The 65,323-nt window shown below is 48.0% G+C and overlaps 3 protein-coding genes across 3 annotated transcripts; 2 read left to right on the top strand and 1 right to left on the bottom strand.

The window, feature by feature from the left end:
* Window positions 1–10,852: 10,852 nt before the first annotated feature.
* On the top strand, window positions 10,853–12,702 carry LOC119400854 (uncharacterized). The gene is made up of 5 exons (XM_049417474.1): window positions 10,853–10,982; window positions 11,387–11,570; window positions 11,630–11,999; window positions 12,083–12,247; window positions 12,365–12,702. The coding sequence occupies exons 1-5, from the start codon at window positions 10,853–10,855 to the stop codon at window positions 12,569–12,571; spliced, it is 1,056 nt and encodes a 351-aa protein (XP_049273431.1). The 3' UTR covers window positions 12,572–12,702.
* A 1,114-nt stretch (window positions 12,703–13,816) lies between these two features.
* Window positions 13,817–15,663, bottom strand: LOC119400853 (uncharacterized). Its single transcript, XM_049417615.1, has 2 exons — window positions 15,136–15,663; window positions 13,817–14,318 (listed from the first exon to the last, which is right to left on the bottom strand). The coding sequence occupies exons 1-2, from the start codon at window positions 15,324–15,326 to the stop codon at window positions 14,096–14,098; spliced, it is 414 nt and encodes a 137-aa protein (XP_049273572.1). The 5' UTR covers window positions 15,327–15,663; the 3' UTR covers window positions 13,817–14,095.
* A 260-nt stretch (window positions 15,664–15,923) lies between these two features.
* LOC119398946 (pseudouridine-5'-phosphatase) lies at window positions 15,924–24,386 on the top strand. Its single transcript, XM_037665763.1, has 3 exons — window positions 15,924–15,981; window positions 22,226–22,444; window positions 24,148–24,386. The coding sequence occupies exons 1-3, from the start codon at window positions 15,924–15,926 to the stop codon at window positions 24,384–24,386; spliced, it is 516 nt and encodes a 171-aa protein (XP_037521691.1).
* The last annotated feature ends 40,937 nt before the right edge of the window (window positions 24,387–65,323 follow it).

Here is a 65,323-nt window from a genome sequence, read left to right as displayed (position 1 = left end):
AGGCTGCCGGATTCGATCGACGGCCGGTAGTAGGGTGAGACCTCTGAACTGGCCCAAGCCAGGGAGATTGAGGTGGTCCAGTGAGTGGAGTTCTTCGTGCGATAGGACGTAGAAGGAGCAGCACAACTTCTCTATATCCGCGGAAGACATGGCTGGAGATTGTTACAGTAGCTGAGACGCGGACTTAAACTGGACCAGGGTTCCTCGCGTCCGGCTCAAGGAAGCTGGCCTCCTCCTCTAAATCGACGAATAAGCACAGCGGTTTAGCTTCGAAAAATCAGGTTTTCAACGTTCAAGCGCGAAACACACAGAGACAGCTAGAGGCAAAATTTAAACGAAATACTAAGAGGCTTTACTTATGGTTACTTCTTTCTCAGGATCGTAACCAAACAGTTCTCTGGGCAGTGCGGGGCTGGTGTCAACTGGCGCTTTGCAGAAGAGAGGGGCGTCGTACAGAACAAACACGTTGACAAAGAGCCGCGCATAGGATACTACTGGCCTGATAATATATCTCTCGCACTATCTGGTGAGACTGCAAATTAAGAAAAATAAGGAAACAGCCGGCGGACATCGTCGTAGATCGTCGCCAACATCAAGGAGGAAATTTGACTCCACCTTTACGCCTTGTATGTTTGCCAGACGCTTCTTTCCAGTCAAGAAAAATTTACGCTCACAAATTAGCACTTTGTCTTTGATTACCGCAAGCAAAGTCAACACATTTGGACACAGATTAGGCGCGTCCTTTTCCCTAGAACTTTATAAAGAACGCGATAGCTGGTGGCCCGATTGAAAGATTGGGTGCTGAAATTTGTTGAAACAACCTTCATTTCAGCCAGGGACTAGCAGAAAATAATGAATTTAATGCATTTTTTCGCAAATTGGCGCGGCACTGACTACGGTGACGGGGCCCGTCAGCGCAGTACAGTACGTCGTAAAAGTGACGGGGCCCGTCACCGTAGTGTAAATTGTAATAGTGACGGGGTCCGTCAGGCGGTAATAGCGATATACTTATAGTGACGGGCCCCGTCATCGTAAAGCAGTACTACGGTGACGGGGCCGTCAGCGCAGGTCAGCGGGTGGCAGTACCATCCTAAAAGTGACGGGGCCACTTTACCATAGATTTTTGGTCGTTTTAGACGCCCTCGTCGTGTGTGTTCGATGAAGTGCCATATGATATGTTTTTCCTCATGGGTATGCATAGCTTATGGAAGACACGTATGCAGGACCGTAACGCAGAACTCACCATTTCTTCAAGCATGTACTTCATTCGCATGACTATTCAGCTAAAGGACATTTATGACGACCTGGACTTTAGACCGGACTGGTACCCCTCTTGGTGAGGTGCTCGGCCTCAGCACCTTTCCAGTACAACACGATGTGAAGAACTCTCACCGTTCTACTGCACGTTGTGTTAGCCATCGAGTGTGCACTTAGTAACGCTTGAGCGCTTATTGTCGCTATGTGATTGTACTTTTGGTTGCTTTATTTGTGCTCTTATTGTACACTGTAATACTGAGTGTGATAAATACCATGAAAGAAAAAAAAAGTGTTCATGGCGTAGTTGGTTGGCGCGCTCTCCCATGGAGTGTTAGGGCTGCAGATCGTCAGTTCGATTTCACCCGGGTTTTATTTTTTTTTTTGTCAGATTATGCGTCAACGTCAACGTTACTGCTCTGACGGAGTCGTAACTTTTTCGTTCATGTCTGCGGCGGTTAGACAACCCTAGCGTTCGGATGATGCGTTGTTCCATGCGACCTCGGTTCTAATCGCGCTGAATAAGAAAATTTTTCCGTTTTTTTTTCTTTTTTCAGTATTGTTTCACAATACCGTCCCGAGCTTCCGGCTAGGCAACAACATTTACTCATTCGTGGTAGCATGGCTCAACGTGGGTACAGTGTAGCGTGGGAGAGCGTAGCCTGTTAATCAGCATAGCACTGCGCCGCGTGACGCTGCATATCAGCATGTCGCCAATGCACTCGTTGCTGCCCTCCCCCCGGAAATGTTTCCGTACTGTCGTGCACCGCCGACCAAAACAGCCACCTGCGCCTGAAGTCTTCCTGGATTTTTTCTAGAATTGCTTTCCATGGTCGAAAGACATCTCGTAGGGAACATTGCTGATTTGACTGGCTGTCCTCGCTGCGCCCATGGCGTCCCTGTAACTGGCTGCGCAGCGCATGAAGACCGTCAGCGGCGCAGCGACATGCTGATTAACGGGCTCCGCTCTCCCACGCTGAGCCGTGCTACCACGAATGAGTAACTATAATGTGACTAGCCGGAAGCTCGGGACGGAGGTATTGTGAAATAATACTGAAAAAAAGAAAAAAAGCTGGCAGATCCCACGCATTGTGGGAATCGATGTAATGCGAAGCAGCCAGCAAAGAGCTGCATACATCGTCTTGTATGTCGTTTAGCAAAATGCGTGTCATGGTTTTCATGTTAACTCCTATTATTTATGTTCGTCACACAGTAACGTCGCGCAAGACCAACTTCGGGGTAGATCAAGCTAGCGAAACGGCCGCCAGCGCACCATGAGCCTAGCACGTAAGCCATGCTGTACATGACATGTGTGTCATGGCTTTCGTGTTAACTCGTGTTATTTATGTTCGTCACACAGTCAAATCGCAAGATACCAATTTCGGTGTATATCAAGCTAGCGAAACGGCCGCCAGTGCACCATGAGCGTGGCACGTGTCATGCTGTACATGACATGCGTGTCATGATTTTCGTGTTAACTCGTGTTTTTATGTTCGTCACACAGTCATGACGCGCAATACCATTTTCGGGGTAGATCAAGCTAGCGAAACGACCACCAGCGCCCCATGAGCGCGGCACGTAAGTCATGCTGTACATGACATGCGTGTTATGATATTCATGTTAACTCGTGTTTTTATGTTCGTCACACAGTCATGACGCGCAATACCAATTTCGGGGTAGCGAAATAGAGTCACTGGAAAAATTTCAGAGTATCGCATCTGGTGTCCGCGCGCCGCCGCCGACGCGATTGGCTTACTCGCGTCACGTGTACTCGCCGCCATATCCCTTCCAAGCGCTTTGGGTGCAGGCGCGTTCAATGCAGAGCGTGGCCGGACATTTAGCAGTACCACAGTCCCTAGAAGTACTTCGTCGCATTTTTAAACGCGCCTTGCAGACAGGGGCGTAAGAATTTTTTTCCGGAGGGACGGGGGGGGGGGGCACCTCCTTGATCTGAAGTGGGGGCCTGGCAGGCAGATGTGGTTGGGGGGGGGGTCTGTGTGCCACCCCCTGGCTACGTGACTGTATGCAGATTCCAGAGAGTAGCTCACCAGCAATCGAACGTTACTGGTGAGCTACTCTGAGAGTCTTGTTAAATTTTGCATGCCGTGTGGGAAAAATTAATGTCAAAGAGCGCCGTTCTACGTGGCTGCATATAATTGGTCGGAATGAATTCGCCCCCTTCGAGGAACACACCTTCCTACAATGAACTACACAAACTTTGCTTGAAAAGATCTCATGCGACAGGAGACAGGATACTTCACCTTTTCGGTTCGCTATGGTCAGCGATATTGAAAGCAATACATACCTTTCTATTTGCTCGGCTGTTTATATCTCGATCTGTTGAACAGATTACGTATGCTACTAGAGCTATAAGCGTGTCACGCACGAGAGTGAACTTGAAGATTTGTTAAAATAATAACTGTTTACTGGTATACCTAAAAGGTAATTGTGGCATGATCATTTGCTATTGCGCAAAACAGAAGCGCGGAACTCTGTTTATAAAGTTGGTATAAGGCAATGTTATTAATCGTATTTTTAAATTAGTTGCCAAAAATGTTACTAATGCGCCGAGCGTACCCCTAAAATACTGGTTAGTGGGTGAGAAATGGTCACAGCAAAAAAAAAGCAGATCCCACGCATTACGCAATAAAGCACCGTGCCGATGAAGTTTTAATAAGAGTGCATTATGAAAAAAAAAGTGCAGCAGTGCAGAAACCGAACCCCAGCTGCTTACGCGCTGGCAACGCCAGAAGAAACTGTTTGTCGGAATACATCAAAATATTTGCAAATGCACTGCAACGTTGGGAATATTAAGGAGAAAAGAAATAGTAAATGAAACAATTAAGTAGTGATGTCAATCATTATCGATGGCCTATTTTCTACGTATCGCAAGATAAGACGCACCTTACCTACCGCACGCCGATTCGCCGATGCGTTTGGCTGCTGGCGTTCCGAATCAAGACAAATACGTCGCGCACAACTTCCAATTACCGTACACACACAACTTCTATTACACATAACAATCAGTTGAACAGCAAGCATGGTGCGCAAGCAAGGTATGCGTCAGCGATCAGTCGAAGGACGCAATGTTGAATGTTCTCGATGTTGTTCGATAACGTTCTCGAGTGCAGTGAACCTGAACACCGACTACAAAGCTAGCGCAGACAGTCAAGGTTTACCAAATGTCGAAGTAAATGGCATCTCGCACAATGTCACTGCGCTAATGCAACTATGTTTTCAGCTCCGGACCTAGCGAACACACCCAGGCGTGACACGAAAAGAGGCCGATGAAGCCATGAAGCGAGTTCGCGAGCACATGGCAGCATTCGCCGCACGTTTCATTAGTTACACCGCTAACCGCGCAGTCGATCCATAACTGTCGATGACTCGAAATCACTTCTCATATCCTCTTGAATAAACACACACACATAACGCCGTTCCGCCGAACGTAACACGGCACCGAGGCGAAACGATCGGTCACTTCTCAACACACGCTAGCAACGCGCCGGACGGTCTGGAAGGGACATGGCCGCCGCCGCCTAATGTTGCCCGCGTGCAGCCTACCTTTGCGGTACTCTGATTTTCTAGTGACTCTATAGCGAAAAACGGCCGCCAGCGCCCCATGAGTGTGGCACGTAAGTCATGCTGTACATGACATGCGTGTCATGATTTTCGTGTTAACTCGTGTTATTTATGTTCGTCACACAGTCAAATCGCAAGATACCAATTTCGGTGTATATCAAGCTAGCGAAACGGCCGCCAGTGCACCATGAGCGTGGCACGTGTCATGCTGTACATGACATGCGTGTCATGATTTTCATGTTAACTCGTGTTACTTATGTTCGTCACACAGTCACGTCGCAAGATACCAATTTCAGTGTATATCGAGCTAGCGCAACGGCCGCCAGCGCACCATGAGCGTGGCACGTGTCATGCTGTACATGACATGCGTGTCATGATTTTCGTGTTAACTCGTGTTATTTATGTTCGTCACACAGTCACGTCGCGCAATACCAATTTCGGGGTAGATCAAGCTAGCGAAACGGCCGCCCGATTCCCATGAGCGTGGCACGTAAGTCATGCAGTACATGACATGCGTGTCATGATTTTCACGTTAACTCGTGTTATTTATGTTCGTTACACAGTCACGTCGCAAGATACCAATTTTTGTGTATATGAAGCTAGCGAAACGGCCGCCAGCGCACCATGAGCGTGGCATGTAAATCATGCTGTACATGACATGCGTGTCATGATTTTCATGTTATGACTTGTCATTTATGTTCGTCCTACAGTCATGTTACACCATACCAACTTTGGTGTACATTCGATTAACAAGCGACCAGGAGAGCACAAAGTCGTAGGCGGCTAGATAGATAGATAGATAGATAGATAGATAGATAGATAGATAGATAGATAGATAGATAGATAGATAGATAGATAGATAGATAGATAGATAGATAGATAGATAGATAGAAGATAGATAGATAGATAGCTCAAAGTCGCAGAAGTTCGCTAAGAAATGCTTCGCATTTAAAATGGAAAAGTTTTCTTATTCAGCGCGATTACAACCGAGGTCGCATAGGAACAACGCAACATCCGAACGCTAGGGCTGTCTAACCGCCGCAGACATGAACGAAAACGTTAACTACTCCGTCAGAGCAGCACCTTTGACGTTGACGCATGACCTTAAAAAAAGACAGGAAAAAAAAAAAAACGGGAGGAATCGAACTGACGACCTGCAGCCCTAACACTCCATGGAGAGCGCGCCAACCAGCTACGCCATGAACGCTTTTTTTTTTTCTTTATTGCCTCACACAAGTAACTACTACGCCACGACGACGAGGGCCTCTAAAACGACCAAAAATCTACGGTAAAGGGGCCCCGTCACTTTTACGATGATACTGCGCTGACAGGCCCCGTCAACGTAGTCGCTGCTTTACGATGACGGCGCCCGTTACTATAAATACGTCGCTATTATGACGGGCCCCGTCACTATTACAATTTACACTACGGTGACGGGCTCCGTCGCTTTTACGATGGTACTGCGCTGACGGGCCCCGTTAACGTAGTCGCTTCTTTACGATGACGGGGCCGTTACTATAAATACGTCCCTATTATGACGGTCCCCGTCACTATTACAATTTAGACTACGGTGACGGGCCCCGTCGCTTTTACGACGGTACTGCGCTGACGGGCCCCGTCCATAGAGCGCACGAGACTAAAAAGCCACCTAAACATCGCCCAATGTTAGCGGTGTAAGCATGTTTCATGTTGGCTACCTTGTGCCGCCGAGCAAAACTAGCGCCGTGGTGTACCCAGAAATTCCCTAGTCAAGTTGGCGAGAGCAGACGAGAGCAACGAGAGGCCGAGTTGAAACGAGGCACTTGATGGCGTGTCTTCTTTAAAGATTTTGTGTATCTGTGTCATGCTTTGTTGTGTTACCTCGCGAGTGTTCGCTTAGAAGTGACTGAGATTGCTAAGACATCGACTCTGCTGTCAGTTTGGATGAAGCGCGAAAGAAGGGACAGAAAAGGCACACATACAACCACACATACTGCGCTACGTGTGGGTGTGTGTGTGCCTTTTCTGTACCTGTCTTTCGCGCTGCTCCCTTAAGTTATGTTGAACCAACTAGCCAACAAGTTCACTCTTCAAAGTATCAGTGGTGTTCCGATGTAAGCGCCTGGTATTATTCAGTGCGCTCCAGAATGAGGGATTTGCCTTGTTAAGCTTCACCGCTGCACAGTGGCGTTATGCGAAGAAAACTAAACGTCATGCTGTCAATCTCTAGCCCTTCGTGGCCGAGAAGGGTTCGCTGCCGCAAAGTGGTTGATAAAACATTTACGGCTTCGAAGCAACTTAAAGGAATCAGTCATCTCATGAGACTGTCCGAGACGTGTTAACATGAAAGCTTACAGGCGTATTTTCCATTTGTAATAATGGATATATCGAATTATTTCGCGATCCCCTTCGAATCCGATGGGTCGGACGGTCGTCAAGTGAGGTGAAACTTAAGGCACTCGAGAGTGTGCGTTGCGTTAAAATGTCTGTGTATGCCTTGCTTTATGTTACCTTGCGTGTGTTCGCTTGAATTTATACAGATTCTTAAGACTATCAGCAGCGCTAATAAATCCGTCATCTGCGCATTTATTATTTGACCTGAAGTGTAGCAGCTGGCGTTTGAAGTAGACATCCGTAGCGGCGCCTCGTCGCAATTTTGCAGCAAGTTGACGCTATGCGATCACGCTGAATTCAGGACACGTGATTCATTGGTATCTTGTAATAATTTCTGTTGGCATAATTAAGTTTCTCCATGACACTATTCCAAGCTATTCCAAGAAGTGGCTTGGTCGGTTCTCTAATGTAGAGGGCTGCTAATTCGTTTGCCTGGCGGGTAGAAGAATTGAAGAAACCTTTGCTACGCACTGGCGCATTTATTAGACGTTTGGGTGCTCGTACGGTGACTGGAGACTGCGTGGGCGCCTTTTTTTGTAATTAAAGAAGACAAAGCATCAGGTAACGTATGTGGCAGTTACGATTTCCCTGCTGGTGGGCTTCGCTGCACAACGAATGACCGATGCACAGTACATGCTTTGTGGCATAACACAGCTGCAATGCCATAAAGCTGACTATAGTGAATCTGTCATCTTGTAGCACGTATATATAATGTAAATATATAGTGCATTGAATCCAAGGGGCAGTGCAAGCATGGCGTAAACAAGCAGGGTACGAGTCAAAATATGGGTGGCGTGCGCAGCACAGATTTCTTTGCGCTCCACAATGAATTGCTTTGTAAGTTTTACCGCTACACAGGGGTGTAATGCGACGAAAACTAAATACGACGCTGTGAAGCTTGCTACCTGTGGCTGCAATTAGTTGCCGGAAAGAGTATCGCCAGGTTGTTAGACTGATCTGACGAGAAAATGAGCAATCTGCATCGCTGCGCCTAGTACACACATACTGTGCCCTAAGTAGGGAGGCCGGTTTCGGCATGACGCTCGTTCGCGTGGTGGCTCGATCGCCACAAGCATTTGTTTAAAACAAGCAATAATATTGATTATTCGGTGACTATCGCGGAATATTGGAGCTAAACGTTTTTCTAAGGCACCTTTTGGGAAAAGCTGGCTTTTCTGGAACCACGAGACAAGTTCCGATCATGTCTCAAACTTCGTCGTCCAAAAAGGACCAGCTTCGTAAACTAATGCGCTTGATACGCTAGCATGGTTAAAGCACTGTGCGGCTATGCCTGCGCAGTGATCTCATTGAGCTAAAACAAAGCTGATTCAATTCCCCTTTCTTGCGAACTGCGTGCCCCTTAGTCAAAAAGTGGCCCTTCTCAAAGAAAGCAGCAAGTATGCACCTTATTCGTGCGTCCATTAAATCAAGCCACCTGCATTTCCATGGTTAAATCGCATGATCAACGTCTCACACGCACAGCCACGGTACGGTCCCTAGAATATACCAGTATATTCTAGGGACCGTAGCCACGGGACTAGGCTAGGTACATCCAGAGCCGTCTCGCTTGGAATTTCCTAGGGACAGCACCAAAAAGTGGTCTGGCAACGCGGGCATGTTTTGGTGGCTTTTTAGTCGCTCCCCATAGAGCCACCGTAGTCAGCGCCAATTGGCGCGTCTAGCGGCTGCGCCGCGAACTAGAGAGGAAGTGACGCGAAACTGCGCGGAGACTGACTCGCCAACCGTGCTCGCTGCAAAATCGCTTACCAATCGACATCGCAAGCCGCGCTCCGCTGCCGCGCGTCTCTCTCAAAACGTGTTTTCACGGTCGGGACTCGGGAAGGTGTTCTCCGTGCGTGTGCTCAACCGGCAGCTAACGACGCCATTGCTTAGGCGTTGCGCCGTGCTCCCGGCCGGGCTGCAGAAATTAGGCGCCTTTTCCTCTTCAAACCACTACCACCACCACGCCAATGCCGCGCTATCGGCCGTATGTTTGTTTTCGCAAGCGAAGCTTGCGCCCGCGTCTAAGAATTTGCCGTTTGTGTTGTGTGCTGCTAAGCAATGTGAACGGTGAAGCACCTGACACAACGCAGAATGCGTCAACGCTGTTCTGCGCTAGGGTGTGCGAGAAGCAGCGTCGGGAGCGACAAGCCCTGTCATACCTTTCCGACAGAGCCGAAGCTTCGAAGGATATGGATTCGCGCTGCGCGCCCATCGCAGCCAACGTGGGTGCCTTCAAAGCGGGACTTTTTGTGCTCCGAACACTTCGAGGATAGTGACTATGAGACGAGCCCTGCTTTGTTGCTGAGCTTCGGCATGTCAGCGAAATGGCAGCACCTAAAGCCTGGTGCTGTCCCCTCCATTTTCTCCAGAAAGCGGACAGAAGAAGCGGATGAAGCAGTTGAAGTTGCGTGCAGGAAAAGAAGTCGAAATGAGGTAAGACATTTACCTTTCTATTGGACAGGGGAAAAGCAAAGACGATATGGACGGGCGATGAGCGGGAACATGGTACAACCTTTGGGCTGCTACTCTTAGGCGATAGCGCGGGGGGGGGGGGGGTCTGCGATGATTCTTCGTCCTCCCCTCCCCCCCCCCCGCCCCGCGCATGCTTATGCTGCTGCTGAGTGTACTACTGCAGGCTCTCGAGCAGCGTTTGTGGCGGCATCGTAGTGGGCTGGAGACATTAGTTATGAATTTTTCAGTGCGTCACTCTGCAGACAGGCTGTGTTTGGCTACCGTGCAGTTGTCAATAATGAGACTGTATATCTATAACGTATATATATAAGTACACAGTGAATCCGCTGTGACATTGTGATCCTGTTTATTGTAGTGCTGCGGCGCTCTGGTGCTTTCTGCTGCTACTTGATACTTACAGAACAGTGCCGACCTTTATTTCCTGTGTGTGTACATGCAATTTAATTCAGCCCGTGCGGACGTTTTGACACCTTTGTTTTTCTCTGCTTGAGTGTGCCACAGATTTTCTAAATTTTTTCACTCTGTGCTTCAGATTTTTGATGAAAGACCGGAAGAAGAAAATTTCGAACATGCAGTGCCACTTCCTTCAAACAGCACAGTGTCTTCTGAAGACAGCTTCACGAAGTGTGGGACTGGAATTGGCACTCGGCAAGAACATTGTGATATTGAGCATGCAGTAGAGATGCGTAAGAAAGACCGGGAAGAAACAGTGCACATTACTGGCTTACTGCAAAATGCTATTTCTTCAAGTGGCCTAACAGGTGGGTAATTAGGCAGCCTGGTGTTAGGTTTTTTTTTTTTTGCGTGTTTGGCATCACTTATACAAACATGCACTTCTGCAGATTTTTCAGAGGAGAGTGAACACTCGGTTAAATTCCATGATGAGCATCAAGACATGGATCGAGCATCAGAAAACACGGAGTGTGGAAACACATCTACCACATTCACCACTGACAGTAAATCGCAAAACCTAAAAAACATCACTGATTTACTGCAGACTGCCATTACCTCAAGTGGCCTTACAGGTGGGTAATTGTGCAACATGGTGTTATGTCCATGTTTTTGGTGATTTGCTTCACTTATATGAATGTGTATTTTTCTAGATTATTTCGAGGCAAGTGAACTCTCAATCGAATTTCATAATGAGGGTCAAGCTGGGCATGAGAACATGCATGAAGCATCAGAGAACAAGGAGTGTGAAAACACATCCACTGCATTCATCACTGACAGTACAGGGCAACACCTGAAAAACATCACTGGGTTATTGCAAGCTGCCATTTACCCAAATGGCCTAACAGGTGAGTAATTAGGCAACATTGTGACATTTTCGGTGTGTTTTGCCTCACTCATACGAACATGTATTTCTCCAGATTTTTCTGAGGAGAGCGAACGCCCAATCGAACTCCATGATAAGGATCAAGTTGGGCATGAGAACATGGCTCGAGGATCAGAGAACACAGAATGTGAAAACGCACTGTCTGCTGCAGTCATCACTGATAGTACAGGGCAAGACCTGAAAATCACGTTAGATGCAGCAGTTCAAACAGCAATGATCTGTCGGAGTCTGGGTACATATTTTGATGTGTTGTGCCTCTCTTCCTTCCCTTTCATAACTTGTAGAGCTTTGTTTTATTGTTCCTTATGCATAATCAAGTCTCTTGGTTTGCCTGTGACTAATAAAACTGTCTGTGATTCTCTAAAGGAGTGCAAACGACCAGGAATACAAGGTCACGTGCTGTCCAGACCAATGCCATTGAGGGACCACGAACGTCATCGCCTGCCTTCTTAGAGCCCCAGTCCTATTCCTTCAATTCAGATTTTGATGAAGACTTGGAAGATAGGAACATTGATTCTTCATTCGCTCTGTCAGAGGACAGTCACCCAGGGTATGTACAAAACTGACTTGAAGTACCAAGATGAAACAATGTGTCTTTCCATGTTTCAGAAATAATGAACACGCACCGCTGCCCCTTCATGAAGAGCGAAAATTTATTGTGTTTGAATCTTCCCTGGATGAACTACTCTGGGCATGCCCAGTGTGTGCGCAGCGCTGCACAGGTGTTGACAAAAGAGTAAGAGGCACAATGCTGTATGTGGAACGAATATGCAAAAATCAGCATGTGTCTGCTTGGGCTAGCCAGCCAAAAATTCAAATGAAAGCAGCGGGGAACGTCTTGGTACCTGCTGCAGCTCTGTACTCTGGGTGCAGTATTTCAAAATTTTTGAGAGCACTCAAGAGTACAGGCATAGTGTGTCCAAATTACCGGTATCATTTTGCGGTACAGAAAGCTCTCCTCGTCCCAGCAATTACAATGGTATGTGATATATTTCTTTTTTTATCGATAAAGTAGATTTTCTTGGTAATCATTGCTTTATAAAACTTATTTTGTCTTCTCAGGTTTGGACGAAGCACCAGAACAGTCTTTTTGAAAGTGTTGCTGGGAAACCGCTACGCCTTGCAGGGGACGGAAGGGCAGATTCTCCCGGGCACTCTGCAAAATACGGAACCTACTCCCTCATTGACATCGACCGAAACAAGGTCCTCCATGTCGAAACTGTGCAGGTATGTCTCTTACACTAAGTGTGCATGTCTGGCAGCCTCAAATGCTTGTAATTTTCAAACATTTATTGTCATCTTGAGCTTTATTAAATAATTTACCATAAACTGCTTATATTGCAGTCGAACGAAACAGGTGGCAGCAGTCAGATGGAGCTAGAGGGTCTCAAGAGGTCGTTGCAGATATTTGAGGCGAATGGTTTGATCATTGACCTCATGGTCACAGATCGCCACACTCAGATCAAGGCATTTGCTGCCAAAGAGGGAAACTTCGAGCACAATTATGACTGTTGGCACATTGGCAAATGTAAGCATTGTAAACCATACTAAAAAAATATGAATTTCATAAAACAGGCGGTGTGCCAGTTTTCAACACATTTTGTTGTGTTTTCTCCAGCACTCAGAAAAAAGCTAACAGCAGCCAGCAAACTGAAGAAGTACGGCAGCATCACACCATGGATTAACGCGATCATCAACCATTTTTACTGGTGTGCAGTGTCAAGTGAGGGCCAGCCAGACCTTATACTTCCTAAGTGGCGCTCACTTGCTGCCCACATAGCAAACGTGCACACGCATGATGATCAACTGTATCCCAGGTGTCAACATGATGCGCTGCCGAACAAGAAGTGGCTGGAAGAAGGTACACCAGTTTTTCTTTTTTGCATATGTTTCTGTATAGCATTCCTATGTTTTTTTTCCAAACTTATTGCTCTAGGCTCTCCAGCCCATCAAAAAGTCAAAGCTATTATTCTAAATAAAGCACTGTTGAGGGACATGCCAAAGCTGTCGACATCGGCACAGACATTTGCAGCGGAGTCGTTCCATAGCACAATCATTCAGTTCGCACCCAAGGCTACTCATTTCCACTACTCAAGTATGGTTGCAAGGTAAGATGTTCATTTGGCAATAAGAAATGCTGTGTGTAATTGTCTTCTAAAGAACTACTTGACAGGACACAAGACAGACCAGCACAGCCTGTTTCTTGTCTCCTAGTGTCCTGTCCTGCTGTGCCGTTTATTAAATGATTCTGTACCAACTTTCCAAACTTTCAGCACTAGTTATGCAAATGTCTCTTTTCCCAGGACCCGCCTTGCAGCCTTGCATTATAATGAGAATAGTGCAAGAGAGCATGCAACAAATCAAGGAAAAGATAGATATGTAATAAAGTATCCAAAATCGAAGAAGACTGCCATTGCTGCACCACTGAAGAAGGCCTGCACATATGGTATGAGCCACTATTGACTAATGCAGTGCCTAACTAACTGTTTTCGTTTCAGGTTATATCAAAGAGCTCATGGAGTCCACCGTGGAGATTTGTAGACGGGCGGGATCGCTAAAAGAAGCCTCACTTCAGGCTAATGTCATCATGCCACCAACTCTCTCTAGCGAGTTTGAGCATGAGGACAAGGATTCACTCATTGCCAAAAGGAGGGCACGCTTTAATCGGAAATGCATGTGGACTTGAGCTAATTCATGTGTGATGACAGCCCTGATCACTCCAGGATGTACGCCAATAAATAATACCACAAATATGCTTTTTCTTATGTTTATTGTCTAGAATGCATAGGTCTATGGGTCGAAGTAGCCGGTGTAGTGGCCATCCTGTGTTGGGAACTCCTTCCGGATCCTCTGGACAGCACAGCTTGGGATTACGACCCTTTTTCCCTTGCCTAGTTTGCCGTATGTCCACCACACGAACTGCCTATATGCAGTGTACCTGTATTTGCTAAGGAATAAAAAGAAGAGGTTGAGAAGTGCCGAATGTTTGCACACATTTCAGAAGACTGCAAAAGTAAAAGAAACCAGTGTTCATGCTTCGAAAAATTGAGGGTTGCTCTAAAAACAAATTTCCACTTACTCATGCTCTTGTCTGTGCCTTAGATTATATGGGCAGTAGTACTGCAGCTTTACGTACTCTAAGTCGAGTACATGCCGATTCAGACAATAAAGCTGAAAGAGTGGATGCAATGTGATGCACTCGTGTTCCTCCGCAGCACTGTCAACATTCTTTTGCTCTCGGCAGCACACCCGCTCCTTTGCCGTCGGCATGTCGGTGCAGCGGTCGCCACAGCAGCACCTGTTGATAAGATAAGCGTGCATGCATGCATAAGCGATTACACAGAACAGCAAACACATGAAGAAATGTAGCTCTCTGGCTTCAGTACAGTATGTGCGCGGCCCGGTGTGCCACCCCTGGCTACGCCATTGGTCCTCAGTGCCGCAAACCGCCCCCCCCCCCTCCTCGAAATTTTTTTGCTATGTAACTTAGAGCACAAAATAACACTCGACCACGTCTGCCTGCCCAGCCCCCACTCCAAATCAAGGATGTCCCCCCACACCTCCAAAATAAATTTCTGCCTACGCCCCTGCTGCGGACCGCAATATTTCTGACCTATTAGATAAAGTACAGAATGCTTGTATGAAAGGGAGGCCTCGGAAAATAAACTTCAGACGCGTGGTGTTTTCTCTGTAAAAGTAGGCTTGGATGGCAACCGACCTACTCGCTATTGCACTTCAATTTTGCTTGATTGGCGACACTGGATGGGTTAGTTTTCCTCCCGTAATCGACTGCTGCGAACGAGACGCGCACCACTCGCGCCGATTCGCCGTCGCGCACGTGTACGATTGCAAGGCGACTCTTGCACGAAAGAAATTGAACCGCCTTCAACGACAACATTGCGACTCTCGGACATGTTAGTAAGGGCAGTAATTTTTGACCGGCTAAAATTAACAAGGTATCTAAGTTTGCTTTTACAATGAACGTGGTGCGAGCACGCGAGCGATACGAGCACCGAGAACATTTTCCGAAAGCCCACTACACCGGCGGCCACGCGTGTAGCGCCCCGCCGAAAAAACTTGTTTTCCTTCTGCGTGGAAAAGCACGAGGCACTTACCAAATTGCTGGTCCCGGCTGCCGACCCACGTTGGGCGATGGCGGCTCGTCTGGCTCGTCGTCCTCGCTGTCGCTTGACGAAGCGGAAGGGTCACACGCATACGGTTGAATTTGGCGCATCCGTTTTGGAGGCCTCTCGAACTCGGAGTCGCAATCACCGCTCGTGGAACCGCTGTCACACGCACCTTGCATCTTTTCGCGCTCGCGACACGCTCGGTAGTTGTAGTGACGAAGAAGCGCTATTTGTCTGCCATGTGGGGACAAGGCTCAGCGGAGCGCCACACAAGCCACCCTCGGTTCTTGAGAGGAGAGGTGGAGAAAGGGAAGTGGCAGGGCAGGAGAGAGCGTGCCGGTTGCCCCCCTCTTGCTCGGGCATTTGACGTCACATCCGTCGACAAGCGCACTGGCGTGGAGCCGCCGCGCTCTCACAATCCACTAAAAATACGGCCAACTGCTCGAAATTACGTGAAATAAACGCTGTTTATAGGAACAGTCGTGTCGTCTGAGTCGAATGTAAGAGTTTTCGTAGATTTTTCAAAATTTTGTTCAGTATCCCTTTAAAGGAAAAGCAACCGAGTTACATAGGGCTGCAGTAGGAGTCACACTTCCATCACTTAAACATTTTCATAGCAGGTACGCTTGTATATATACTATTGTGCTTCTTCCCGCAACACACACGTCTCACTAACTTCCTACCTCTGTTCATTGCCTCTATTCAGCACATCTCCTAGTCATCCGAGGACGACGCAAAAAGGCAAGCCGTGTTGTGCTACTGCTGGCAAGCGAACGATGTCCACCTTCAAATCCGTGTCGCACGTGCTGTTTGACCTCGACGGCCTGCTGTTAGGTGAGCGGCGTCTCAATGACGACATACAATATGGGTCCTTATCACTTTGCATTAACATTCATCTGCGGCTGTGTCGCTGCCGAAATTTACATCATGGCCAGTGCTTTCTTTGCTCGTTCGTCGTATATCGTTGACGATGACTCTTGGTAAGATGGCGAATAAGTGAACTCCCAGAAATAAAAGTTTGCGTAAAGGTTATTGCATATCTCTCTGATCCGCGAGGACGCGTAAGGTCAATGAGTCCAGGTTTTACGAAGCACGATGGAAGCATTCGTTCATCATAATGCTCCAATTACACTGCGTTTTTTTTTCTCTTTTTTTTTAACACGAAAGTGTTTCATGGCGGGGTCCACCAAGAATTTCATGACGTATTTCCGTCACGGAAATACGTCAGCAAAATAAACGCCATCAGATGGCAAAGAAAAAGAACTATAAGAAAAAGTTCCGTTGACGGGAGTCGAACCCATGTCCTCTCGGTCCGCTACGATGGCTGGCGGGCGTTTAGCCAACTGAGTTACCGCTGAGCACATAACGGAGGCTACATGAACGCGCCTTTTATCTTTCACACCTTCCTCTCACAGCGCTTTTGGATGGATGAATTATGAGCGTCCCCTTTATAAAGGGGCGGTGGCGTGTGCCAATACGCTCGAAAAAACGACCGTCCCATTCGGCGTGTTTCCAATCCACCTCGTGGATGGATGGGAATGGATTGAGGCCTTATGAGCGTCCCCTTTTAAAACGGGGGGCGGTGGACATGGCGCCACCAGGCTCGAAGAAAAAAAAAAAATGGAAAGAAAAAAAAAAGCTTCCTTGTTTCATGGTGGCCTAATAACTTATCTACATTGATTAAAGTCTATGTTATTATACCAAAAAAATATAATTCCACGGTCCATCTCTCCCCCTGCCTCTGAAGGCAGAATGACCTTATTTTTCCCCCATTATTTATTTGTTGTTCTTTATCTCTACCTTTTCTGCCACCAATACTCTAACCGTCTCTACTTCTTATTTCTATCGCGGACGTGTTCAGCTTTCCATTGTTGTCCCTAAAACCCAAGGCTTCATGTAGACTCGTGCCCACACGTATACCTGGGTGAATATCGCCACATTCAATCAGTACATGTTCCATCGTTTCCTTAGTTCCCCGCAGCATGTACATTGTTCTTCTTCGTACTAAATCTCGCTTATAACTACGCGTTCTAAGGCAGCCCGACCCTTGCTTCAACAGTAAAGCGCTTCCCCTGAATTAATCGTAAACTTTTCCCTCCTTATTTCGTTTTTTTCCTTGTCGGTAGTTACTCAGAGCCGGCTTCTTTTCCATCGCTGTCATCCATAAGTCCCTCTCCGCCTCTCTGGCCTTCCGCTTAATGCTCCTTGTTGCCATATCGCCCGCACTGCCAGCCGTATATTTACTGGTGAGCCTCCTAGTTCTTTTCTCCACTGCGTGTCAACGCTTTTTTCTATACAAATACCTGAAAACCTTCTCTGCCCATCTACTCTCCTTCATTTTCCTCAGCCTCTCTTCGAATCTCATTTTGCTCTGCGCTTCCCTCACTTCAAAGCCTGTCATCCCATATCACCCTTTACCGCCTCATTTGTCGTCTTCCCGTGAGCGCCCAACGCGAGGCGGCACCACACCGTCCTTTGATTTACATCCATTCCTGATTGCACCTCTGACTTCATGCACCCCACTGAGTTCCCAAATGTAAGCCCCGGAACCATCACACCCTTCCACAGCCCTCGAAGCACCTCGTACCTATTGTATCCCCATAAAGCTCTGTGCTTCATAATTGCAGCATTCTAATACGCCACACTCGGACGACGCAACACTTCCTCTGCTTCCACCGATACGCGATGCTCCTAGGTGTCCCTCTCTCCACTTTCTTTTATTTCTTTCGGTGGCCGTGAGAGCGCGCGCTGTGCACTGTGCTGTGGCGCACCCGACAAGACCGGCATGGCTCGTCGCTTTCGTCGCGTCTTCCTTGAACGTTGCAACGTAATATTGTGTTAAGGCGGTGGCCACACGTCGGACGATAAGCCCTGATTTCGTTCAGCTTGCCATCTCATCAACGGCAATGTTTCAGACGCCTCAGTTGTGTAATTTTGTCCGTTGGTTGCTGGACAAGATGGCCTCCTGCAAGACCGCGTTTTTCCAAGTCAGCTGTGTGCGTAGTTCTCGGCGTCGTAGCAGTTTGGTGACGCGAGGATGTCAATTGGTGCTACATCGTGGGAATCGCTGAACTGACTGCAAGCTTGACGACATTGTGCCAGAATATTCTAGCGTACTGTACGCGCACGATTGTGCTACACTTAAAATACCGCGCTTGGCCTCGAGCGTCAACCTGGTACGCCTGTGTGCAACAAGCGTCTTGTTATCGTTGTTGCGTCGGTTAATATTGAATTGCAATTGGAATACCGTTTTTGCAAAGGTAAGTGAAGCTGTAAGTAGTTGTCCTGCTATATGCTCTCTACTCCACGAACATTACTTCTAGAATCGCATTTTATTTTGAGCTGCACGTACCAAAGGAGAATCTAGCATACGAGATACATTGCACGCGTGCGCATTTCCTATATAAATCTGAGCAATGCTACGCGTGCGCATTTCCTATATAAGTCTGAGTGATGCCATGCTCAATTTAAAGCGCATGTGTTAGAGGATTGTGGCTTCAATGGTGAAAGTGATTAGATATTCCGAAATAGGTGATTGCAATGCAGTTAGAACTTTCTCATGTGTTAATACGGTCTGTGAACAAAAAAAAAACGCTGTGTGAATGTTTGTTGGTCATTTGCTACAGTACTTTCACGCATTATTATGCAGCTGTGTGGCGGCTGTTAAAACGTTCAGCAAGTTAGATTTTGGTTTTCTTGGCCTAGTTGAGTGCTACGAGTGTTGGGCGAAGATAAAATCGCGTGTCTTTTGTGCGTTTCTTAAGCAGGCAAACAGCCGTAATAGTCATTGTTGTTGTACTGTTTGGGGTGTTCAATAAAACAAGAATGCTGTTTTGTACTGCAACAATTTTTATTTCATCTGTGTTAACAGATCACGCAAACAACTTGGACACATGCACGTAAGAAACGTACGCAGTGCATCACGCGCACGCATAAAAAACGGACCTGTCATTTTAAAACAAATAATATAGAACAATCGACGTAACAGACGGCATGGTTGTCTAGTGGAGCAGCGTCGGCAGTACAAATATCAAACCAGAATGAAACATGAATAGAAAAACGGAGAGTAACAGGCGCTTTGCCCACGGCTTCTATGAACCGCGCATATCCACCTATCGCCACCGTCCGCCGTTGGTGGCGCCACCAGTACCACTGAAAGCAGCAGCGCACGAGGCGGATAGAAGTTTAATTTCGTCAACGATATAACACACTGCGAGGTGGTGGCTTTAGCCCAAGCCTTACTCATAGAATTCATCTATATCGAAATATAGCTCTCGGACGCTGGCCTGGCTGTCGCACCGCTTTCCCCGCTCGCCCTGTAAGAATTAACGGCCAGGCTAGACGGAAGACACGACGCGCGTAGCGTTTCTCCTCGCGTTTCGCGGCGCTTTGAAGGAGTGCATATCGAGTATCGGTGTTCATTAGATGCGAAGTATCTTAAGGCCGAGCTCAATGCGGTGGTGTGCGGCGTGACCACCCTTACTGCGCATACCCTCTCCATACACCTCTCCACTCACCCTTTCCACTTTCCTTCTCCCCTTCCACTCTCCACCTTCCCTCTCCCCTTCCCCTCTCCCCTTCCCCTCTCCCCTTCCCCTCTCCACTTTCCCTCACCCCTTCCCCTCTCCCCTCCCCCTTTCCACTCTCCCTCTGAAACGCGGGCTAGACATGCCGAAATTCTCTCCTGCGCAACGCCGCGATGAGCTCGAGCGCATGCGCGTCCCCTCCCCTTCTCTCTCCTCTCCTACGCTGCCCCCCTCTCGCCCGCCTGTCGACCGCGTTCCCCGCTCGCCCTGTGAGAATTAACGGCCAGGCTAGATGGAAGATACGACGCGCGTAGCGTCCCTCTTCGCGTTCCACAACGCGAGGTCGGTAGCATGCCCAACGAACGCCAACGGAACGCGATCGTGCAAGTGCTCCGGCTTCGCATCGCCTCATGGTCCCCTTTAGCGGGAGATGGTGTAATTTTTATGTTCTTGTTGATGCCATCTTTGCGTGGGGTTCACCATATGCGGTACCTACGTATATATTAAGAACTTCAGCTGCCACAAGGGTTAAATGATGATCGTTAGTCGTCGGTGCGGAGATGTGCCACTAGGCGTCAGCCTGAGTGCGTCCACATCAAATGGTGCTATATCTGCCAAACAGTAGACATTGTAGAAGCTCTCATATACTAGTGCACTGTAAACAGTCAACTACTTCTGTGACTACACGTTTCACTTTCGTGTTATACCAATTCCTATGACAGAGGGATCAGCCACCTTTCTTTTTTTCACTTCCTCTAATTTCATTGCAAGTACTCATAAATATATATTTATCGGACAATGGGCTTGCTCAAAAATAGCATTGAACCGCGCCCAATAAATGTTACCATTCCTGAAATACACGCTTCGCAACCGCAACCTTCAAGCGTGTCTCCTGAGGAGTATATCTTGTCAGTCTTACATTATTTATTGCATTTGAATAGCTTTTGGTGTAGCGCGAAAGGAAACACGCACACGAGAATGCACATAGGAACACCAAGAATATTCAAATGAGTAACCAACAAGCCCACGTTGCAACCCTCATTTATTGCAGCCGCCACGGTGGTACATTGGTTACGGTGTTCGGCTGCTGACCCGGAAGTCGCGGGTTCGATCGCATTTCGATGCAGGAAAAATGCTAGAGAGGTCCATGTACTACGTGATGTCACTTCAAGGTAAAGAACACCACATGCGCAGTTCAAGAATAAAAGCGCTAACATGACAGGGACAAGAAAGGGCACGACACGAGCGCTTAAAGGGACACTAATGGCAAATATTAAGTCGGCGTTGATTGTTTAAATAGCGGTCCAGAAACCTCGTAGTGCTACTTTTGTGCCAAGGAAGTGCTTTTCTTTAAATAAAATCACGTTTTAGTGGTCCGCATCGTGTTAGCGCGCTTCAAATCACCCGCCTGAAAGCGGCCTTTCCGACGTCACTGTTTCCGTGCCCAACGTTGCCCGCCTTTACTGCACGGCGGCGTGCTCTGGCGGCATGCACCAATCGGGCATCCGGCAACATCACATGTATGCGGCATTTTGTCGAACTTTCGGTCACAGCGACTTTCACGAGCATGCAAAACACACGCGGCAGTACGCGATACCGAAACTACCACTGAGACGCGACTGCGTGAGCGAATCCGGGCGCCAGGTGAAGCGCAGTTCGGCGAAAGCGGAATCTTTGAACCACGCGCGCCATTCGCCATCGCAACGCCAAAGAGGTTCTTTTTTTCCATGAACCAAACAGGAACGAACGAGCCACATTTTATTACGTCTCTTGATGCACGAAATGTTCTTTTTTTTTTATTGCAGCTAGTATGATTACTAGTGATTAATTGTAGTCGGACGCTCTCACGTCATTGCGATCAGTTCCAAAATGTCCGGCTCATGGCGCTCATCGTGTGATACATTTAGCTTAATTTCTCGGTAAGTAGGGCACTGCTGTTGATAATATTGCCCTTTTAGACGTTGTCATACATTTAGCTTTCACTCTGACATAAATTGTTATTTGCCTTTAGTGTCCCTTTAAGCGCTCTTGTTGTGGCTATTCTTGTTCCTGCCGTGTTAGCGCTTTGAATTTTTGAACCAGTAGCAACTACAGCTTGCCTTGCCGTTTTGCAACACCAAATGATCTACATTTCCGGAGCTTCCACCACGGCGTACCTCAAATCATATCGTGGTTTCAGGACGTTACACTGCCCCAGGTAATATTATTGCAACATATCTTGTAGTATTAAAATTAAGAATTCTTCGCTTTTTTTCGGTCACTCTATGTCATTGCACTGCACTGCATTGAAGCGAAAATGTTTGCGATATATAGCAGCATTTAAAAGCCCTACGAAGACACCATAGGGGAGAACACTCGTTGTGAAGACTTCGCACTCGGTACACATAGCTAAAAGGAATTTCCTCCAGCTTGATATGGATTGATCAACGCAATTTAAACGTGCATTCGGAGCGGATCAGACAGATATGCACAGTCGTTCTGTATGGTGCCATTCTGTCTTCATTCTGCTATCTACTCTTTACGCTCTCCACTGTCCCTTTTTTTTGTTGCAGACACCGAGAAACTCTACTCGCGCGCTGCGGAGATGCTTGCATCTAGCTACGGCAAACAATTTACCTGGGAGCTTGACAGGCGCGTGCTGGGCACACCAGACTTCGACGCGGCGCGCACGATCGTCGAATCCCTTGGCCTGCCGATCACTCCGAGCGAGTGCATGGAGAAGCTGAACCAGATCTGCGGGGAATATTACCACGACTGTGACCTAATGCCTGGTGAGCGCTTAACTGTTGATATCCTTATGCCACACTGTTGGCGCAGCAGCCGCAAGCGGCTGTAATCCTTCACATTCCACGTTGACAACCGTAGAGCTTTAGGTTTAGTGCAGTATTTTGTGAATTGCATTGCATTTCACAATCGCCTTCTTTCCAGATGGCGGTTACCAAGAGCGACACGCGACACAATGGGACCGGACGTCAACATTAAGCTGCTTAAAACAGGCCAGGGATAATAATCATAATTGCAGAGCTTTACGTCCCAAAATCACGATATGATTAAGGGGGATGCCGTAGTGGGGGGCTCCTGAAAGTTCGACCACCTGGGGCACCCAAATCTATGTACACGGGCCTTTAGCATTTGCGCCTCCATCGAAAATGCGGCCGCCGCGGCCGCATTTTTGTTCCCGCCACCTTTGGATCAGCAGCCGAGCGCCATAACCACTACATCACCATGGCGGGTAACATGCCGAGGATGACAAGGTGTCTTTGACATAGATATGTGCTCCTGTCGAAACGACGGCCAGCCTCTCTGAGGCACTTCCTCCTGCTCGTTCAACCTATCCCCAGCTTCCACTTCTGAATTTCTGGATATTTTGCCGAACTTCGCAGCGCACCAAACTTCAGCCATCACTAAAGCTGCTCAGGTCTCGTGAGGCGGATATACCAGTGATTACTTTCCGCGGTTGCGGTAACAATGCGCTACACATGGTACATCTCCTATGGCCTTCCGTGGTGGTTACCATAGCTGACCAGTGTCCCTTAGCCCAATCCAGAACTTCAATGAGACGGCGACTTGAACAAATGATTAAACTGAACTCTTCTTACACATAAGGCTGGTCCTTATACATGACGTTATTGTATACGGGTTGTTCTAAGACAAGTGCAGCACACCTCATACAACACATTCAAACAAATAGCTGCCGCTGCCGTATACGTGTTTGTACTGCTAGTATTTTCCTGTGAAATACTGACTGCAGTAAACATGACCTTTCAGTCTTAGTCAAGGGCCCCACAGGTCTTAGCCACCCATCCAACCTCGTCGAGCAGCGCTAGCCGGTTGGACAGATCAGAGCTGGACAGTCGCCCCTCCCAATGCTCCAAATTATGTATTGATGTCATGTTTGTGTCTGTCAGGTGTGGGGGATGCTTTGAGCAGCCTCGGGTAATGTGGTATAATGTTGAATATTCTCCACACCAAGGGCAGGAACCTCTATAGCGCATCGGAAACATGGTGTGTAATCTTTTTCAGTGGGGGGATGAACCCTGGTTTGAATTCTTCTCCAACTGATGGCCTCCGTTCCTGCTAGATGTTTTTGGGAGGGGAGTATACTTGTCCGGTAAAATGCTGTTGAGCAAGCAAGTCCGTTGCGATTGTAGGGCTTTAATTTTGATAAAGCGTTTCGACTTGGAATTCTACTGAGTAGGTAAATGTCACTGCTCGTAAAGTTAATGCACGAGCCATGGCTTCCGGCCACTCATTTCCCCCTAACACCTGGTTTACTGGCCGCAAACTTTGGCTACCTGGCGAGCACTTATCTCGCAAGGAACGGCGTTAATCAGTGATTAAAATCAGATCAAGTAAGTGAACACGTTATGTGTGTATCTTATTTCATGTTTATCTTTACTGCATTCGCTATGTCGTGCAGCGATGAAAGAAGACTGAAGTCTGAAGATCTTCAAGCGAAGTTGCGCGTATGCAGGCGCTGAACGTCTCCTGCGCCACCTGAAGGCTCACGGTGTTCCCATGGCTGTCGCGACGAGCACCACGCCTGCTTTGTTCGATCTCAAGATGTCACGGCATCGAGACCTTGTGCCACTCTTTCACCACGTGGTCTGTACCGGCGGAGGAACGAAAGTAAAGCGCGGCAAGCCACACCCAGACATCTTCCTCCTGGCTGCGTCAATGTTCGACGAGAAGCCGCCTTCCGAAAAGGTGTAGTCGATGTCAAATGTTGTGTACTTTTACTGCTCTACATGGTGTAAACTTCTATCGGAACCAGCTCTTCTGAACCCTAGACGTTTTGCTTACATTTTTGCTGTTAGCGACGTGAGAGTCCGGAGAGGTAGTGCGATCTGGCCGGGCCGAGCTGAATCAAGCAAGTACAGAACTGTCTTTCCAGAGAGCTAGACCGTTCTAGTTCTCTTCTCGCGTAAACTTTCGGCAGCGGCCTAGTACCGAATGAGTCCACTTTTTAAACGTCTTTTCCTGAAGGCCACTAGGTGAAAAGACACGTGTGGTTGCAGGAGGCATCACAAGATGTTGATACCATCGTCCGGTAACTAAAGGCCCTGTACCGGTAGCGCAATGTTGTTTGCTCGCGTGTTCGCCGACGCAAGGAAGAAAACGACAAGTGCGAGGAGCAAACCGCACCGGCAGACTGCTGGGTTGCACCCCCAGCTGAATCGCCACCGCCCCTTCGCCGCCGCGAACACCCGCGTCCTTGAGACGTCGTCGTTCGTTGGCACGCCGTTGTGGACTCTAGTCCTGGCATAAGTGCTGCTGGCAAAATAGTGAGAACCTCGAAGTGGAGCGGAGTAGGTGACTGCATCCCTCCCCTCCTCACCCCCCTTCATCAGTGATACGTGCCAACCGCTGGGACGTATCCGGGTATGCAAGCCAGCGGCGGAACAGGCATCCGCTCGCGACGTTTTGTTCCTGGAGTGTGCGAACACGCGAGGAAACAAAATTACGCGTACCGGTAACCCGGCATTCCGTAACACCCTTTATACCGGAATACCGGAGCAGCTAAAGCCTCTATTAGGTTGCTTTACGCAAAAGCGCTCAAATTAGTCTGTTAATCGCCCCGAAGACTTACGTCACGGCCTCGTTCGGTTTCTTACACAATCGTCGAAATTCTGTGAGTGCATGTGCCTTGAATAAACGCTTACTTGTCTTCCTCGCCGTTTGTCCACAGGTGTTAGTGTTCGAAGACGCTCCCATGGGAGTCACGGCTGCTCTGGCTGCTGGCATGCAGGTAGTTATGGTTCCGGATCCTCGCGTTGACGAAGAAAACCGGCGTCGAGCCACCGTGTGCCTTGGCTCGCTGCTTGAATTCAAGCCACAAATGTTTGGGCTCCCACCTTTTGATGAAACCTCGCGGAAGGGCTGACTAGCCCCAAGGATTCGGACATTGAAGATTATACATCGTCTCTCATACTTTCCGACAGTGCGGACACTCTCTTTTCGTGACATTTCGAGCAACAGCGGCTCCTCTTGGGCGAGATGAATAATAGGTTTGTCCTAAATAAAAATTAACATATCAATGTTTACAGATTTCCGATACAAGTGTTAATAATAACAATATCTGGAGTTTAACGTCCGAAAACCACGATATGATTATGAGAGACGCCGTAGTGTAGGGCTCCGGAATTTCGACCTCCTGGGGTTCTTTGATGTGCACCTAAATCTAAGTACACGGGTCTCAAAACATTTTCGCCTCCATCGAAAATGCAGCCGCCGCGGCCGGGATTCGATCGCGCGACCTTCGGGTCAGCAGTCGAGCGCCATAACCACTAGACCACCGTTGCGGGTCCGATACAAGTGTTAGGCACGAGTGAATTTGTCGTAAGATTTAGAGAAACAGTCATGAATTACAGCGATCTAGTGGCATGCTTTTATCGTAGTATTGTGAGAAATATACTACAGTCTCCACATTGCGTCTTGCAAGTTCGCGACAGAATGTCCAACGAGGCTGAATGTCCACCGAGTCTGAATGTCCAACCGAGACGGAATGTCCAATGAGATTATGTCTAAGGAGTATGAATGTCCAACGAGACGGAATGTTCAATTTAGAAGAGCAGAACTTGCCGTAGTTCGAAATTTTTCAGGAAACGGATTCATTGCGTTAAGATAGCCTAAAGGAAGATCGCGTTTTCTGTGTGTTTTGTAAATCTTCAGTGTGGCGTTGGGCATCGTATTTTTGTTCCCTTATTAATTTTGCTTTACTGTATTTATCACAATTTCAACTTTCGTTTGTTTTATTTTTATTTCGTGTTTAGTTTTCATATGTATATTTCATAAGTTCTTTTATTTTGTTCAATTACGTGCTTAATGTTATGTCAGAAGTCTGACATCACACCCCCTTAAAGAATTACGAAAGAGTGCGCTCTCGTCCACTTTTTGGGGTATTTATGTGCGTTTAGCCCCTGGGAGTGCCCGCCAGCGCCACTCGTAGCCAAGGCGGCGAGTGTGGAACACTCTTTCAGCGGGCGTTACGAGGTACGTGATTTTCGCACGTGGCGACAGCTGACCAATAAACCCGCACATTCTGCATCACGTCTGCCGAAACGAAGCCCTCGTTATCAAAGTACGAAAAAAATAGGAGGACGCTTGAGCTTCGCCTACAAGAGTAGAACGCGAGAGCGTAATCGTGTCCCGTGCGCATCTCCTTCTCAATCGCTAGCCTGGCTTCGCCTCTCGGTGCATGCCTCAACCGTGCTGTAGGGAAACGAACGAGTGTGCGCGTAACATTGGCCGTTTCAAAATATCCTAGAATGCCTACTTCAAGTACAGTTGTTAGCTGCCCACTGCGCCATAATTCTTCCTTTCGCGAGTCAACGAAGGGCCGGCCCACTACGCGTCCGTAAGGCAACACGCGATCCTACGCAGCTGGTCACTTTGTTGACGCTTTTGCAGAAGGGACACCAAGTGACATTTCAATGGTTGCCAGGTCACTGCGGCGTGCTTGGCAACGAACATGCCGATAATGCTGCTCGGTCAGCTTTGCAAGGAGACAAGGAAGAGGCTATACCTCTTTCAAGGTCTGATGCTGCTGCCATGCTTCAAAGGATGGCAAAGAATATTTCGCACTCAACACTGAATACGTCAAGAAGCCAAAACTATCGGCAACACCACCTAAACGAGTTGCGGCGACTTCAAATACCATCTGGACTCCGCCGAAGAGAGGCCACTCTGCTATGCCGCTTATGGCTAAGAGTGGCTTTCACCAAGTCATATTCGTTTCGAATAGGGATGGCCGACAACGCTCTTTGCGACGCCTGCGGCACCGAGGAGACCTTGCAACATATCTTCTGCGACTGTCCTCGCTACGCTGCGCAGAGACGATCCCTGGTATTCGCTCTCGCTCATCTTCACAACAGACCGTTGACACTAGACACGATTCTCCAATGTCATCCTGATAAGTCATTGAGAGTTCAAGCAACCAAGGCATTGCTCAAATTCCTAAGGACAACAGACTTACACGAGCGGCTGTAGACTTTTTAATGATGCCGCATACCGCACAAGACTGCCGCTCTGCGCTTTGACGTTATGTGTGTGCGTGTGTGTTCCCCTCTCTTTCTCTCTTTCTTTACTCTTCTTTCGATCTCCCCCATCCCTTCCCCCTGTACAGGGTAGCATACCGGTTATGCCAAACTGGTTAACATCCCTGTCTTTCCTCTCTCCCGTTTTCCTTCCTTCCTTGCAGCTGATGATTAAATATGTCTCAGCGCTTTGTAATGGGTAGGCCTTTAAAACACCCACTCGTGGCGCAATTCACATGTTTCGACGCCTGGCGCGCTTCTACCACGCAATATTACATGCGTTAAGGAGACTCCTGCTACATGACATTCATATCGTGTTTTTTTTTCTGAAGCAGTTTCGTGCGATACCGTGGCTCGATCGTAGAGCTCGTGTTTGGCACGCACACGGCCTGGGTTCGATTCTCACTCAAACCGAAGTCTTTCTTTATTTCTTTTATTTGCATCTTTCTCGATTTTTCGGTCACGGACAAGGTGATTTTTCGCTCACAACCAACGCCGCCGACACCGACACCGGAATTTCTGCGAAACGCGCTCTTTAACGCTGTCGCGTTAATAAGGGGTATCGTTCGAGGGGCTCCTTTCTTCGAAAGGTGTGGGTTTGGATTCCACCGATGGAAAGGGTGACACTAAAGTTACCCACAATATTGGGTCTACATTGCCGAGTTACATGTAATTTATTAAGTAGAATTTCGGTTCCTGCAACTGGCGACTCATTTTAATTTTCCGACCAAGATGGAATGTACAATGAGATGGAATGTGCAACCGAGACTCAATGTTCAACGAGACCAAATGTCCAACCGAGACCGAATGTCCAACGAGCGCGAATGTCCAACGAGCCTGAATGTCCACTACTGGACATTCCGTCTCGCTGGACATTCAGTCTCGTTGGACATACAGGCCGCAAACGTCGTTACGCTAACAAAAGAATCGCGGGCAGTTTGCTCTAACTCGCGCAAAGCTTGACAGAGCGAAGCACAGGCCCGTCGCCGCTCGTACTCCCCGTCGACCGACACGCCTTGCTTCGAGATGCGCCGCTTCCTCCTCTGGAGTGCGCAGCCAGGCTATGCACTATACGGCGGAGGTTGCGCGCGATGTTTCTATTGGTGGGCGTTGCTTAATGGGCAAAAAAACAGCTCGCAGACGGACGGGGCGAAGAACAGGATCTGCGCGCTGTTTTTTGCCCATTATGTATCGCCAACTAGCCCAACTTTCAGTCTTGCTGGACGTGGCTTAGCTACTGCGCATGCACGGCTTAGCTAGGTGGTACGCTATCTGGTCGCTAGACTACGCTTCCTCTTTCTTTCTATCCTTTTCTTTCTCTCTACTTCTTTCTCTCTCTTTCATTGATATTCTCTCTGTCTCTCTTTGTTTTTTATGCATTTCTTTTTCTCCCTTTCATTCTTTCTCGGCTACGATTTACTCTCTCCCCTCCTCCTTTCCCTCCCGCTAACCATCACATATCTACGCTCACTTCCCTTTCTCAACCCCTTGATGCACTACACTATAGAAGGCTATGCTAAGCTCTGCTAGCGTGCTTGGATAGCCAAGTGGTTGGGACTCTCACCTTCGGATCGAGGGTACGCGGGTTCGAATCCCACCTTGTGAAGAATGTTTTTCGGCAAGAATTTTTCTCTTTCTTCACATCTTTCTTTCCGTCTCTCTGTACGTTTCTCTCTTTCTTTCTTTCTCTCTTTGTCTCTGTACTCGTTCTCGGGGTTATTACAGGCCACAGCAGCGGTGAGTACTAGTGATATCTGCCCAAGTTCTGTGGCAAATACTCGTTAAGATGATGATAGTGTCTGTGATCGACTCGCAAGGAACGATTTGCTAGACAGCTTCGCTGTTAAATATGATTGCGCTACCGCCCCACGTTACCTAAAAAAATTGACGCGCTACCATTACCGTTACCAAAAAAAGTAACGCAGGTTACTGCTGCTGCCGTTCCTCCGTGTTCAGATATTTCAACCAGTTCGTCTTCGCTGCAGGAGACCACAGAAACAATGTTACAAAGCTCATACTTATATTTCACATAAAACGTCTAGCCCAAACACCGATTTTATGTGAAATACTGCGCCCCATTGTAAAGTCACTTTTTTTAATGTGGCATTAAACGCAAAATTAAATCTCATCATAAACGCTCTCCTCAAAGACTACATCACTGAACCCTCAACAAATTTACACTAATTTTGACGGTGTGATTGTACTAACAAGACAGATGCTAAAATTTTGTAGCTGTAAAGTAATGTTTAGACGGCTTAGTTCCGACGAAAAAAAAGGAAAGTATTTGCGCACATGTGCAATGTTTTACCTCACTGCAAAAACAGCTAGTCGTTCTGTGAAGGTGTTCAAGGTGAGCCTCGTTCGCTCAGAAACTCAGTTACCGGAAACGTACACCCACAGTTGCGGATGAAAAGCAACAAACTTTGTTTATAAAACAAAGTTGATAACTTAAGCAACATCTGCATGCCAAAGCTGCTCAATGCTTGCCTCATTTCATGAATACGTGCTCGACGGACGCATTGGATGGCATTCCTATTGCCATGCCAACACCTAGCTGGCCGCCAGCAGTTTGTATGCACCTGCGAGAAACGAACGTTGGGGTGCCTATGACGCGAATGAGTTTTGCGTAAAACTCCCGGGATAATTGGAACAAAAAGTAATAAGTAGCGCGACAGACGCCTCACGTTACCGAGAAATATTGACGTTAGTACGTTATCTATTACAGTTCCGAATGGTGACGCGTGCGTTAACAAAAAAAAATAATAACGCGTTCCCAGTAGCGCCATTGCTTGCCACGTGTTACCTCCAGCACTGAGTCCAATCCTCCAGGGCTCGTCTTTCCGTTGATGCTTCCCTTCAAATTCGAAATCAGGGGACACCTGTTAGCAGGTCGATGACACTGGCGCTCATCCTGCACACGGTCATTGTGTACTGTGGTGCTGCTTCTCACGTAATGAAAGCAGGCAATTTCAGGGGATTCTTTCTTTGTTGATGCAAGAAACAAACGGGCATCAGGCGCGTTACCCGCAGGTCGGAGGTTCGGTCCCACCTCGCGGCAAGTTGCCTTCTCATCCATTTTTCTTTTCTTCACACTTGTATTGCAATTCCTACAATACAGTTAAAACAGTACCGTTGGTTTTCATTAATGAGCCCCTAAACCACCTCCTATAATTGTTCAACATTTCAAGTAAACGCGCTTGTGGAGTTCCGAATGCTTTCACGATTAGCAACGTCAAACTCGGCACCGCGGGCGCTCCAGAAGTTCCAAGAAACGATCCCGTCTCCTCTCCGGGCCATTCGGAAATCCTAAGCGATGGCCGTGACGTCAACAATGACGTCACCTCATGTCATTCATAAAAAGAACCATAGCCTCCTCTGTACTTTTCTGAAAGAACATGTTTGTCTGCTCGCATGTAGGCACGCTCGGCGCTCTTTCTTCTCTCACGGCGAGGAGTAGCACTCGGCAGGAGGAGTTGACGTGCTGATGAACAGAGCTTAGGGAAGGAAAGAATGAAGTTAGCGAGGGTCGCTTTTGGATCATCAAACGCGTGTAACTCCGCTATAGCGGCACCGTTCCGAAAAATTGTTTGTTGAGGATTCCTGTTTCCTGTTTGTTGAAGCTTCCTGTTTGTTAAAAATTCGTGCATCACAGCAACACTACAACTAAATGTCGACCTCTGGGTAGTTTAAGGACCCTTTCAGGCTCTTCAGATAAGCCGCTTTGCAGAGTGCTGTAGCGTGCCTGGTCTGCAGCACCTTCAAACAAACAATCTACTTGACCCATACCAATGCGTGTTTCGAAAAGGTAGATCCATGACTGACCACCTGTTACGTATCGAGGCACAAATTCGTGACGCTTTCGTCCATAAGCAATTCTTTCTTTCTGTCTTCCTCGACATGGAAAAGGCCTATGACACAACATGTCGCTTTGGAATATTAAGAGACCTGTCACACTAAGGTGTGTGTGGAAGAATGTTAATTATAATAGAGAGTTACTTGTCGAATCGTGCATTCCTTCTCCGAGTAGGCAATGTGTTGTGCTGAACATTTATTCATTTATTCATTTATTCATAATACCTCAAAGGTCTCACATGGGACATTGCATGAGGGGTGGGCGAACGAAAAACTGGCTGGTCAGGTTAGATTTCATGACTTGAAAGATGGTCTTCAATGGCAGCTTTGAATTGAGCAATGTCGGTGAGGAGGGCGATATCTGATGGAAAGGCATTCCATATCCGGCAGTGTGCAGGACGAATGAACGTCGATAGGTGGTCGTATGTGCACGTGGTGGATACACAGCATTTCGGTGGGAGTGGCGAGAGGAACGATGTGCAGGAATGATGATTTGGTTTCCTGGAGGCAGCGAATGAAAAAACCTAAAAAATAATATTATACGAGCAGAAAGTGAGGGGAGGCAGAGCTGGGATTTTAGGGCGGATACACTTGACTTATCGGGATAATCGGAATGAATGAACCTGGCAGCGCGGTTCTGGACCGATTCAAGGGAATTGGTTATATTAACTTGGTGATTGTCATAAATAGCAGAGGCATATTCTAGTTTGGATCGGATCAACGCTTTATATGCAAGTAGTTTGACTGCAGGGGGTTACGGCGAAAATAACTAATAGGCGATTACAGGAATTAGTTGGAGAATATGATGGGCCCAGGACACATCACTAGATATATGTACTCCTAGGTATTTACATGTCTCGCATTGGGTTAATGTGGTGCTGTTGAGAGAGTAAGTAGGTGCTACATAGTTACGACGGCGATGAATAGACCCGTGGGAACACTTACTGACGTTGAGGGACATGTACCATTGGTTGCACCAAGCCTGGATTTCAAGGATGTCACCATGGAGAGAGGAGTCTATGGAATTTGTTATTGGATGATACAGAACACAGTCATCTGCAAAAAGGCGTATATTTGATGATACATCAACTGGAAGGTCATTAATATATATGAGAAAGGGTAGCGGTCCAAGTACGGAGCCTTGTGGCACACCAGATAAAACAGAGGAGAGACGATAAAAATGAGTTGGATGGAAGGCGATCGGTCAAGAGTTCACGTATCCAATTAACTGTGTTGGGATGTAGGTTTAGGTGCGAAACTTTATGCATGAGAAGAATGTGCGATACTTTATCGAAGGCTTTTTCGAAGTCCAAAAAGAGAGCGTCAGTGGGCGATGTTGAGATCCAGGTTAGAATGTATATCATGCAGGAATAAGATGAGCTGGGTGTTGCAAGAGTGAGCTTTGCGAAACCCGTGCTGGTTAAGATGAAAGAAGTTGACAGATGACTGAAAATTGGCAATGTGTGAATGTAAAATGTGCTCCATTAGTTTAGAACAAACGCTGGTAAGGGAAATGGGATGGTAGTTGCTAGGATTCGTACGGTCGCCCTACTTAAAAACGGAAATTATCAACTTTCCAGCCAGAGGGGATCGATCCAGTGGAGAGGGAATGCTGGAATATTAACCCAAGGAAAAGACTGGTGATGTTCTTGGTGTTCTTTAATACCTTAGCATTTATGCCATCAATGCCACACAAAGATGAATTTTTTTAATGACTCAGTACTTCTAACAATGCCGTTCGCGTCAAAGGTGATGTTTCCCTTTGGGGGTAATTAGACCGTGGCAATTGAGGAAGAATTTCAGGGCATTCGCCAGTGAACACAGAACAGAAAGCAGTGTTTAAAGCATCAGCAGTCTCGGATTCCGGAACAGGGGAGCCAGCACTGTCGCGGTGAAAAACAGTGCTTGACCCCTGGGGATTAATGCATTGTCACAAGCGTTTCGGGTTAGTGTGCAACATGGAGAGCAACGTGGTTGAACAAAAGCCACGTTTGGCGTCTGCGACATGCTTCTCATATTGCTTGACCACAACGTGGTATTTCTGCCACTGAGAGTCAGATTGAGAGGAGTTAGCAGAACGAAAGAGATGTTTCTTTTTATTGTTTAGACGTTTTAGTGTTGTGTTAAACCATGGAGATTGTTTCCGTTCACTTATTGTTATGGTGGGAACGTATCTTTTAGCTAGGCGCAGAAATTCAGATTTAAACAGAAACCAGTTAGTTTCGAGTGAATGGTGGTGAAAGTCCGTCTCAAAGTTATCATTAAAGGTTGTTAAATCTTCGGACATGCTGTTGGGATCTCCTCTGTCATAAAGCGTGAGTGTTTTTTTTTTATTCTTGTTGGATTGGACATTTGAGATGAACAAGTAGCAAGCAGTATCTTATGATCACTGAGGCCATTCAGGTACGCGATATCGGAAAGTTTTTCAGGGTGCGAAGTTAATATTAAATCTAAAATGTTAGCCGAATGGTCAGTAGTGCGAGTGGGATTGTTGACAACTTGCGATAACCCAAATGTAAGACACGTGTTGACGAATTCACTGGCCATGTTCCTTTTTGTTAGTGTGGAAGCGAGATTTGACCAAGCGATAGATGGGAAATTAAAATCACCAAAAAGCTAGACAGGCGTGTTAGGATACGACTTAGTTATCTGGCACAACGCATCGTGGAAAGCGGGCAGGAATGCGGCATCGGCAGGAGGAGGGCGATAGCAAATGCCAAGAAGGATGCGCGGGAAGGATGCAGTGCAACATAGCCATAGCATTTCAAGAGGTGATTGAATTAATATCGGGATGCATCGTAGCTCATGGCCCGTGGCGATAAGGACGCCACCACCGTGGGTGTTGTCGACTCGATCTTTGCGAAATATATCGAAGTCAGGAAAAAGGGGCAGGATCTCGGAATCGCGAATGGATGAGTTAAGCCACGTCTCAGTAAGCAAAACAACATTACACGAAGATGAGCTGATGAGGTCACATAACGAATCACGTTTTGTAATGACACTACGGATATTAGTATGCAAGAACGTTATGGAAGAACGATTACGTTGAGGTGTTTGAGGTTTAGAATGGGGTAACTGCTAGGATTTGCGCTCAACTACTTTGTCAGCCTGCTAGTCGTAGACGAAGGTTTTACCGTCAGAGAGAAGTTTATGGTAACGCAGCTTGAGCTGGAGGTTGTTAGTCTTTCCGTATTCAATAAGGCGTTTGCGAGCTAGTCGAATTGCGGGGGAAAAATCTTCGGAAAGCCCAAAACTATCTCTCTGCAGCTATCTCTCTTATTCGAGAATCCGTGTGTCTATAAATGGTGGTCGTGCGGCAGAATTCTGGGGTGCAACCACAGGCGGCACAGTGGGCAGACAAATGGGAGAACGGCGCACCCTTTAAAGAGCTATGGTGCTCACACAGGCAAATGTTGAGGCAGCGCGCCGTTTGCCCCACATAAACCTTACCGCATGAAAACGGAATAGAATAAACGACATTGTTTTTGCAAGGGACAAACTGCATGCGTTGCTTGACGGCGCACGTTCTGCTAGACGGCATATTCACATTCCTGGACAACACATCAACTCTGGCACAGAAGCTGTGGAGCTTATTTTCGGCAAAAAAGTGAACATGAATGCCACACTTGTCGGCGATCTTTTTTGCACGGTGAGAAATACCATGAATATGCGGAATCACTGCTAGCCTCTTACCCTTTCCCGATTTTGCATTAGGAGGTTCTGCTTGTACATTTTTAACTTTGTTCAAAACTTTTAATGATGCGGAAACAATGGCATCGTGGGGGAAGGCTGCATGTTCCCGACGTTGAACTTGAGATAAAAGACTGGAGGACATTTTGTGAACACAAGTCTTTGTTAAGACAGAAACAAATGGAGTTAACAGCGATGCCAGGTTTTACAGTTTTCAAACGACTGGAGGAATAACATAGCAAGAGCTTCCTGTACATGGCGGAAAGCTCCCAGCAAACGTGGCCCTCATTAAACGTCAAAGACAAATGCAGAAACTGAATAGCCCCTTACAAAGGACCTTCACACGTAAAAGGCAGGCCTTGTCCTCTTTCTTTGAAGCATTTCACAATATTGAACATGTGGTGTGTGAAATTGTCCGTTTTTAGCACAATCATATAATCATCCACATAACGAAAAATCTTCATCACCATTCCTTCCAGATTTTTTGTCAAAACATTGTCAACGCTGCTGAGAAAAATATCGCATAGCACCGGGGTTACCCGGGACCCTATGCAGATAACCGATCGCTGTACATACACTTCCTCGTTCCATCCAACCAAAGTTGAGGACAAATAAAACCTAAGCAGCCCAAGAAAGCTTTCAGTGCTGATACCGCACATGTTTTTAAATGTGCCTTCATCGTTCTGACCTTTGATGCTAGCCTTGACACACGTCATCAACTGCGCATGGGGAACGGAATAAAATAAATCAACGACATCAGTGCTTAAGGCCATACAATACTTGGGTTTTTCCACATATAATATTTCACTACATCATTGGAACCATTAATGAGAAAAGGGTCATTAACAGAAAGAGCTGGGGTGCTTTTGAAGAAACCCAGACACTTCACACTGCCAGGTGTGACGTTCGGTCACAATAGCACGAAATGGTAAATCAGTCTTGTGTGTCTTAGCCGTGAAAAAAGGCCTTAAAAGGTCTTCCTCAGTTTTCCCAACTGCATTAATAAGAGAGAGAAATGAACTTTATTTTTGACCAGGCTCTTTGTACTTCAGCCCTAAGATGGGTGGCCTCCTCAGTCCAGGTAGCCATGGCTCGCGGCCGCCGCCCGAGCCCTGTTCACCAATCGTAGCTGGTTAATAAGACGCTCCAAATTTAAGTCCTTTATGGAAGGGTCCCTGGTACGCTGGATGCCAGGGACCCCTCCCGAGAAAAAAGCTGAGGGATTACTGGCAGCGTGTATCGACCGCCAACTATATAATAAATTGCATGTAAGCCTTACCTCGGTGACTGGCCACCCACATCTAAAGCACGCCGCACAGATGTAACACTGTGTCGGCTACGTGCCGGACACACATAGCAGCACGGCGGTGATTCACCAACGTGTGAGAAATGTGGTGAACCACGTACTGTGCTTCACAATTTAATCCAATGCAAACAATTACACACTCTTAGAAGAAAACACTTTCCATTACCCTACCGACTGCAAATACCACTTCATCGGTAGTGATGCGCTTTTCAAACATGATTCTGTGCTCGGCTTTTTAAAAGAATTGCGTAGTTTTAACGTTATATACCCAGGCAATCCCCAGGCAATCCCCAGGCAGATCGCTGCTGCGGTAGCTACATTACAAAAGGCACCTGCCTCGCGGCCCTCGGACTCAAGGGCGTGGACGAGGCATTCGTGCTAATACCATATATCTCCATTAGAGCACTGCACGGGCCCGGGCCAGCCCGAAAGCCCGGGCCGGGCCGTCCGAAGCGTTTTCTGGCGGGCCCGGGCTGGGCTCGGGCTTGAAGCCGCGGGCCTGGGCCGGGCCCGGGCTTGAGGCTGCGGGCCGGGCCAGACTCGGACCCGTTCATTAAAAGGCGTAAGTCGGGCCTTCGAGCACACGCGAATGTTATGCATTCCATGGTCAAAGGTATACTGTGCCAAGCTGAAGTGACACGTATATATATATATATATATATATATATATATATATATATATATATATATATATATATATATATATATATATATATATATATTGTAAAAGAAGAGAACAGAGACAACGCCCTTGCTGCAGGCCGGCTGTTCTTATTCTCCTTCGTCTTCCTTCTCTTCGCCCGAGCCGAGCATGCGCCCGTGCCCGAGCGCCGCTGTCTTCATTACACTCGGCCACACTGCGAGCACGGTGTCCTGCCAAAAAATGACCCTTCAATGGCGGTGGTCGTTTCCTCGCTGGTAAACCATTCAGAGGTCCTGGGTCCTGACCCATCATAGAGACGCCGGCTTCTAGAGACACCGATGCTTCTGGCGGGCGGCATTGGCTGCCTCGCAGGGGCCGCTGACGGCCACGCTGCGACACTGCATGGCGAGCTGCCGAAATTGTCTCTGGCGGGCGGCATTCACTGTGCCTAGACGGTCGGTCTTCTGTACGTGGTGACTTGTCTTGGCTAGCTGCTGAACATTCTGGGGGGCGGCATTGGCTGTGTCGCGGCGGTCGACCTCGGCCACGCAGCGACGGCGTAACATTCTTGCGTTTGTCTTGGATGACCTTCTTGCTCAACGGTGGCGTATTGGACACGTTGTGCTTCATTTTTTCCATCCTTTGTAGGTCTCCAGTCATGTGCTGTGGGCCCTTCCCTTCCAGGACGTCTCCTGTGAGCATGTGAGGGTGCTTCTTGTTGTTTTTGAGCCCACGTTTTCTGGTTTCCTTTACCTCCACACCGAGAAAACATGGGCGTGTCCTGGGAGCTTCCCGATGGGTATCTGTTGTTAACACGGCCACTCCTATATTTTTAGTCTCCCGTACAACAAGGTGATCGAGTGCGCCTTGGGTAGGTGACTGCTCTAGAAGCTGAGGAAGCGGCTTCAGGGACTAGTCGAGCACGGCAATGGAGGCGATGGGTTCTTCCGGTGCCTTCACTGGAGGCGTGCCAAGAACGGCAGGAGCCGACATCTCCGCGTGTCCGAGCAACGTCGAAGCTGAGGCCCGCTCGTCCAACCGCTCTGAATGAGGAGTACTCTCGGCCTCCCTCAGTGATGTTATGGCGTCGGATGCAGGCGCAGAGACTGAGACTAGCAGCGGTGTGCAGCACCTGGTTCCGACGTCTTTTGTAGAGCAGCCAGAGAAGCTCTTTGTCGTGGGTCTCGAGGGCACCGATGGGTCATGAAGGCGGTGTCCCACGTGAGCTCGATCACCGTCGGAGGGCAGATTCGTGGACACACGAGCTGCATCATTGAGGTGGTGTGCCTCGCAACTCCCGTGTGTGGCATAGGCTCGGTCGGCAGGGAGGGGGTTGCATGCATGAAAAAGTGGTCGAAAAACAGTAGTCAATCTTGCACACCACTGATGCCAGGATTGTTGTTTCACGCCTTCGTAGTTGTGCCATGCTTTGGCAGCATCACGAAGGCGGTCAATGGCCACGCACCATTTCTGTTGGTCCGTCCACGCCTTGCGAGCTCCAAGAGCGTTGACGGTGGCCACCCAATTGTCGGCGTCGTCTTGGAAGCCGTGGAATTCCGGTAGTTCGCAGGCAGCCGGTGATGGTGCTACGGTAGGCGAAACTCCGGGGCATGACGACGCCAACCAGTCGAGTTGCTATGAGAGCTCCGTGAGGGCACACCGCAGCTCTCTGCGGCTCTCGGGTGAGCTCTCTTCATGGTCTTGCGAGGCGGCGTTGGCCAACGCGGCATTGAGCGAGTGCAGTGCTGGCAAGGCGGCAGGACAGAGCACGGAGATTGACGCTGCCAAGGCGTTCACCGTGACTCGGAGTCGCGCGATGGTGGCGGAAAGCTCGGCGGCGCTCTCGGGCGATCCGCGCGTGGTGCCTGTGGTGACGTCCGAGGAGTATGACACGATCAGCGTACTCACAGAGGAGGGACCCTTGTCCGAGGGAGCTTGGACAGCAACCCTAAGCGGCTCGGGTGCCGATTGAGTACTGAGTAGGCCGTTGTCGCTGCGGGAAGCGTCCACGGCATTCCCGCGATCCTCGCCGCTGGAAGCGTCAAACACGTTCCGAGGTAACCGGTACCCGTGCGATGTCTTGTCGTGAACTGGTACTGCGGCGTCGATGAAGGAGGCTTGAGCCGCCGAGGAGGCCTGGACGCCGTCCACGGACGGTGCCTGAAGCGCCGACAGATTGGCAGGTGGAGGCGAGGAGGCATGTACGCCGTCCCTGGGCGAGAGGAGCCCGTGCGCATTGTTGCCGCGAAGTAGCACGTCACCGGACAAGTAGTTCCCCGGAATCACAATGGAAGCCTGGACGCCGTCCGCTGGTGGTGGGATGGATGCTTGCCGCGGTGGTCTACTTGCGGGTTCCATCAGCGAGGAAGCGTGACGGCGTTCCTCTGGAAGACGCGTTGCCTCAAGCTAACAGTTGGGATTCGTCGATGCCTTTCGACGACTGCGCCATTGTAAAGGAAGAGAACATAGACAACGCCCTTGCTGCAGGCCGGCTGTTTGCTTGCTTGCTTTCTTGTTCCTTGCATCTGGCTCACACCCACACCGGGGGAGTGGCCAAGAAGCCGGCGGTTACAGTGAATTGGAACATTGGGTTAACAAAGAAATTCAGGGAAATGGAAAGGTCGCATTTTTCAAGTAGAATAAGGTGATTTTCGTGACACAAGAAAAGGAAATAACGAAATAAATAAGATTTTGTTTTCGGGGAAAGGGGATGGGAAACAATAAATTGATAAACAAAGGATTAGCAAGGTAATCTCATCGTGTCAATCAGGAATTCGCAGAGGGCCCCGCAGACGTTCCTTTTACTGAATTCCAATGAAGCAGCCCCAAAGGAGAGGATATTTAGAGTACTTAGTGGTATTCCGAATTTTTTAAATAAAATTTCAAAGCATTTTTTCCTTTGGTTTTTAAACGGTGGCATCTTAGTAGATAATGGTCGATATTTTCGGGTTCGTTACAGTTGGGACACAAAGGGGATGGGACCAGACCAGACCTGTTTAAGTAGAAATTAAGCGGTGGAATACATCTTAATTTAGTGATGGATACTTCCAATTTACGCGTGGGACACCATTTATTATCCCACGGAAATTGCAAGTGTGAATATTCTGAATTCGGTATTTTAATCTTTTCTGAATCTTCAATAAGAGAAAATTTTCTGAACCTCGCCGCGATGACATAAGCTGTAGGAGGCATAACTGACAAAACTGGGCCTTCAAGGGATACTCTCGCCAGTGAGTCAGCCATCTCGTTTACAAATATTCCGCGATGACCTGGAACCCACATGAGCCTCACTAGGCGAATGTTTATGGGGATTAATGACCTGAATGTGTTTAGAATAACTGACTCCGAAGTTGTAGTGAGGGACGAACACACAGATAATGAATCGGTCACTATAACAGCTGTCGAATGATTTGCGGGAAGTTTTTGAAGGGCTAAAATAACTGCCATTAACTCCGCTTCAAATATAGGAGTATAATCTGGAAGGCGTAAAGAATATGACCAGGATAATGATTGGGAGAAGATACCCACACCTGCTCTCTTATCATTCATGGATGCATCTGTTGCAATTACATTATTAATTCCTAATTGTAAGAGGTGATCTTCGAATACGCCAATTAAGTACTTAGAGGGCGAGAGTTTCGCATTCGCTGGGAATATGTCGTCGAATTCTATTTTTACATTGGATATTGATTTATCTAATGGAATGATTTCGGAGATATTAACATTTAGGGGTTCCAGCAGTGTTTGAACAAACAAAATCTGAGGTTTATGAAGACGGGACCAGTGCTCATTGAAAAAAGCATTCGATTCAGCCAAAAATACGAATTGCAACCGTCTTGGAGTAGCTTCATATAATTTTAAATATGTTTTAACTGTCAAAATACGGAATCTGCAAGCAAGAGTGGGTACCCGAGCTTCTTGATACAACACGCTATTAGCTGTAAATTTAGGAACACCAAGGCAACTCCGAAGAGCTTGGCGCTCTAAGAGAACCAAAGGATTAATCTTGTATGCTGGCCCACGCCCATGCATGCGCCCGTGCCCGAGCGCCGCTGTCTTCATTACAATATATATATATATATATATATATATATATATATATATATATATATATATCTTAACAGCACTAACAATGGGCCAGATATCACGGTTGTTCCCATGGGAGGCATAAAGATTCCGGTCTTTTATTCGAGGTTGACACATCCGATACCTTTCATTTATATTCCTTGGTATTACGTGCCAAAACCACGATATGATTACGAGGCACGCCGTAGTGGCACCGGATCAATTTCGACCACCTCGAGTTCTCTAACGTGCACCTAAAGATAAGTATATTGTCACGTGGTCGTGAAGTCGACAACGACAGCAGTCAGCGTTTTCAAGATGGAACTGTTTATTTGGCCGAACTTGCGGCCGGGAAACGGAAAGGTAATTTACAGCAATACACACTGTATGCACTGATAGCGGCGTACAGAGCGTCGACCGTCGATCAACTGACAATCGGTCAAGCGCGTCGGCTTTTATACAGGCGCTATCGAACTTTCCAGCGATATCGCTGGTGGCGGTGTTATCTCTCGATAAAGCTGGAACATTCGCTTGCGGCGCGAAATCTTAACAAAACGATCTACTACAATCGAGAAGCTTCTCGAACACTGCTTCGCGGACAGCCTCGAGCGTTCATAACCGTCCTTGCTGGTCAAACCCAAAAGACATCAAAATAAAACAAGAAGTCGGCGTGGCATTGCCCCCCTCTGAAAAAGCATCGTCCCGATGCTTGTGAAAGAACAAAGAAGAGAAAAAAAACAAGTGCATACATAAATTACAATAACAAAGGTAAAGGTAGTGTCCCCAGGTTCGCTAACGTGCAAAAAACGGCTTAAGGCGCACGATATGGACGACTTCAGGTCGTGCGCGGCGTCGCTGGGAGTTCGTATTGCCTTCCGGGATGACCTCGTAGTCAAGAGCGCCGAGACGTCGAAGAACCTTGTACGGTCCGAAGTATCGCCGAAGGAGTTTTTCGCTAAGCCCACGTCGGCGTATCGGTGTCCAGACCCAGACACGGTCGCCGGGCTGGTATTCGACGAAGTGTCGTCGAAGATTGTAGCGACGGCTGTCGGTATGCTGCTGGGTCTTGATGCGCAGGCGGGCGAGCTGTCGAGCTTCCTCGGCACGTTGTAAGTAAGCGGGGGCGTCGAGGTTTTCTTCGTCGGTGACGTTCGGTAGCATGGCGTCATCTGCGTCGTTTCTTGGACGGCCGTGTTGTAAGCAAAGGTCACGTACGGAAGGATGGCGTCATATGTATTGTGTTCGACGTCGACGTACATGGCCAGCATGTCGGCGATGGTCTTATTTAGACGCTCGGTGAGGCCATTGGTCTGCGGGTGGTAGGCGGTGGTGCGGCGGTGGCTCGTCTCGCTGTATTTTATGATTGCCTGAGTTAGGTCCGCAGTAAAGGCGGTACCTCTGTCTGTGATGAGGACCTCTGGGGCGCCATGACGCAAGACGATGTTCTCGACGAAGAACTTGGCTACCTCGGCGGCACTGCCTTTGGGCAAGGCCTTCGTTTCGGCGTAGCGGGTGAGGTAGTCAGTTGCTACGACGATCCACTTGTTGCCGGAAGTCGACGTCGGGAACGGCCCCAGTAGGTCCATTCCGACTTGCTGGAACGGCAGGTGAGGTGGTTCGATTGGCTGCAGAAGTCCCGTGGGCCTAGTCGGCGGTGTCTTCCGTCGCTGGCAATCTCGGCAAGTCTTACGTAGTGGGCGACGTCGGCAGCAAGGCGTGGCCAGTAGTATTTTTCCTGTATTCTGGCGAGCGTGCGGGAAACACCGAGGTGGCCAGCCGTCGGGTCGTCGTGTAGGGCCTGGAGGACTTCTGGTCGCAATGATGAGGGCACCACGAGATGGTAGTCGGTTCGAAGTGGCGAAAAGTTCTTCATGAGAACGCCGTTCCGTAAGAAAAACGACGGCAGTGCTCGCTTGAATACCTTAGGAACAACGGCGGTCTTGCACTCAAAGTACTCCATAAGGCCCCCCAGTTCCGCGTCGGCTCGTTGCCTTTCGGCGAAGTCGTCGGCACTTATAGTTCCGAGGAAGCAGTCGTCGTCCTCTTGCGGTGGCGCGTCGACGGGGGCACGGGACAGGCAGTCGTCGTCAGAGTGTTTTCGTCCGGACTTGTACACGACGGTAATGTCGAATTCTTGAAGCCTCAGACTCCATCGTGCGAGACGACCTGAAGGGTACTTCAAGTAAGCTAGCCAACATAAGGCGTGATGGTCACTGACAACTTTGAAGGGCCTGCCATAGAGGTAGGGGCGAAACTTTGACGTAGCCCAGATGATGGCAAGGCATTCCTTTTCTGTTGTGGAATAGTTGGCTTCTGCCTTGGATAGCGACCGGCTAGCATAACTGATAACCCTTTCAAGCCCGTCAGTCTTTTGCACAAGGACGGCACCGAATCCTACGTTGCTTGCGTCGGTGTGTATTTCCGTATCGGCGCAATCGTCGAAATGCGCAAGTATGGGTGGCGTCTGTATGCGTCGTTTAAGTTCTTGAAAGGGTTGCACTTGCGCCGTTTCCCACCTGAATTCTACGTTAGTCTTCGTCAGAAGCGTCAGTGGTTCGGCGATCCGTGAAAAGCTTTTGACGAAGCGTCTGTAATAGGCGCATAAGCCGAGAAATCGGCGCACGGCTTTCTTGTCGGTGGGTGGAACGAAGTCTGCGATGGCAGTTGTTTTCCGCGGGTCTGGGCGCACTACAGACTTGCTGATCACATGACCCAGAAAGAGGAGCTCGTCGTACGCGAATCGGCACTTTTCTGGCTTCAGGGTCAGTCCAGAGGTCTTGATTGCTTGAAGTACTGCCTCAAGCCGCCGGAGATGCTCGTCGAAGGTCGAGGAGAACACGACGATGTCGTCCAAATACACAAGGCACGTCTGCCACTTCAATCCGGCCGGTACGGTGTCCATGACGCGCTGGAACGTCGCAGGTGACGAGCAAAGACCGAAAGGCATGACCTTGAACTCAAAGAGGCCATCGGGTGTTATAAAAGCAGTCTTTTCTCAGGTCTCTCTCGTCGACTTCGATCTTGCCAATAAGCCGGTCTTGAGGTCCATCGAACGAAAAGTACGTCGCGTTGTGAAGTCGATCCAGGGTGTCGTCTATCCGTGGGAGGGGGTACACGTCCTTCTTCGTGATTTTGTTCAGGCGCCGATAATCAACGCAGAATCGCAGTGTCCCTGTCCTTCTTCTTCACTAACACCACGGTGACGCCCACGGACTCTTTGAAGGCTGGATGATGTCGTCGCGTAGCATCTCGTCGACTTGTTTCTTTATCGGCTCGCGCTTCTCGAGTAGAAACTCTGTAGGGGCTCTGACGGAGTGGTCGAGAATTTTCTTCTGTTATAATGCGGGGCTTAGCAAGGGGCGTTTGTCGGAGCTCGCGATGACGACGAGAAACAGTCCTTGTATTGCAAGAGCAGGGTTTTGAGCTGGTCTTGCTTGGACCTTCGGAAGGATCAGGGTTGACGTCAAAATCCGGTTCGGGACCTCTATTCGTCGAAGCAGGTTCGGCAGCATCGAAGAGGGCGAAAGCATTCGCTGGCGGCTACACATTCGTCGAAGTAGGCAACCGTCGTACCAATGTTGAGGTGTCGATATTCGTGGCTGAAGTTTGTCAGCACTACTTTGCTTTACCGTCACGCAGCTCGGCTATACCTCGTGCGACGCATATTTGACGGTTCAGGAAGTAGGTGCTGATCACCCTCGATGACGCCTTCAAGGTTCGCAGGTTTTTCGGTGCCGACGGAGAATAATGACGCTGGAGCGTGGCGGAATGGTCACCTGCTCTTCTATCAGATTCAATGCATGGTTGCCTGGCATCGCGTGGGGCGGGAGCGCTTTGTCCGAGGTTCAGTGTTATCGACTCAGACCTCAGGTCGATGACGGCGCCGTGGTCACTTAGGAAGTCCATTCCAAGTATCACATCCCGTGGAGCAGTTTTGTAGGATTACAAAGCTCGCAGGATAAGTCCGGTTATTGATGGTGACTCTCGCCGTGCAGACACCAATCGGCGTTATCAGGTGGCCTCCAGCTGTCCGGATTTCGGGTCCACTCCAAGCGGTCTTTACTTTCTTCAGCTTGGTGGCGAACGGTCCACTAAAGACAGAATAGTCGGCTCCGGTGTCGACGAGGGCTGTGACGCTGTGGCCGTCGATAAGAACGTCGAGGTCGCTAGTTCGTCGTCTCGCGTTGCAGTTAGGTCGTGGCGTGGGGTCACGGCTGCGTCGGTGTGTTCCGCTGCTTCCATTTTGCGTCGTCGGGTCTTCTTCAGTCTGCGAGATTTCGTCGTCAGGGTCTGTCTGGTTCTCGTCGTGTTCTGAAGGTTTCGTCGCGGCGTCGTCGTCGGCGGCGGAGGATCTTCGGTAGTTCGTCGTACAGCAACCGCACCTCCATCGGTTGCTGCCCTTAGTTTTGCGGATACGGGCTAGGCGACCGGCCCCGGTTTGGGCCAGTGTACTGCCGGCGGTGCGGTGACATGTAGCGGCCGGGCGACGGCGAGCGGGAAGGTCGTCGTTGTTGCCACTGTGTTCCGGTGAGGTAATCGTCGATGTCGCGAGGCCGTTCGCCTGGCTGAGGGCGCGGCGCGTTCACGGCGAATCCGCGTAGCCCCATCTGTCGGTACTGGCAGCGGCGGTACGTGTGGCCGGCCTCCCGCAGTGGTAGCAGAGCGGGCGGTTGTCAGGGGCACGCCAAACGTCGGTCTTTCGGGGGCACAGCGTTGTCCTGTCGGCGGGTGGTATGGCGTCGGTGGTGGTGGCGGCGGTGCCTGGCGGCGAAACTGCTGCGGCGGCGCGGCCTCTTGACGTGGGCGAGGAGGGGGGGACGTTGCGTCGGGCTGCAGCAGCATAGTTCATGGCTTCCGGCTGAGCCTGCGGTGCTTCGGGAATTCCAAGCGATTGCCGGACTTCCTCGCGGACAACGTCGGCGATTGAATCCACTTGATGCTGCGGCGAAGGTAACAGTTTGCGCAGCTCCTCCCGCACAATCGCTCTGATGGTTTCGCGCAAATCGTCGGTGGCCAGCGAGTGTACTTCGGAATAGGTTGCAGACAGCGGAGAGCGGTTGTATTGTTTCGTCCGCATGTCAAGTGTCTTTTCGATAGTTGTGGCCTCGGTGAGGAATTCGGTGACTGTTTTCGGGGGTTCCGCACCAATCCTGCGAAGAGGTCTTGTTTCACTCCGCGCATTAGGAAGCGGACCTTTTTCTCCTCAGGCATGGCAGCGTCGGCCAGGCGGAAAAGTCTCGTCATCTCTTCCGTGTAAATGGTGACGCTCTCATTCGGTAGCTTCGCTCTTGTCTCCAGCAAAGCAGCAGCCTTTTCTTTGCGGACGATGCTCGCGAAGGTATTAAGGAACGTCGTCCGAAAGAGGTCCCAGGTTTGAAGGCTCGATTCACGGTTCTCGAACCACGTCTTCGCGGCGTCTTCTAGGTAGAAGAAGACGTGGCGCAGCTTCTCTTCAGAGTCCCAGTGATTGAAGGTGGCGACTCGCTCGTAAGTCTCCAGCCAGCTCTCCGGGTCTTCAAACGACGATCCACGGAAAGTTGGTGGCTCCCTTGGCTGTTGCATCACTACCATTGTAGGTGGCAGGGGGTCTGTCATCGTCTCGGCGGTAGATGTGACGGTCTTCGGCTGCCTGGCGTTTTCGGGAAGGATCCCGTACTCTGGTTGCAGTCCCTTCTGCCGGCGGCTGGTTCGAGGATCCGGGTTGTCCTTAGAGTCGTCTTCTTCGCGGCTTGGGCTTGGGTCAGCGCTGCGCGGTGGCGTCCGGATCATGAAGCAGCACCTCCACCAGATGTCACGTGGTCGTGACGTCGACGAAGACAGCAGTCGGCGTTTGCAGAATGAAACTGTTTATTTGGCCGAACTTGTGGCCGGGAAAATGAGAACTAGAACTACAGCAATACACGCTGTACAATGATAGCGGCGAACAGGGCGTCGTCCGTCGATCAACTGACAAGCGATCAAGCGCGTCGGCTTTTATACAGGCGCTATCGAGCTTTCCAGCAATATCGCTGGTGGCGGCGTTATCTCTAGACAAAGCTGGAACATTCGTGTGCGGCGCGCAATCTTAACAAACCGATCTACAACAATCGCGACGCTTCTAGAACACTACTTCGCGGACAGCGTCGAGCGTTGATAACCGTCCCTGCCGGTCAAACCCGAATACATCAAAACAAGACAAGAAATGGGCGTGGCAATATTGTAGAGAATGAGGCAGAGACAGCACCCTTGCTGCAGGCCGGCTGTTCTATTCTTGTAAACTTCGTCGTTCTCTTCCTTGCACTCCCCGATTCAGCGCGTGCGAGCGCCCAAACCACGGTGCCGTTCTTCGTCATTACACTCGGCCATGACTGCGAGCGGCCGCAGCTGCCGACTGTGTCTCTGGTGGGCGGACCCGACTGTTTCCGGATTGCCACAGGTCCACTTGACGCTGGTCACGCCGCATATCTATGAACCGGGAAAGACAATGCGTATTCGCAACTCTTGAATGTCGGATCGTGTGGAGTTGGTCGCGCTGTTCGCGGTAGGTCGAGCTGGGTCGTTGTGCTCTCCTTCCCATGTGGGACGAAGTGCGAGCGAGTTTCCGAGCTGATTCTTGATGCAGCTCATGCTCTTGTGGTAGTATTGCCGTCATGTTCCCCAAGGTGCTCGAGGTGACTGTCCTTGCCAAAGGATCGCAAACATTTGCGCCGTACTGGTCAGAAGCCGTGTCATTAGCTTGAGACATGTCCTGAACTGGCAAGTCTTTCACGTCAACGAACCCAGCTGGGATAAGCACCTCAGCTTGCTTTAGGGAATCGGTGCTTGGATGGGGGCGAGCGTCCGCACACTCGGCTAATGACTGCGATTATGGTCGGCAATGATGTTGCTCCTGACTGTGGGCCCAACCGGAAGTGGTGGTTAGTGTCTCGTCACTGGCTGGTTGCGATGGAGGTGACGTCGACACACGGCTGACGTCGCCCGATGCCTCCCGGCACTCTAGCGCTGGACAGCTTGGAGTCCGGCTCGTCGGCTGCTGTGGCTCGCAGACGGTCTTAGTCTTTGTCCTGTGGTGGGTACCGACACGAAGTCGGACATCTGTAGGGAGAAGTAAACCTCTCGGCTAGTGTCGACGACTGCCGCAGGGCACTCCGCGAAGCTATCCATGGAGCAGCTAGCGGACACAGCTGCGCCGTGCCCTTCAGGCCGGCTGTTCTATTCTTCTAAGCTTCGTCCTTCTCTTCCTTGCACCCCCGATTCAGCGCGTGCGAGCGCCCAAACCACAATGCCGTTCTTCGTCATCACAATATATATATATATACATATATATATATATATATATATATATATATATATATGCAATGAGTTGCTCTTTCCAACGCCTTCTAGTGGCTCGACTTCTTCGGCACCTTTAAAAAACGGAGCTCGTGCCCGGAGTCCGTCCTCAACCCTGGCTATCGCCGTTGCGCGTCGTGGCCGGGTATATATATATATATATATATATATATATATATATATATATATATATATATATATATATATATATATATCGATCTCAACCGCTTACGCATGTCCTGCGACCTCCAACAACGTCGATTAGACAACCTTCCCGCAGTTCCTGGGCCTCTACTGTAGTGCTGAAAGTGTAGAAAGATGGCCCAATTCTCTTTTGCGCACACTACCGTCGACGCAACAACATAATCAATAAGGATGTTTACCCGCTCCGCCGTAATGAGGACGCGAACGAGTGACTCCGAGATGTCAAATTCATCTCGTCCCTCGACTTTGGACCCGCTACTAGCAGGTCCCGGTGACTGAGGCAGACCGTCCGACGACTGCCTTCTTCAGTAATGACGGTGTGTATCAGCTTACCGGCATCGCCTTCGGCTTGGGCATTGCGCCTGCAGCATTTGAAATAATGATGAATAACATCCTGCGAGGAGTAAGGAGCATTTATATATTTGTTATCTAGACGATGTTGTCATATTTTCAGCGGACTTCCCACCTACATCGACTCGAACGCGTCCTCACAGGCATCACCAAATCCGGCCTGCAGCTCAACATCAAGTATCGCATTGCCGCTCGGCAGCTAGTCATCCTCGACCATGTCGTCTCAAGGATGGGGTACTTCCTGATCCGTCGAACCTACAAGCTGTCTCTGCGTTCCCACGAATCTTGAAAGAGCTTCGCAGCTTCGCCGGGCTGTGCTCATGCTACTGCGGCTTCATCCGCAACTTCGGAGCTATACCCTTTGGTACAGCTTCTGCTTATTGACCACAACCTTTCGACCTGGTCGCCGGAATGAGATGCTGCGTTTACAACACTGCGTCGTCTTCACACCTCTCCTCCAATCCTAGGGCGTTTCGGCCAAAGCCCTCTGACAGAAATACACACGGACGCCCGCGGTATCGGCCTTGGTGCCGTTCTTGCTCAACGAAAGGCTGGCTTCGATGAATACCGCACCGCTTTCGCCGGTCGCGTATTCACGAAAGCTGAAGGTACATATTCTGAACGGAAAAATAATGCTTGGCTATATTATGGGTCATAACTAAATATCAACCATACTTTTGCGGCTACCCATTCCACGTGATAACTGACCACCATTCCCTGTGCAGTTGTTGTTCTTTGATAGAACCGTCTGGTCGTGTAGCTCGATGGGCGCTTCGACTACACGTGTACAGCATTCGAGTACTCTACCGTTCCGGCAGAAACCACTCTTACTCAGACTCCTTGCCTCACTCCCCACTGCATGGCTCGACTAATTTCCCACCATACTCCCTCCCTGCCTGCCGTGCATTACATCACATAGCAAACCACTTCTCCGTTTGCGGTGGGCTTCTGTACCGCCGTAACTTCCTCACCGACGGCAGCAAATGGTTGCTTGTGGTCAATCGCCATCTGCGTTCAGATATCTATGTGGCGTTTCTCGACAATCCACAGTGCGCACATGCAGTTCACTAAAAATTTACACACGCCTAGGACTTCGATATGACTCGCGCGGGATGTGCAGCTTCATTCATCATTATGAACGCTACTGCCTCGTCTGTCAACGTCGCAAGCATCCTCGTCCTCGTTCAGCTGCCCTGCTCGAACCTTTGCCTTGTCCAGGACGTGCATTTGAGTGCGTGGGACTCGATCCTTATGGCTCTCTACTGAGCACTTTATGCGGCAACCGATGGGTAATTGTTGCCACCGGCCATTTTACGTCTTATATTGAAACGTCGCATTTACCTAGTGCTACTGCTCGTAATTTTGTCTCATTGCACCTGCGCCATAATATACTTCGTCATGGGGCCCCAAGACAGAGGCCGTATATTTCTCTTCATCACAGAAGCTCTCCAATAAAAATGTCGTATAATTCACCGCACAAATGCATATCAGCCACATAATAATTGACTCACTTAACGCTTCAATCGCACTGTTGTTGACATGTTGGCCATGTATTGTTACGTGCTGAATGTGGTAAAGGAGTGCTGCCACAGCTACCGGTGTGGCGCTAGAAGAGGAGGAAGAAGAAGAGCCAGGTCATGTTGCCAAACCCATAAACTGGAAGTGTCAATTACGAGGCTGCGCTGCCGTGTACCGAATCTAAATTTCGACCAACAGAGGTCTGGTCAGGCACCTCCTATACTGTGCGCATTCTGTGATGAGCTAGAAAAAATCGATGATTTCTTTGGACCTGCAGGCGATTTGCTACAGCAGACGCTTAAGATTCGCCTTTAGGAGTTGAACGCGATAGCGATATCCGGCCCCATCCTCATCGTGCTCTATTTCGGTTGTCATTATGTTCAGTCACACGGTCTCACACACGCACACACGCACAGACATATTCGACACACCTATGGTAAAGGTAAAGGTGTCCGCCCTCTTCAAGAGCACTTTTATGAGAACAGTGTATCCACAAGGTGTGTGTAAGAGAATGTGCGCACTAATGTGTATGTCCTTTGTAATGGGTGACATGCTTTAAACCAGCAGCAATTACGCGCGCGATACTTTTTCGATGTTGCGATGCACCCACTACGTGTTGGTAAGGGAATACGCGCAGTGATGTGTCTGCCTTTTCTTATCGGTTGCCGGCTTTAAACCACAAACTCGTTATGCAGCCCGCATGGTGTGACGGCCGATGGCAATTTACGCTTGTACCCCGTTTTACGGCGGTATGACATCTCGTACCGTGACACCTGTAGACAGGATGCGTGTGTTTGTGACGCATTAAATTTAATTTCAGTACCGTCCGAAGCAATGAAGTGGCTCTTTGGTAGAACACCTGCTTGGCACGCAGATGGCCAGGGTTCGACTCTCACTCAAACCAAAGATTTTATCACCTATTTTATTTGCATCTTTTCGATATTTCGGTCAAGGAGAAGATGATGATTTTCGCTCGCAATCAACGACGCCGACACCGCAATTTCTCCGGAACAGGTTCTTTAACGCTCCCGGCGTAAAACCATGTCACAACAACTTTACGTGCTATTGCAATAAATATAGCTAATAAGTGTAGAGGCCTGGGCCACTTGGTTAGCGTTCATAATTGCAGGGTTTTGCAGCGCGCGAACGAAGGAAAAAGGACAGAGTAGACAGAAAGAGCGCTTTCTTATTTTGCAAAGTGGCAAAATATATGCGAGGAAAAGGAAGATAAAAAAGCAAACATACAGCCTAATCAAAGCCACTGTAATCGAAGCACGTGCAACTGATCCAGCGCTCTTTCTGTCTACTCTGTCCTTTTTCCTATTAGCATATATATATATATATATATATATATACATATATACACACACACATATATATATATATATATATATATATATATATATATATATAACATTTTATAAATCCACTGAATTGTTGGCCAGTCCCCAAAGTGGGTGTGAGCCACAGCTGAAGGTGAACAAGAAAAAGGTCAAGAAAAATCCCCTGCATTGGGTATGAGCCATGCTCGGAGGGATACATCAACAACAACAAGATCAAGAATAGAGGCTGCCGATCGTAGTGATTACAGTGTTCACAAGTCAGTGATATTCGCATCGTTGCATTTTGTGGCAGCGGTGGGATCTGGCTCGCTTTGAACGTCTGTCTTCAAACGACCTTCCACTAATGTCTTCCCTACGGCCACTAAACTGTACGACAGCACTGTTTCGTGGGAGGCCTAGCACATACCATCACGGCAGTAGACATACAGACTCCTTTGAACATATCGGCCCTAATCAGGCACGTACCTATGCGCTTCTTTTTTCTCGCGTTGTGTTGGCACTCACAGTGCTACTTATGCGACTCTACCAGTCTCCGTGAGAGAAAGCAGATACTGCCACGATCCCGTCCAGCGCTCTTTCCTAGCAGACGTTTTCAACAGAAAGAGGAGGCACCTGTTTTATGTACTTTGCCGTCTTTGCCGCGGCAGTGCATTTTTGATGGACCACTCGTATTTACAGCACCCCAGAAGAGATTATAGCAGATTATGGCCAGAAAGAGATAACGGCATGACGCCTCATACAGACAAACCCCTTCCCGACTTCCAGCCGTGCACCAACACTACTACCTGGAGGTATACTCAGACATGCGAATCTCTTGTAAGCAAATGGCGGACCTGATTCTTGTAATATGGGTCTGACTGAGAGTAACAGGGCAAAAATAACCATTAAGAAAGAGCAATGGGAAACCGCACTGCTCCGCTCAGACCCGGAACTGCACCCACAAGTCCTTCTGCAAGCCGATGATGCCATCAGAGCAGAAGGACTCATGGCTGCCACCTAAGAGAAGAAGCCATTCCAATTTTTGCCGTTTTCATTAAAAATTTTCTCATGGCATTAGCGATGCAAATAGGTGTATGCAGTCCCACTTCATGTAAAAGCTATAGGAAGCGAGGAGCAGTGATTCACCTTCCCTTCAGTTACTGTCGTGCTCAAGGGCAAGCGCGCGCTGGCGTTCCAAACGTGCAGCCTGCTCGGCGTCCACGGCGGGAAAGGAAATGTTTATTTGTGACGCAGTGGCGCCCTCTCCCCTCATCTTCACCTTCACCGCCATTTTGCATGCGCTTGCTATACTGTGCTTTGCACGGCTATATGTTTCGCCCTTCCCTCCTTTCTCTCATCATTAACCTCACATCACTTCTCCTTGGTCTTGCTATACGGTAGCACAAATATTTCTACATACATTATGCTCCTCCTCCTCATTTACACTCCTTATCCTCCAATCTCTCCTGCTCACCATCACTTCCATTTTCTGCCCGCGTGAATTTTAAAGGATTGCCTCCCTACCCTAGGTGGCCGCCATGAGTCCAGGTGCTCTAGTGGCATTCTCGGCCTGCCGATGGACATGTAGTTCTACTTCTGGTCTGATTTGAGCAGTGTGGTTTCCCACTGACCTCCGTTAAAGAGTGCACGCGGTAAGAAAAGGGAAGTGAAAATAAGGAGAAGAGATGGGAGGGTGAGGAAAGGAAGGAGCAGGGGGACCGTAAAACAGTCTGAAACGACCAATGTTACGCGCACGGACGTTCGTTTCCTTGCGGTGTGTGTGAGGAACCCTCCGAGAACCGAAGCTAGGCTAGCAATTGAAAAGGCGGAGCACATGGGGCACGATTGCTCTATCGCGTTCTACTCTAGAAGGCGAAGCTCAAGCGTCCTCAAAGTTTCTCGCTCACAACCAGCGACGCCGACACCGTAATTGCAGCGAAAGAACGCCTTTAACGTCATCGCGCTAAAATAACGCAAAGTTTTCGCCTACTGATGGTGATGCGGTTTTTGAAGACGACACAAAGGTGCCGTGTGGTTACACCGAATGCATCATCCTGTCCTACAGCTGAGATTCTAGTTGGAGCAGGATGACCGCTGATACAAGTTGTTCTTCAAGCCTGCATTATAGAGATCTTAACCTGCGTTTCGAGTCTTTGCTTATGAGAGCTGTACCTACACAACCTGACACCTAACCGTTGTTAGTCCGCGTTCGTCCTCTCTACCTCTAATTCGGTGTCTTGTTTTAAGCGCAGTTTAAGTTTTCATAATAATATCTTACGCACCAGCCCCGCAACACACGCTCCATGAAGGTGTAATTTTTCACAAAATTGAAGCACCGCAAGGAAGTGGCATTGTACGCACACTAAATTCAGAGGTGCCAGCACTTACTTTGCCGGTAGCAAAACATTTCTCGTGTTCTGACAACAGTTTGGCCGACTGACAACATATGGCACTTTGATCGTGGCCTCACTGAAGTATTGTCGAAATATAAGCGGTCTCGTACCCATTTAGGCCTTCTCGTTATACCTTATTTCACTCAACAAATGTATGGTGCGAAAGCGAATATCATAGCCAAACTAGAGTCTATTTCATTCCTGTATCCTCTACCTCTCTGACTCTTTTAATGGTGAAATATACATCGTACATATTTCTTGCTGCAGCAGCTACCATTCCTGCACAAGCAACTCTCTCAGGTTACCGGTCCCACTTGCCCTACAGTGAAATTTTCGTCTCATGGCTAGGACTAACCATCCGCCCTATTCGTCATTTTAGTTGGATGGTGAATGGTTATGACAGACACACTCCAATGTGGGCGAAACGGCATAACATCCCTGTACGTTGATCTAAGTACGCGTTAAATAACCTCAGGTTTCGGAATTGATTTTATGGCTCGCACTACAGTACGCCTCATAACAATATCGTAGTTTTGGCACGTATCACCCCGGAAATACCGGTAAATCTTTTTTGTTGTTTGGTTTATGCCGTGGCGTCCTAATGATGTACAATATTATCGTTATGAGTACATTATGTAATTCACACTGTGCTGAGTGTATCGAAGGTTAAACGTGTAGATTTAACTTAATATGTGCTAGAAACTATCATAACCTTTTCTGCTTAAGACCTGTGGCACTATTGTGACAGTACTCACCATCAACAAGTGACACAAAAGTAAGAGTCACGCAAGTTGTTTTTGCCACAAGAACGTCGTATTCATTTACTAAGTCGAAAAGTGAAATGTCAGCTGGCGATGTACCGTCCACTGAAAAAAAGACAAATTGATGCTACTTGTAGCAAACACATCTAACTTGAACAAAAAAATCTACGGTTGCTTAAGCCCAATGACGCGACCGTACGATTTCGGGTGAATAAGCATATCTATTCAGTATAGTCTATCACAAGACGTACAGCATGCATTGCACAGCGAGTTAGGCCTATTAACTGTTGCTCACGCTTATACTTCGCAGTGTAAGCACTCAATAGACACATGATAACAATAAATACGAACGAGATAAGCAGAGGAGCCCAAATTAACAAATTATTCATTGTCATTGAAACTTCTCTTTCTATGGGTTGAGTCAGTCAAACATGTGCAGTACCTGGTAAAGGAGAGGAAGCGTGATTTATTGAGAGGAAAGCAGAGTAAGTGATAGAAAGAAACAAAAATCACACCATCTCCCGCTAAAGGGGGCCATGAGGCTATGCGAAGCAGCGTTTCAGCATGTAGAGCCCGCGTTTCAGAGGGGGAGTGGAGAGGGGAGGGGAGAGGGGAAGTGGAGACCTGAGGGTAGGTGGAGAGAGGGAGAGGAAAGGGGAGAAGGGGACAGGGGAAGTGGAGAGGGTACGGGGGAAATGGGAAGTGGAGAAGGGGGGAGTGGGAGAAGAGGTGTGTTTAGAGGGCTTGCGCATGCGCAGTAAGGGTGGTCACGCCGCACACCACCACCACCACTGGATTGAACTCCACTATAAGATGCTTCACATCTAATATTTTCTCACCTGCATGCCACGGTACACCCGGGTACCACGGATGCAGGCACACCATGTTAAGCAGACGACCACGAGATCGTTTAGAGGTAGGCGGATAGATAGATAGATAGATAGATAGATAGATAGATAGATAGATAGATAGATAGATAGATAGATAGATAGATAGATAGATAGATAGATAGATAGATAGATAGATAGATAGATAGATAGAAATAGTCAGAGTATAATTAATTGGAGAAGAAATGCTTCGCATGCACAAATGCCAAATTCACAGTCAGTTTATTCACGAGAATCAGGAGAATGAGTCCTCGACAGCAATATTCCGCGCTGATCGCAAGGCCCGTCGGCCTTTCGGCAAACCAATAATTGTAGTTGTAATATGCCAAATTCTGCATAGCATAGGATGTGTGTATGACGAACCCGATTCACTGGTGGTGGCAGGAATAACGCAAATAGCTGTCGCGTACGTCCTGAAAACCTTTCCCTCAGTCACATGTGGCACATACCCGCATACCAGAGTTCATCTTATGCGGGTATATGCCACCGGTGATAACAGAGTCTCAATCAAAGCAGTAAACGCGAACATACACACTGACATGAAATGAAAGTAATAATAATAGTAACTGCTGGGGTTCTATGTCCCAGAACTACGATATGATTATGAAAGACGTCATAGTGAAGGCCTCCAGATATATTGACCATCTGGTATTCTTTAACCTGCAATGACATCGCACAGTACACGGGCCTCTAGCGATTCTTTTCCATCAAAATGCGACCGCTGCGGCCGGGGTCGAACCCGCGACTGTTGGGTCAGCAGCCGAGACCCGTATCCACTACAGCAAAGCGGCCGACGCAAGGAAAGTTAAGGAGCTGAAGACAAAGCACCCCTAGCAGACGCTGGGCTACCATCTACTCGTCCACGTGGTGCACAAGGTCTACCACGTAGATTACGCAAAAAACCGGGGTCAATGCTTTGTACAATAACTCTGCCGAGAGGACCCTGTCCCTCATGATTATCGGTTACTTCAGCATTGATTTATAAAAACCCAACAACATCTGCTTCTTAGACGGCATGAAAGACGGCTTGGATGTGGACAGGGCATCACAAGACCTCGGTGCCACGTCGAGGACAAAATCTTTTCTGAATAAAGCTTAGTTGCGACTAGCACCTGTCCAACGCATCTGTGTTCCTTCATTGTCCTATTCGAATTCGCGCTATCCAGTATTGAAGAATATAAGCACTACATATGAGCTTACTCCGTAACACCTATGGTGCTGTTGGCATCGTTAAGCAACTGTGAGCAACTGTATACGTAGTACATGTGCGATTCTTGAAGATCTGTTTGTGCGTATACCATTTGTCCATTTCTCTAGCGTCATTCCGTAACGTTTCGATCAATGTGAAAAAATGCGGCATAGTCACCTTCCTGCGCAAGCTTCGCATAACATCGATTCCCACGGTACGTGGGATCTGCCGAATTCGTTTGCAAATCAGTTCAACATCTCGCTTGAACAACACATCATACGTTGATTCTTAAATATAAAGTATCTTTTATTTTTGGTCAAACTGGCTGTTATGCCTTCTCCTCCACCAGCTTTCATGTGGGACGTGCTTTGTGAACGCTTTCTGTAAAGCTTACCGATAGTTAAGATTGCACCTTTGCTCTCGAGTTCTGCTCTGATTTCGTTCACGGTAACATACATTTGAAGTATACCATTCACAGAAGTCTTCTGCCACATTCGCTATGCCACACTGACTGGTAATAATACATTCCCTGCTTAATGTTGACTGGTTGCATTATGGCAACCTTTACTGCATGCGAAAGACGCTGGCAATGCACAACTCGTCCCCAGATCAAACTTTGATGCTTGCAGAAGGGGCCTATTCGAATCCTTTGAATTCGATTCCTGGCCTTATGAAACGAAAATAGAGAAGGCTACTACTTTGCATAGACGTTTTAGATGGGACATTGTTCGTAATTGTGAAAATATATTTGTCTAGGACAAGAAATGCAACACATGTAAAGCTAATGAACAAGTGCTGCGTATTTCGGGCTTCGCTAGCAGTAATGTCTATGCTGAGATTTTGACTAGTGCAAATAATAATAACAGTGTAGCCGTGCCGACGCCGAATTTCGGCGAAGTTCCAATGGGGCACAGAGCTTACCAGTGCGGGGAAAGACAACGCTGTCATAACGGCCATTAGAGAGAATTTGAGGAATATAATGATGCTGATGCGTAAGGAAGTAATGAAAATTATTTTGTGGACAGATTGAAAATTTATTCTAGGCACCTCAGTATATACTATACATTTCATGCTGTTCAGCTCTTTCCCTGATAAGGATACGCTGGAAAGCTTGGCTTTAGGGTCGTGCATGTCCGAAACCGCCCGTCGCCCCAGACAGTGGGCGATCGCGATTGCGCCGTGGCTCTCTCCTTCCTGTTGAGTCTATGTGCAGAATGGAAATCGATAAAGTCGGCTGAGAGGAAGTGTAAATATAGTTGAGGTACGTAGTATGTCTCATTCCACATATCCTATCACGTTTCCAGCTGCGAACATACACTTGCAAACAGTAGATGGTTGCTCAGAGCCTATTTGAACGACATGCTTCGCCGTGATATTACCTGCGCGAAGCAATATTGCACCGTGCGCATTGTCTGAGAAATGATAAAATTCACGCGCGAAATATAAATACTTACGTCGTGTAGCAGGCTTGAGGTAAACCTTAGTTTTACCTCCCGTGTTCCCCACTGTAACTTCAACTTCCCTTATTCTGAAAAATGGCAATGGACAAATAAAGAAAACAATTCTCTTGAATGAAAACGCATTATATGACTGTACAAAAATAATAATCCCAGCTTGTTTGACATATATTAAGCGCGAAAATTTCTGCGAGTTTAGGTTTAAACGGGCACCTGAATCAACGGAACAGCCTTGCTGCGCAGCGATTGTCAAGGCTAACGCGGAACTCCAATCGCGGTAGCTATCATATGTATTCTTCTTCAATGTCTTCCTATAGTTCTTCACTAGCTACATAATGTTACAAGGAAACGTATATTTACAGATATGTACAAGCAGAAAGGATGGCCGAGACAAATCGGACTGGAGCCTGTCGCTTTAGCACTATTTTATGGCAAGAATAATTGTAGAAAGGAATAGAAGTGCATTTAACTGCAATCCTACGATCATACACGCGATGTAGCCGCTACTGTATTGCAAGCCGATGCTACGCAAAAACCATCGCAGAATGTCTGTATTGTGAAAGCTATCTATTATGGTGGGCGTGACACACTGTCTGCTCGAGAAAAAAGACGAACGTCTAACTGCTGAAAATTAAACTCGCAACATGCGTAAGAGTGTGGCCTTCCATTATTTAGCAGCTTTCTGTAATGTCAGAAAAAAATCACATGGTCTCTTATGCATTAGCCTAAGATGACTCGAAGGCGAAACGCATCTTTTTTTTTTCAGTCGGCGTACTGATCCTCCCCCGCCCCTCGCCGAAAACCTTCTGCACCATACTTGGTTTTGCACTGCCTCCAGGATTAGAGGCTATGCAAGCTTCCTGCATTTTATCAAGTTTCGCACGGCCTCCGTGATCGGCCCCCTTCTGGCTCTCTTCTTGTTTCTTACCTCATCAACGTCGCCGTGCTCTCAAGCCTTATTGTCAACTTCAGTTGCCGAGCCCGTACCTATGTATGCCATCAAAATTCGGTTGGTCTGCCCTTCAGGTTTCGCCTTATTCGGTGGATTACCGTAATCACTTGGTCACTCCCAGTGCCTATGCCAGATTCTGTGATATGAAACGTAGAAGCAAGTACGGTCTCTTCAAGAGTGCCTCCGAGTTGCCGTTGCCATGACTATCCTCCCCGACAAGGCGCACCATCGCTCATGACACGAGCTGAATAACGCTGCACAGTTCACCGAATTTTTTAAAGCGCAACTTGTATTGACTGACCTGTGTAGATGGCGCTGTTCAATAAAACAAAAAACCTCACGCCGACCTTTTGAGTAGGCCTGTGTTGTCTGATTGTCAGCATTATCACGCCACATGAGATGTACGAGTGGGCGACAAACCGGGCGCCTAAAATACTAGGCAGTTAAAACGCATAAATAAAGCTGCGCTCTTAGGCTCATCATCTCCGAACGAGGCACTTGGCGACTGGCGACTATTCTTGGCCTTTTCATAAATAGGGCGCAGTACACACTCATCATCGATGGTGCTTGCTTTCTTGGCAAGCCTAACCAGGTGTTCGTCTTTCTCGAAGGCCAAATCGAGAAACACATCTGCGGATAATCAATCGACCTTTAAAGGGACCCTGAAACGGTTTTTTGAAGTTTTGTCAGCGTTTAGGCAGGAGCATCCCCAAATCATTCGCACAAGAAATTAAGCGACGCACTGTGTACCAAGGCCGCTACGGAATTTATATCTATACCCTCCTCCTCACCACTGCCTTGCACCCTCAACTCACAGACACCCTGACATCACCGGCGATCGCAGCGCTCTCATGAGCGCACTCGACGGTTTGAGCTTCGCCCAGTCATGGTCTCTGTGCGCCGACGGGTTGCGCGCAATCTCGGAGGCCCAACAAAGACGAAGCTCGCGGAGTGGTTGATATCTGCTCCGACAGGTGCCGCCACACTACCAGCAGATCTTATTTTATTCTCCTGTACTGCCTGTACGGCGACAATCTGCAAAAGCATGCGGACAAACAAAAATAATTCGAGAACAATCACCAATAAGCGTAAACTCGGGCAATGTGGTTGTGTCTTCAGGGGTGAAGTTACAGCCACAAAAACGTGGATCGTGGCGTTGAACGGATAGCGAGAGCGTGACGCTCATTGCAGCGACGAGCTCAAGGGATTCCGCTCGCCAGATGCCTCACGAACATTGCACGATGTCGCAGCTTTACAAGTCACCAATTGCTAGAAATTGCTAGATACGTCGTACACAACAAGGCTAGGGCAATTAATTATGTCCAAGAAAAGAAACCTCGAGATAAACACTGTCGCTCAGCTCACGTCAACACGGAGTACGTTGTAACACAGGCAGACGACGCTCGCTGCCCACAGGAGGTTCAGTGACGTGTACTGGACATATCCAATCAGATCAGCCGCCTGCGTGACGTCGCGCTTCCAATACGACGCGCACTGGAAGTGGGTGGTTTGAAAACGCGTTTGGCTGAGCCGCTGTGATCGGTGGCGATTCGCAGCTTTAAAGCCTTGTAATAAATTACACAGTTTTCGCACAGAGCTTAAATCGGTCTGTAAATGATCCTTAGGACTTGCTCTACCGGCTCAATGTGTTCGTACAAAATCGTCCAAAACCGTTTCAGGGTCCCTTTAAAGTGTATACCATTCGGTGTCCCATTAGCAGATCTGCGGTGCCGTCAGAGAAGCTATTGATGCAGCGCGCAGCAGTTCCTTTCATAACACTGCTGGTATCAGTGTCGATAGTTTCAATGAACTACTAAAGCTCTACCATCAGTCAGCGTTCGCTACTTTCGATGACAAACTTTTCAAGCAGATGGAAGGTGACGGGCAGCTAGACACGCGCCTGCCCCTAGATACCTACAATTGCACCTAGACCAACGCCTGCTCTCGGAGCTGCCAGAATCTAACGTCTGCAGAATCTTCAGGTACGTCGATGACTTCTTGATTAATTTCACAGATTTTTCTATGCGCGCCGTCCTCTTCGAAACTACTGAGTGATTCACCTCCACAATTTTTTGACTAATTTATTCGCGACTATCCAACCAATTGGTATAGTTGTATTGTGCGGACAATCTATTTAAATGCTTTCTATTTGTCGAAATAGGCAAAAAAGCTGTATTCCTAAAACTTGACCCCAAAACTTCACCACAAAACATATCCTGAGACTAAGTACGGGACGCCAATTGCAGAAAATACCAGAGCACCTTTAATTTTTTACCAACGAGCAGATCAGAAACCTTACAGTGCCTACAGATGAGAGAAGAATACACAAGATATATCGCTATGGTTCATTATTTTGGCCTCGCCTGTGTACGCTGTAAAGTTCCTAAGATGTAGTACTATATCACCAAGCGATCCTTTTGAAACAACTGATACTTGAGCACTCCGTGCATTGTCGTGTTTCTGATGGGCTTTTTCAGCCACCTAGGTATCGCTGATTAACGTAAAATACAAATCACTGCCAAGGACACAAGAAAATTTATCTCGCAAAAATACTCTAGAATGACAAATGCTGTACTAAAACTATTCGCGACTATACTTAAAACAAGATCTGAGAGGTTCCAGCCACTGTCTGGGTCGTTTAGCATGGAACGTCAGTTTTACAGGATTGCTTTAAGAATGATTTGCAATGTTTTTCACCGATATAATAAAATATTTTAATAGGAAAAATAACGACATCGCTTTTACTAGCATTTAGCGACGTACGTATTATTTTTACCAGCGCATATCTTAAGCATTCTGAAATTTCGAATAATTGCAGAACTGCCATAGGAGTTTATTGGGTTCGCATGTGCGGAAAAGCAATGACCTGTGTGAAATAACTGCTAGATAAAATAATTGAAGCATCCTGAGGAATGCGAGTTGCGCTCTGTTAAGACGCAGACACACCACATTGACAGCTATAAGACTTTCTTTCTTTATAATATTTCTGTGCTCACGGTGTTCCACTATAAAACATTTTTTCACGAAGACTTTTAAAAAGCAACCACAACACTGATTGCGTCACTGTGAAATACTCCTATGTAAATATGATTGTGGTGTTCCGTTGTACCTAATCGCTTAGTCTAGGTAAGGCTATGTTGAACGACTCTGCGTAAATTTTCTAGCTCCAGATTGAACTGTGCAACTGTGCAGGGCACATTGCATAATGGACAATTTCAGTGCCAAGGACATCGGAAAATCGATCTTGCTGACTGCTCAGCTGTACTGACGCAGATGTCAAACACTATTGTGGATCACTTTTACAGGGATTCGTTATGCACTCCTTCCGTTCAATCATGAGAGTGGCTCTTTTTTGACACAGAACGAGTGGACGACGATTTGGTGTGCAATGGCACGTGGTACCGACAACACAATTACACATAGGTCGTTTCCCTGGAACGTTTTGATTCCAAATGAAATAACCCTTTTGCCGGAAACACTTTTGTGCCTCGCTAACCGATGCCCCTTAAACTGGGCAGGAGTTGTCTGGAACGTGTAAAGTTATGATTTCTTTATCTATTTACCTAATATGATTTCTTTATCTACCGATAAAAAAGCGAAAATGAAATATCTGATAACTTACATTTTGATCAATATCTCGGTGCCGAGTCTGCAATCAAACAATAGTGTATTCATAAACGGGCTAAATAAAATATCCCTACCTTCACTGTGAGCACACTATTCTACTTCGACAGCAGGAGGATGGTTAGTCCCATTGATGGCCAATTTTCCTATTCTGTGCTTGCTGAGTTTATGCAGCGCTCTTCATCCTGCATTTTCGGAGTATCTCATGTGCTACAGAGGTGCACTCAGCCGCACAATCACTAGACGATGAAGCGTACACGGATAATTCCCACGTTCATCTTCTTGTGTGTACTTGTCTTTGTGCAAATTTGCAGCGCATCATAATCCTTGAGGTTACCATAACAGCTAGCCCATAGTGGAGGCATCCAGAAATTTTGACCATGTGCTGTTCTTGCACGTTCAACTGAATGAAAGTAAACGTGCCTCTAGCATTTCGCCTCTCAATATGCGGCCACTGGAGCCTGGATTCGATCCCGAACCCCTTAGGACAGCAGCTTAGCACCATCACTTCTAGACCGCCACAGCGTGTGGTGAGTGTTATCTTCACGGAGCAAGTCGGACAGAAGAGAATCACTGATGTGCATTGCCACTCATATTGCCCGCGTGCAACAAGCTGTGCGGCGCAAGAGAAAAAAAAATATAAATAAACAACCGTTCCCAGAAGATAAAATTCTTTTTTTTTCTTTTTTAGATGGCATATATGTATGGTTGTTTTTTATTTAGCAAACGTTTTAGGGCTAACCCGGCAGCATATTCACATGTTGAAATCAGCCGATGGACACCGGGCCTGCTTGACGCGTAGAAAAGTGCCATTGCAGCTACGCAAATGCCAAGAGCGCTTTGTTACTTCGTAGTATTGGACACGGTCATGCGAATTTTCTGTTGTATGCAATGGAGTAGTATCTTCAGCAGAAGGAAAAAAATAACGGACAACCAGCCTCTGTTGCGCGAAGTAATACGTAAGTCCCTACGGATTGCTCAGAAAGGAATGCTTGCTAGACAAAATATTCGTCCTGGTCGAGGTATCAAGCTCCACACCAATACTTTTCAGGACTGCCGCGGTACCAATTCAGCCAACCATGATGTCAGTTGTTCCTGTTTTAAACCTTCCAGCACATTGCGGGATCCCGCGGAACCCTCTGCGCTTTCAGTGATATCTTCTAAATAGCATTGCATATAGACTGGCATATTTTCATTCTCATTTCAATGCTTCAGAAATTCGAGGAGGAACTAGTCAACATGAGAAACCGGAGAACGTGCTATTTACTCTGTTTTTTCATTACACTTACCGTACCTGTTTATTATGGCTGCCTAGCAACAAAGAATCGAAATGGATGAAATGGTGGATACTTTGTAAAAAGAGCTCGTATGGTCCTGTCTTGTCGATTTGTCCACTGTCAGCATTGTTATTTGCTGATAGACTAAGAAGGACAGCAATAACTCGACTCTCGTCACTCTTTATATTACTCCTCTGAACGAGTACCGACACAATTGTTTCCTTAGAGCAGAAATTTCTTCTCTACATGAAGGAGCAAATTTCTTCGCAAACTACTCTGTCGACTAGCAAAGTTCTTCGTTGACATTGTAGTAAAACGAATCGGTCGAACAGTAGTTTTTATCATATAGCCACTTTAATTTACTCAGAAAACCAGTTTTCAAAGACGCAATAATTTTAATTAGACTAGATTTTGCTCTTTCAAGTATTCTGTTTTTGGGACCCTCCTCATAGAACATTGCAAACGCTCTTGAAAATTTTTAATACAATGAATATGGTTTCGATTCTATCTACGTAGGGGATCATTAATAATTGATATTGATCATAATATTTTTTTTCAGCAGTCACACCATTCTTCTGTCTCCCTGCCACGATGGTCTAGTAGTTTTGGCACTTGACTGCTTACCCGAAGGTCGCGTGATCAAATCCCGAACGTGGCAGCCGCATTTTCGATAGAGGCATAAATATTTGGCGCCCGTGTACTTAGATTTAGGTGCACGGTAAAGAACCCCTGGTGGTCGATACTTCCGAATCCCTCCACTACGGCGTTTCTCATATTCAAATCATGGTTTTGGGACGTTATCCCTGAAATAT

This window comes from Rhipicephalus sanguineus, chromosome 7 (assembly GCF_013339695.2).
Source record: "Rhipicephalus sanguineus isolate Rsan-2018 chromosome 7, BIME_Rsan_1.4, whole genome shotgun sequence".
Lineage (NCBI taxonomy): Eukaryota > Metazoa > Arthropoda > Arachnida > Ixodida > Ixodidae > Rhipicephalus > Rhipicephalus sanguineus.
The sequence above is the reverse complement of the archived record's forward strand: the minus strand, read 5'-3'. Positions and strand labels throughout refer to the sequence as shown.

Excerpts from the sequence above, each read along its gene's own strand:
- LOC119398946 (XM_037665763.1), top strand. The coding sequence starts at position 15,924 with ATGTCCACCTTCAAATCCGTGTCGCACGTGCTGTTTGACCTCGACGGC. Across the intron at positions 15,982-22,225 it reads CCTCGACGGCCTGCTGTTAG|ACACCGAGAAACTCTACTCG; the intron begins GTGAGCGGCGTC and ends TTTTTGTTGCAG. Across the intron at positions 22,445-24,147 it reads CGACTGTGACCTAATGCCTG|GCGCTGAACGTCTCCTGCGC; the intron begins GTGAGCGCTTAA and ends GCGCGTATGCAG.
- LOC119400854 (XM_049417474.1), top strand. The coding sequence starts at position 10,853 with ATGCATGAAGCATCAGAGAACAAGGAGTGTGAAAACACATCCACTGCA. Across the intron at positions 11,571-11,629 it reads TCAGAGGACAGTCACCCAGG|AAATAATGAACACGCACCGC; the intron begins GTATGTACAAAA and ends TCCATGTTTCAG. Across the intron at positions 12,000-12,082 it reads TCGTCCCAGCAATTACAATG|GTTTGGACGAAGCACCAGAA; the intron begins GTATGTGATATA and ends TTGTCTTCTCAG.
- LOC119400853 (XM_049417615.1), bottom strand. The coding sequence starts at position 15,326 with ATGCAAGGTGCGTGTGACAGCGGTTCCACGAGCGGTGATTGCGACTCC. Across the intron at positions 14,319-15,135 it reads CAGCCGGGACCAGCAATTTG|GTGCTGCTGTGGCGACCGCT; the intron begins GTAAGTGCCTCG and ends TCTTATCAACAG.